The 72,089-nt window shown below is 36.3% G+C and overlaps 1 protein-coding gene across 2 annotated transcripts; it reads left to right on the top strand.

The window, feature by feature from the left end:
• The first annotated feature begins 45,883 nt into the window (after positions 1 to 45,883).
• On the top strand, positions 45,884 to 71,553 carry LOC149232773 (equilibrative nucleotide transporter 3-like). 2 transcript variants are annotated; one of them, XM_089379512.1, is made up of 11 exons: positions 45,884 to 46,314; positions 47,251 to 47,355; positions 49,285 to 49,376; positions 49,589 to 49,693; positions 57,745 to 57,900; positions 58,074 to 58,217; positions 58,329 to 58,434; positions 60,299 to 60,468; positions 60,669 to 60,826; positions 70,025 to 70,283; positions 70,958 to 71,553. In XM_089379512.1, exons 3-11 carry the CDS (start codon positions 49,317 to 49,319, stop codon positions 71,063 to 71,065), a joined length of 1,266 nt encoding a protein of 421 aa, XP_089235638.1. In that variant the 5' UTR covers positions 45,884 to 46,314; positions 47,251 to 47,355; positions 49,285 to 49,316; the 3' UTR covers positions 71,066 to 71,553. The 2 variants fall into 2 exon arrangements, with proteins under 2 accessions (XP_089235638.1, XP_089235637.1); XM_089379511.1 differs by lacking the exon at positions 47,251 to 47,355.
• Positions 71,554 to 72,089: the final 536 nt, after the last annotated feature.

Here is a 72,089-nt window from a genome sequence, read left to right as displayed (position 1 = left end):
AACAACCCAAAAGTCCCCTTCTAAGGCTGGATTGATGACCACAAGCCGACACAGGAATACTGTAATGGTGGTGTTGGTAAAGTGATATTAGGGTCTGCCCATAATAACCACCAATGCCACTACTAATAGAGTTAAACCAAAGAAATACTGCAAACAAAAGACCTCCAAACATGTGCAAAGGGAGACTAACAGAACACAAATTCGACTCTAGGTAACTCAGGACAAAGCCACAAACAACTAGGCTTTCGTCCACGCCACTGCGTGTTGGCTCCATAAACTAACATGTACACCATTAAATAGAGTAAATGTCACATTACCACAACTTCAATTCTCACACGAGGGTGCATCTCCCCTGGTTGCCATGCCACCCCATGTCTAATTTCTAGAAGGATCATTGGGGTGGCAGGCACGCACCCGCTCCTCGCATCCCTATGCATAGTCACACCCATTAGGGAGACAACGTAATATTGAATTAAATGGATTGATTGGCTTACAATTTGATGGAACTTAGAGGCATACACAAAGATTTGGTTACTAAACTTTGTCAAAATATTCATATTTATTATATATTTTATAAAAAAATTGATAATTAATGATGTTCTAAGTTGTTTTCTAAAATTAAAATTTATTAATAATTTTTCAAATAAAATATATCCATTTTTTCCTAGGAAACTCTAGGTAGATAAACCCGAAACGAATCTTGTTGGCCAAACTAGCTTAATCCCAAGGGTGTTGAGGAGAATTGAACCTACTTTAGCAATGATAAATAATTACTTTAACAATGAGACCTCAACCAATTGAATTAACCCTCAAGACTAAATAAAATATATCTTTAACTAAATTATATATATATCTATATATATATATATATATATATATATATATATATATATATATATATATATATAGATATATATATTTGAATCGCTAAACTTAAAAATCTTATAAATTGAACCTATTAATTTTTTTTAATAAAAAAGTTGCTAAATTTATATGTGTATTATTAATAGAAAGAAAGTTATAAGAATAAAAAACATTAAAATAACACTATTTGTTCTAGGTGTACTTGTCAAACCAAACAAGTCAAAATCCAAAAATTGTATAAATATCACTTCAATTTTAATAAGTAAAATGTTTAATATATTTTATGACATATTTCAAAAAAAATATAATTGATACCATTTCACATGTCTTCTTTTTCTAAGAAATAGAACAATGAGTGATTGATTTAGTTTGAAAAAGCAAGATAGCATGCCTATATATTAAGGTAAGGTCTCAAGCTTTCCTAAATTTACACTAATCAAATGCATTGAGTTCATAACATAAGGAAACATTTTATGATGTCTTCAAGTTATGGAGGAAAGGTTTCCTTAATTAGAAAGAGTTGTTAATTTATTTGTGTACTATTAATAGAAAGAAAGCTATAAGAATAAAAAACATTAAAATAACACTATTTGTTCTAGGTGTACCTATGAAACCAAACCATTTAGAATCCAAAAGTTGTATAGATATCACTTCAATTTTAATAAATAAAATGTTTAATATATTTTATGACATATTAAAAAATATATAATTGCTACCATTTCACATGTCTTTTTTTCTAAGAAATAGAACAATGAGTGGTTGATATAGTTTGGAAAAGCAAGGTAACATGCCTATATATTAAAGTAAGGTCTCAAGCTTCCCTAAATGTACATTAATCAAATGCATTGAGTTCATAGCATAAGGAAACATTTTATGATGTCTTAAGTTATGGAGGAAAGGTTTCTTGAATTAGAAAGAGTTGTTAAATTTATTTGTGTACTAATAATAGAAAGAAAGCTATAAGAATAAAAAACATTAAAATAACACTATTTTTTCTAGGTGTACTTGTCAAACCAAACCATTTGGAATCCAACAATTGTATAAATATCACTTCAATTTTAATAAATAAAATGTTTAATATATTTTATGACATATTTAAAAAAATATAATTGATACCATTTCACATGTCTTCTTTTTCTAAGAAATAGAATAATGATTGATTGATTTAGTTCGAAAAAGCAAGGTAACATGCCTATGTATTAAGGTAAGGTTTCAAGCTTTCTTAAATTTACACTAATCAAATGCATTGAGTTCTTAGCATAAGGAAACATTTTATGATGTCTTCAAGTTATGGAGGAAAGGATTCTATAATTAGAAAGAGTTGTTAAATTTATTTGTATACTATTAATAGAAAGAAAGTTATAGGAATAAAAAACATTAAAATAACACTATTTGTTCTAGGTGTACTTGTCAACCAAACCCTTTAAAATGCAAAAATTGTATAAATATCACTTCAATTTTAATAAATAATAAATAAAATGTTTAATATATTTTATGACATATTTTTAAAAATATATAATTGATACCATTTCACATGTCTTCTTTTTCTAAGAAATAGAACAATGAGTGATTGATTTAGTTTAGAAAAGCAAGGTAACATGCCTATATATTAAGGTAAGGTCTCAAGCTTTCCTAAATTTACACTAATCAAATGCATTGAGTTCATAGCATAAGGAAACATTTTATGGTGTCTTCAAGTTATGGAGGAAAGGTTTCTAGAATTAGAAAGAGTTGTTAAATTTATTTGTACTATTAATAGAAAGAAAGCTACAAGAATAAAAAACATTAAAATAACACTATTTGTTCTAGATGTACTTATCAAACCAAACGAGTTAGAATCCAAAAATTGTAAAAATATCACTTCAATTTTAATAAATAATTTTTTTAATATATTTTATGACATATTAAAAATATATATATAATTGATACCATTTCACATGTCTTCTTTTTCTAAGAAATAGAATAATGAGTGATTGATTTAGTTTGGAAAAGCAAGGTAACATGCCTATATATTAAGGTAAGGTCTCAAGCTTTCCTAAATTTACACTAATCAAATGCATTGAGTTCATAGCATAAGGAAACATTTTATGATGTCTTCAAGTTATGGAGGAAAGGTTTCTAGAATTAGAAAGAGTTGTTAAATTTATTTGTGTACTATTAATAGAAAGAAAGTTATAAGAATAAAAAACATTGAAATAACACTATTTGTTCTAGGTGTACTTGTCAAACCAAACCAGTTAGAATCCAAAAACTGTATAAATATCACTTTAATTTTAATAAATAAAATGTTTAATATATTTTATGACATATTTAAACAATATATAATTGATACCATTTCACATGTCTTCTTTTTCTAAGAAATAGAACAATAAGTGATTGATTTCGTTCGGAAAAGCAAGGTAACATGCCTATATATTAAGGTAAGGTCTTAGGCTTTCCTAAATTTACACTAATCAAATGCATTGAGTACATAGCATAAGGAAACATTTTATGATGTCGTCAAGTTATGGAGGAAAGGTTTCTAGAATTAGAAAGAGTTGTTAAATTTATTTGTGTATTACTAATAAGAAAGAAAGTTATAAGAATAAAAAACATTAAAATAACACTACTTGTTCTAGGTGTAGTTGTCAAACCAAACTAGTTAGAATCTAAAAATTGTATAAATATCACTTCAATTTTAATAAATAAAATGTTTAATATATTTTATGACATATTTTAAAAAATATAATTGATACAATTTCGCATGTCTTCTTTTTCTAAGAAATAGAACAATGAATGATAGATTTAGTTCGAAAAAGCAAGGTAACATGCCTATATATTAAGGTAAAATCTCAAACTTTCCTAAATTTACACTAATCAAATGCATTGAGCTCATAGCATAATGAAACATTTTATGATGTCTTCAAGTTATGGAGGAAAGGTTTCTAGAATTAGAAAGAGTTGCTAAATTTATTTGTGTACTATTAATAGAAAGAAAGTTATAAGAATTAAAAACTTTAAAATAACACTATTTGTTCCAAGTGTACTTGTCAAACCAAACTAGTTAGAATCCAAAAATTGTATAAATATCACTTCAATTTTAATAAATAATTTTTTTAATATATTTTATGACATATTAAAAATATATATATAATTGATACCATTTCACATGTCTTCTTTTTCTAAAAAATAGAACCATGAGTGATTGATTTAGTTCGAAAAAACAATGTAACATGCCTATATATTGAGGTAAGATTTCAAGCTTTCCTAAATTTACACTAATCAAATGCATTGAGTTCATAGCATAAGGAAACATTTTATCATGTCTTCGAGTTATGGAGGAAAGGTTTCTAGAATTAGAAAGAGTTGTTAAATTTATTTGTGTATTATTAATAGAAAGAAAGTTATAAGAATAAAAAACATTAAAATAACACTATTTGTCCTAGGTGTACTTGTCAAACCAAACTAGTGAGAATCCAAAAATTGTATAAATATCACTTCAATTTTAATAAATAAAATGTTTAATATATTTTATGACATATTTAAAAAATATATAATTGATACCATTTCACATGTCTTCTTGCTCTAAGAAATAGAACAATGAGTGATAGATTTAGTTAGAAAAAGCAAGGTAACTTGCCTATATATTAAGGTAAGGTCTCAAGCTTTCCTAAATTTACACTAGTCAAATGCATTGAGTTCATAGCATAAGGAAACCTTTTATGATGTCTTCAAGTTATGGAGGAAAGGTTTCCAGAATTAGAAAGAGTTAAATTTATTTGTGTACTATTAATATAAAGAAAGTTATAAGAATAAAAAACATTAAAATAACACTATTTGTTCCAGGTGTACTTGTCAAACCAAATTGGTTAGAATCCAAAAATTGTATAAATATCACTTAAATTTCAATAAATAATTTTTTTTAATATATTTTATTACATATTAAAAAAATTTATTTATTGAAATTGAAGTGATATATATATATATATATATATATATATAATTGATATCATTCCATGAGTGATTGATTTAGTTAGAAAAAACAAGGTAACATGCCTATATATTAAGGTAAGGCCCCAAGCTTTCCTAAATTTACACTAATGAAATGCATTGAGTTCATAGCATAAGGAAACATTTTATGATGTCTTCAAGTTATGGAGGAAAGGTTTCTAGAATTAGAAATATTTAGTGTAAATGATTTGGTTCGAAAAAGCAAGGTACATGTAAAGTCTGAAACTTTCCTAAATTTACACTAATTAAATGCATTGTTGAGCGCATGGCATAAGGAAACATTTTATGATGTCTTAAAGTTATGGATGAAAGATTTCTAGAATTAGAACTATTTAGTGTAATTAAAATTTTTAGTGGTTAGCCTTATGTTGATGGGGAAGAAAATGGAAATATTGAAAATGTAAAATTGATTAGATTTTAATTTGAATTTTTTTAATACGTAATTAGTATATATAATTATGATTATTATTCAGAAGTTTTATAATAATTATTGTATTATATAATAATTCTTCGTTGTTATTCGTTAATGCAGGTTGATTCAACATTATTATTTAAAGAAAATTACACTACATGTAATTACTTGTTGGTGGTATGTAAAGAGACATACTTTCACACTTGCCAGATGCTTTTGGCCTTAACAGTTAACCTATTTCCTTACATTCTAGGAAAAAGAGCTCTTAGCCAAACTTAAGCAATTTTAGAGCATAGTCAAGGCCCTTTATCCACTCCAACTACCCTTAATAAATCTTGTTTTTTTTTAAATAAATTTATAAAATGGAGAGTTTTCTTTTTCCTATTCAAAGTATCTTAGTAATAAGGAAACAAGTTAATAGCCAGAGGTATGTGATAGGGGTGAAAGTTCGTCCCCTTACCAATGGTGTAATTTCAAGTGGTGTTCGCAAATCGCAGTGAATAATAACCGCCCCACTCCTAATTTGACAACTCAACTATTATAGATTTTCTAATCCACCGTAAACTGTATTTTAAAATTTGTCTTAATAAATTGTATTTTAAAATTTGTCTTTAGTGTGACTTCTCTGATGGGATTTCCCAATCTAATTTATCTAAAATCCAACAAGAATTTAATGAAATCACAAGCTTCGTGGGTAATCCTTGCATAATTGAAGTGCTCTAGAGATTTTTGAGAGTGCCGAATCCATATATACAGTCAAAAAACCAGTTTAAATAACACAAATCAAGATTTCACCTTAAATTTCCCACCAAATTCTAATACTAAAAAATCCAAAAAACCACACTAAAAACACTCCTTTTAAAATATCCATAAATACCCTCAAAACATAATCACTTAAAAGTAAATCATAATGAAATAACAGATAATCACAGTCACGAGACTATGAAAAGCCATCGTTATCATTCCAGTTAGTGTACAATATTGGTGTGACAATATTTGAAAGTTGATATGATAAAGAATGATGACATGCCCAGATGATATGCTAAGGTTTATGTTTATCAACATTCGTTTTATATATTAAAATTATGTCTTCCAACATTCATTTCATATATTAAAATTAAATTGGAAAGAAATTTGGAGACATTGGAATCTTCATTTTCTTACAGTCCACCCATGTACATATTATTGCGTATAAGTTTTGAAATTATATATATATAATATTCGAAGTCATTTTTTTATTCAATCATTCAAAGTACGTATATATTTAAGTTTTGGAAATTATAAATAAATATAATAATCTTTTTTAAATAAATAGTTGAACACTAATTATTGGTAAAATAAAATATTTGAAGTCATTTTTTTATTCAATTATTTAAAAGTTTATATATTTAATATATATGGTTTATTGAGGATTAATTTTTTTTAGATTTCAATAATAGATTTACTTGTCAACGAGGGATCTGCGACGGGAGGAGCTCTGCGGCTCGGTTGGATACGATGGCTAGGGTTCCTGCCAGCCACAACGCCGTCGACACAAAGAACTCCATCGAAGGGGCAGCGAAGGCAGGGAATCCCTGCACGAAAATGCGAGGTAGAACAAACGATCCGACTTCACCGTCAAGGATCTGGCTTGCCACTGAAAATGATCGGCCCTCGGTAACAGATCAAGCTTCCTCCAGGTCTCGGTCGAGCCCCCAACATTTGTCCCTGGGGTTCTCGCACAATACGCCGATTTCTTATAATCCAACAGGGCAAGGCACGGTCGGAGCAGCCCACCATCGCCCAGATCTGCAATCAAAAACGCGATATCAACCCGAATCTGAGCCATTAACTCAGCACAAGGATACAAAGGAAGCGATCTGTGCAACAGGTTACGGCCAGCAAGATTCACACCGAAAACGTTCAGATCTGCAAACGATAGCACAACCCTACCTCGATCCGCAGCCTCAAACTACAGTTAAGGGTAAGAACAGAGAGTTTTGGCCGGAGACAGATGCGCGAGCGGGAGTCACAAAGAATACTGGCTCATTTCCATATGGAAGGAACAGGTGCGGCTCAGATCTGATATCAGAGAGCCCGGGGGAGGAAAGAACACGAACCACCAAGGCACGCCCAGAATCTAAGTTTCTTGAAACTAAAAAACGGATGATAGGAGGTGGACGATCGCCAGATCTGGAGAATCAGGGCTCGATTAAGGCCGATCCATCAGATCTGAAACAAATATTTATCAGATCTGTAGACGGCAAACACTGTTGTGCCCAAATCAAGGAAGGGATGGACATCCAGGAGTTAAAGAAACAGATCCAGAACAAATTGGGAATTCCGGCAGCACTCCAAAGTCTCTTATTCTCAGGGATCTGTATGCAGGACCAACACACGCTCCAGCATTACGGAGTGGACAAAGATTCAACCATCATCCTCAACCTCAGGCTCCGAGGCGGATGCAAGGGAACCAGCTCAAAAAATCCAAGCTCCTTCCGCGATGCAGTTAAAGGAAAAGAACCAATGCAACACAGAACAACATCCACACCAGAGATTCCAGGACCCTACATTGTGGAACAGAAGGCAGAAGCACCTATTTTAACTATATCATTGCCAGAGGTAATAGATCTACACTCAGATCTAACTCATAATGCTGTTATATGCAGATTTAACGGTTTTTGGCCCAAAGCTGATGCACTACACCATTGGATCTACACATCATGGACACCCAATTGTGAAATATATCTATGCCCTAAGGGATTCTTCATAGTCAGATTTAGCACAGAGCTGGAACGAGACAATGCCATTAACCAGGGGCCCTGGTTCTGGGGCAATGCAGGTCTCTTTCTCACACCCTGGTTCCCGGATTTCGACGCCAATACCATGGTAGTATCGACAATGCCAGTCTGGGTTAGGCTACACAACCTACCACTGCATTTCTGGCACCGAAAAGCTTTAACAGCCATTGGGAACTCCTTAGGGAAATATCTCAAAATAGACGAGGACAGAGCATGCCGAGGAATTTTCACATATGCTAGAATATGTGTAGAAGTGGATCTAAGCCAAGGACTCCCAGATCATATTACATTGAATTTCAATAATTCACTGTGGACGCAACAACTTGATTACGAAAACACGGCTTTCAGATGCCGCAGTTGCTTACAGACAGGGCACCTACAATATGCATGTCCACAGACTTGTAAGGAGCCAAAGGGGAATAAGAAACAACAGAAAAAGCCAAAAGGCTGGCAGCACACTGAACCAGTGGAGGAGGAAGCACTAAACACAGAACCCACAGACATATACAGAAACCAGAAACAAATGGAGGAAGAGAACACCGAAGGGCACAAACTTGAACCAAACAGCATGGTGCGGCAGCAAGAACAACAGCTGGAAATAAGTGGTGCCAAACGAGCACATAGCACCGAAGGATCATATTCGGACAAAGAACAACCTGTGAACATAGAGGACACCCAACTAGCCATAATTGACCCCACTGCCAACACTGGAGGATGGCGAAAAGTGGAGAAGAAAAAAGGGAGGAAAATATAGGCCGGTAGACACAATTATCATAAATTTTGCTGCATTCCTTTCTAGTCTTATACTATTCTGTGTTCTTATTTCTGTTATGCTGCCTGTTTATTACAGGAACAGCCATTTGCATATGCTTCAAGCATCTACAAAATGTAATTTTATCAACATGAATAAAATTACGATTTTTTCCTAGGGGAAAAATATATATGGTTTATTAGTTTTGAAAATTATAAATACATATAATAGTATTTGAATTCAAGCTTTTTTGATCTATATCATAATGTATAAGGAGCTTTTCTGGAAGAAGTTACATTGAAGATTTGGGTAGACGCGTTTGGAACCCATAAGTGTGGTTTATCTTCAGGACATGATGAAGAAACAGATCCAGGAAGAGGGTTAAATAGGAAGACATGTCAACCTAAGAACTAGAAGAAAAAAGCTATGTTTGACTATGACTATAGGAAAGAGAGAGGACAAATTTATAATATTTAAATTTATATATATATATATATATATATATATATATATAATTATAATTATAATTTTTTAATTTTATTAGTTAACTAGCTAATCACTATTTCTGATAATATTCAATTCGTTTTTTTTTTAACTTTATCAATATATATAACTAACTAAAGATTAAAACTAATAATAACAATTAAATATATAATATATATAAAAAAATAATATAAAGGATTTTTAATAAACACCTACTCATATTAATAAATAATATTAATGTTAAATTGTATATATATAATAACAATATATATATAAATCACTATGTATAAAAAGTAAACATTCATATTAATATTAAAATTACTAATATTTATATTAATATTACCACAAAAATATTTATAATGCAAGAACAAATTCTATCAGAATGTTAATAATTATTGTTTATATATCAATATATATATAATCAATCATAGAAAAGGAAAAAAAAAAGGAACAATAGGCTGGAGAGAATTAAGAAGAGAGGGTCGGAATCCAACAGCTACTAATTTTATAGCCGTTTACTAGAAGACCTCTCAATTTCAATGGCTTCCCTAAACTTACGATGATGAAAATGAGGAATCTTAGTGATAACCCTAGCCTCCTCAATGCATATATGATGCTTAGTCTTCTCTGCATGTTCGGCTAAAGCTGAGGATTTTGTCCTCCCGTGTTTAATATCAGCAGCGTGTTCCTTAATCCTCTAGTTTATAGAACGACCAGTTTCACCTATGTAAGAGGTTCCACAGGAACAAGGGATGATATAAACACCTTTCATATCCATAGGGTTCACTTGGTCTTTAACAGACTTGAGGGAACTCCTAATGGTGCTGAGGGGTCTAAAGGTCGAGGAAATATTATGCTTCTTCAGGATTCTTGCAATCTTGTCAGTCGTACCTTGGATGAAGGGGAGGTGGACTCCTGAACTGCGGTCAATGGGTTCTTTCTTGACCTTGGGACCTTTGCTCGCTTTGAGGAAGGCTTTGACACCCTGCTGCCTACTATAGCCATTCTCGACAAAAAAATTAAGGAGGTGGGACTTTTCTTTAGAAAAGTGGTCTTCATCATAAATTCTCAGAGCACGTGTTTAAAACACATATCTTCTGAGCAAGAAAATGATGGGAACTGGCTCAATGTGAGTCTTATTTCGATATACATCATGGAAGAAAGATCCATCAGCTTTCCTAGAAATAAGGACATCGAGAAAAGGAAGGCAACCATTAACCTCATGCTCCATTGTAAACTTGATGGAGTTAGACTGGTTATTGAGATGTTGGAAAAAGAGATCTAATTTTTCAGGCCCGTGCTGCCAAATGGTGCAGGTGTCATCAACAAATCTTTTCCAAAGCTTAGGTTTAAATAAAGCTGAGGATAAAGCCTTGGATTCAAAATCTTCCATGAACATGTTCACAACAATAGGGGACATTATTAACATTCAGATAGAATTTGTTCTTGCATTATAAATATTTTTGTGGTAATATTAATATAAATATTAGTAATTTTAATATATATAGATATATTTTTATTTTTATTTTTCTCTGAATATGCCTACTCCTATTATTGATACAAAATATTTTTACACCGAGGCCATGGCCTCGCGGAGCTAGCCCAAAGAAGCGGCATTATTACATGTCATAGCTGATCAAAAACCAAAAATTACCCTGCTGATTTTTGCCTTGAAGGATTGCAGGGAACATGACTATGTCTAGACCAAACCGCATCCGTGACAGGATGATTAGACCAAGGCAAGTGAACCGAGAAGCACTGCCTGGCTCTGGAGCTGAGAATAAACTTCAGAAGCACTTGGTACTACGTCCGAGACCAAAAATCATAAGCTAGCGGAGTGCTCCTCTCGCAGGGGAAACCAACATTTTGAGCTGGAGCACTTATCATGACAGACAAGTAGAAGATAATTGAATACCCTTGAGCATGTTGAATTCCAAAAAACTGTAGAGCGCAAACCTGTTTAGACATCATGAGATGCGGAGGGCTTCTCTTCAATGATGCGGCATCCATATTCGTAGTCATCATCGTCCTCAGAGGGGTGGCCCTCTTTGCTTGTAGAGCCTCCACTGATAGGGACACTTGGGCCTGCCTGGTCATTCATGATCTGGGATGTCATGCCTTTGCCTGAGCCTGAGGCCTTTGCCTGCAGTTCCTTAGTCACTCCGAGGGAAGCAGCTTCCTGACCAGAATTGATCTCGTTAAGCTCTATGGTAACAAAGGCCATGAAGGTGAAATTGCCATGAGTGCAGGGGAATTGAAGCCGAGCGGAATTAGTAGCAGAGTTAAAGGAGCTCGCTGCCAAATTGTGCAGTCCCCTACCCCTTCCTCGACCGCTCCTTGTAGCCGGATACCGGTCCATGCGGAAGTTCGAACAGTATGTCGAGGAATTCGTCATGGAGGAAGAGACCTGGCAGCCCGTTTTCCCCGGGAGCTGCCTCTCCAGCAGCTCATCCTCTAGCGAAGTTTCGGCATAATTGGAAGAACAGGAAGAGTCGGGCAACCTGCCAAACTGAGGAAGCAGAGAAGGATCAGAAAAAGCTTGGTATCAGTACCCAGATGGGCGGAAGGAAGGGCAGGGGACCAGTAGCTGGCGAGATTACAGGTGAGGCAATGAGAAATCTGAGGCACTAGCCAGCAATCCTCCCGTCGAACCAAAGCCCAACGAATCGTCGGGATGGTTCGAGAACGAGTGTTTACAGCTGTGACAGAGGGACTTAAGCGTAGAGGAGGAACGACAATGAGATGGGCTGAGGGCACCATGATTGAGAAATAAACAAGCCGGAGAGGAGGTACAGGCTGCAATAAAGAAGCATTAAGATTGAGCGTAGGGGAAATAAAGTCTGGTACTGTGAAGGGCCGAGAGGCGGTGGAGATGAGCCACGCGCCCACCCCAGCTGCTATCCACGTACCGATACCGCAATCAAACACCCGGATCCAGGAAGTAATTTTAATATTAATATGAATGTTTAATTTTTATACATAGTGATTTATATATATTGTTTATATACGATTTAACATTAATATTATTTATTAATATGAGTAGGTGTTTATTAAGAATCTTATATATATATATATATAAAATCGTTCTCATTAGTTTTAATCTTTAGTTATTTATATATATATATATATATATATATATCTTGATAAAGTAAAAAATGAATTGAATATTATCCCTAGTATACAATTTTATATTAATATTAATTTTTATACATAGTGATTTATATATATATATATATATATATATATATATATATATATTTTGTTATTATATATATACAATGTAACATTAATATTATTTATTAATATGAATAGGTATTTATTAAGAATCCTTTATATATATATATATATATATATATATATATATATATAAAAAGTAAAAAAAAAAATGAATTGAAAATTGAATATTATCAAATATATCTTTCCTATAGTCAAACATAGTTGTTTTCTTCTAGCTATTAGGTTGACATATCTTCTTATTTAACCCTCTTTTTTCATCGTGTCCTGAAGATGAACCACACTTATTGGTTCGAAATGCCTCGACCCAAATCTTCAATGTAACTTCTTCCGGAAAAACTCCTTATAAATATAATAATATTTTTTAAATAATTAATTGAATATTAATTATTTGTAAAATATAATTTTCTTTTAAAGATACATTAATATATCGATAATGATGATGGAAGTGTGAAATACTAATTAATTGGTTTTTAAAATTTTAATACTTTAAAATAAATCATATTTACCAAATAAATTAAAAACAACTAAATTATTTAAAATTATAATTTTATATTTGGATACCCGGAAATAGAAATATTAAAATATTTTAATTTTTTTTTTAATACGCTATTGGTATATATTTGATGTATTTTTTTTTTCACTTCTGGGTCAATGGGTAGCCGCTACATCCAGGGCTGAGTGGACGCACCCGAAGGCATCAACACCCCTCGGCCTATTTCCTGTTCTGGTTTAAATTATTTAACCTATGTTATTGTTAAATTTTGAAAATAAAACATCATTTTTTTTAATTATTATTATTATTATATAATAATTTTTTTTTGGTAAGTTTGGTAGGACTACACCTTCATCATGTCCAATTTCTCATCCCAATTGTGGGGATAGCACAAGATTAGAACCCAACACTTCCAGTTGGATGAGACTTCATGTCCACGGCCATTGCCAATTGAGCTACCCCAAATGGCAATAACTTCTTTTTTAATATACATATTTTTTATATATATTTAATTTGTTTGGTTTTTAATTTATATAATTTGTCTTGTATTTATATAATTTGTCTTGTTTTTAATTGTGCTAGAGGCCATGTTGTAATGTAATCTTTAACATTTTAACATTTTGACTAAATCAAATTACATAATAAATAAAATAAAATAAAAAATTAATATAATGTAATGTAAACCTTTTAAGCCAATCAAAATAAAATACAAAAATAAAAATAAAAACAACCTTATTAAAATAAAATAATATTAAAAAAAAAATGATCCATGGTATTGAGAACCCATGGTATTGACCCACTGTATTCATGTGGAATATAATTTATTTAAAGAGGGAAATTAAACCAGCCTAGATCCATCTTAACTTTGAATCTATGAAACCCCTAGGGGGATCAAATCCCTTGAGATGCAAACTTCTTTCAGAGAAAAAAAAATTAATACATCTCGACACTTGGTGGATCCAGAATTAAGATAGATCTAAGGCGCACACACACACACATATATAAAATAATAATAATAATTTTTAATTTATATATTTTAATATATGATAACAAAATCTAAAGTTGTTTTTATTTTTATTTTTATTACATAAGTTTTTATAATTGTTTATAAATATATAAATTTATATAATTTAAGTGTATATGGTATAAATAAAAAAGCTAAGCTATAAAAATTGTGGAGATAAAGATAAACAAATAGAGATGAAAAATATTATTAAAATAAAAATAAAAACATTATTTAAAAAATCATTTTCTATGTAAATTAATAACATAACTTCCAACATCCTCCCAAAACTAACTTAACCCATATTGATATCTTCCTCATTGTCACATTCAAAGACAACATTCCATTAGTGTAAATAAGCTGAAATATTTATTTTTTAAAGTGAGTAGGTTTTAGCCTTTTTTTAAAAACTGAAACGGTTATGTTTTATTTATAGAGAGAATCAGGGTGGGCTACGCCAAACAACCAAAATACATTCTTCAGAAAGTTAGAAGCACAACCTTCCCACTCAGGGAATTATTGCCTTGATCGGGGAATCAACATTTGTACTTATCATCCCAATTTGCAATGTACATCCTATATTTGCCAATTTGTCCGCTTCCTTGTTTAAACCCCTGAGAATATGGTAAAATTGAACCGATGGAATTTCTCTCAGAATTCTCTTTAGTCTTGTTAGCAGCTTGTTTAGCACCGGATCCTTTAGCTCTTTCTCACTAATGAGTGCTTTTATCAGCACTTCCGAGTCTCCAAAGACTAAGATTTCTCTTGGATTTTCCTCTCTCGCCATTTGACAAGCTTTCAATAAGCCGAGAATTTCTGCTTGGTTGTTGGTTCTCTGACCAAGCCCCCAGCTGAAACTATCTTCTTTGTTCCCATTCGGTGAAAAAATCACCCCGCCCGCTCCTGACTTTCCTGGGTTGCCTTTTGAAGCACCATCGAAGAAGATTGTGCACTTGCCCTGGGATCTCCACCAATGTTGAAAGTTGTCCTCTGAATCTCGGATTTGCCATCTTTCCTTTTGAATTGGGCGAGGATTTGCTTTGATTCTGACCCTGCTGGAATAAGCATCCAGCCACGTCCTTTCTTCAATTAGAAGGGAACTGTCATCTTTGATGGGGAAATGATTCAAAGTTTCTAAGAGCAAGCCCTTTGCTCGGGCAGCCACCATTTCTGGAGACCACTCTGTATTGTTGAAAATGATATCATTCTTGGCGAGCCAAAGCTTCCAACAGACATATTTCGAGGCAAAAATCCACACTCAGTGCCAAAGAGACTTGCTAGTGATTCTATGAGGATAACTATCTTTCCAAGAGGTAAACATAGAGACAACCAAGACCTGAGATGAAGGGCAAAGATTCAGCCCATGCAGGAAAAAGGACCAGACCTCCTTCGCGAACTCACACTCTATAAATAACTGAATAGAAGTTTCCTTTATGCAGTTGCATAACACACAGCGATGGGGGCCTACTATATTCCTTTTGCACAAGTTTTCTCCGATCATAATTTTCTTGTGCATCAAAATCCAAAAGAAGAAATTAATTTTGGGGATGCTGAAGCTATCCCAAATCTGCTTCCAAAAAGATTCCTGGTGAGTCGATTCCTTCCTAGTTTGAATCTGAATGTAGCCTTGAGCTGCCGAATAGACCCCAGTCTTGCCCCAACCCCAAGAATATTCTTCTTCCTTGTGGATAGGTGCGAAATCAGAGATTGCTTCAAAAAGAATTTCCAACTGCATTTGTAAATGTTCTGGAGTTCTATGAAACTTCCATTGCTGCCAGTTCCCATGGCTGTCCCATTCCGAGATGTCTTCTATTTTCCTAATTCCTTTCACATGTAACCATGCTCTTAACTCAGAGATTTCGTTAACTTCTGCAAGAGGAGGATGGCCCATAATGTTGTCTCTCCATAACATTGTGTTTTTTCCATTGCCAGGAATCCGATACAGGTAGGATCTAAAAAATTCAATGCCTCTGCTACACAACTTCCAAGCCAAAGATCCTTTTGGATTTTTCTCCACTGTGAATTGCCTCAACGACTGATTGTTGAGATATTTAAGTTTGATTAATTGGCTGACCGGGTGGCTAGGCTTTGCATGGATCTGCCATAATAGCTTGCATCCCATTGCTAAATTGGCATGTGTGGGGTCTCTAATTTGCAATCCGCCTTCCACGATAGGTCGCTTCACCATGTCCCAGTTTATTAAGTGAAATCAATTATTGTTTCCACGGCCTCCATTCCACAGGAAATCGCAAATGAGCCTTGAAATCTGATCAGAGATTGCTTTTGGAGACAACATTAGAGAAGCCTAGAAAGTGGGTAGTGCCGAAAGAACAGATTTGATTAAAGTGAGCTTTCCTCCTGTCGTGAGCCAAAAACCTCTCCAGACAACAATTTTCTTCTTGAATTTTGCTATAACTTCCTCCCACAATTGGTTTCTGTTGGAACCCAGCATTAGAGGAAGGCCTGAGTATTTCATTTTTTCCCAAGAAACATACCCAACAAAGCCTAAATGGTTTGCAATGTTCTCAATTGTGTGTTGATTTGTATTCCATCCAAACACAACACTTTTACTCTCACTTATAAGGGCTCCCGAGATGCTACAAAATTTTTGGAGGATGAATTTAAAAGAATTTGTTATTCTCAGAGAAGCTCCTCCAAGCATTAAGGAGTCATTTGCGAACAAAGCATGGTTCATGGGTTCAATTCCTTTTACTATTCGAATCCCAGGAATGCTGCGAGCTCGTTTTTCAAAAGAAAGCTTTCTACTCAAGGAGTCTGCCGTCAGAATATAAAGGAAGGGGGATAGAGGGCAGCCTTGCCTCAATCCCCTGGTGGCTAGGAAGTAGTTGGCAGGCCTTCCATTTACCAAAGGCACGATCCAGATCTTTTCTATGCAGGATTTGATGAGATTAATGAACTCCTGGCTGAAACCAAAGGATAAAAGAACCCTGTACAAAAAGGAACAGTTAACTCTATCAAAAGCATTAGACATGTCCAATTTGATCAGCATACCTTGTTCTTTTCGGGATTGGCTGGAATGTAGAGCTTCTTGGACTTGAATTACATTGTCCAGGATGTGCCTTCCTTTCATGAACCCCCCTTAAGCTGGAGAAATTAATTTTTGTAGTAGAGGTTTGATTCTATTCGCCAAGAGTTTAGCCAGAATCTTGTAGGAGGCATTGCATAGCGAGATCGGCCTATATCTTTCAAAAGACCCAGGGTTCGCTTCCTTGGGAATTAAGGCAAGGAAGGTGGAATTGATTCCACCTCTGACCTTAACTTTCCTCAGGAATCCATGAATCATTCTCAGAAGGTCTGATTTAATTATCTCCTAGCATAGTCTATAAAAATGAATTGAAAAGCCATCTGGCCCAGGAGCTTTGTCGAGCTCCATGGACCACACTGTTCTAGAGATTTCCTCTTCCGAGATGGGATTGAACAACATGTTATTGTCATCTGTGTTAACTAGGTTCGGAATATGAGAGAGGAAATCATTTATGTCCTCTTCACACCCATCCCTTTCAACACTGAGAAGGGTTTGAAAGTGGTTCCCAATTGCTTCCTTTATCTGATCAAAACCTTTGCAAACCTGCCCCCTGGAAGTGGTGATTTCGGCGGTGTGGTTTCGTGAAAGGCGAGCCCTATACTGTCTGGATGCAATGGTGCAGGTGGTAATCTAGTTTTTCGGTCAAATATCTGGCAAGCATGACAACTAACAACAAGAATGCAATTTTTAAATATGGTTGGCCAGAAGTAACCATCACGAAGAATTCTCTGCGCGATAGCGTAACCAGATAAGTGTCCACCACAAGCACCTGAATGACATTCATTCAAAGCTTTTCAGCTTCCTCATGAGTGAGGCACCTACATAAAATCGTATCGACACCACGATAGTAAAGCGTATCACCTAGACTAGTAGCTAAGTCTAGAACAACAGTGCAAAGAATTCTCTACTTTTTCTATGACCAATAGATTAAATAAGAGGTAAAGACGCCTACCTGAAGCTTTCACTTACTCCTTATCTCCCTTGACCAATTTTGTCGCTCATTTCCGTACTTAATCCGTTTGAAGAGTACATGCACTCAGATAGAAGACAAAAACCAATCAAAGCATATGATAATGATCTATTGATTAAACATAGCATGGAATCAAGTACATGATACACATATGAAAGCATCAATGGACAATACAAGCATATGGAAAAAGTTTTGAACACTTTATTAGTAAAAGGAAGAGTTACAACCCAATCAGCTTGATTCAACATCACTCTTCCAGTTCAATCCCATCCTCTCCTAATAACAAGCAAGACATTTTGACATCATTACAACACTTGAAATCAATTCAAGTCTTATACTAATAGCATCTCCCTATAATTCAATGATTTCCAGCCACTGATCACTTAGATTAGTGGTCTTTTTATAGGTGAATGAAGGAAGTTATGCCATAAATGGTGATAATGAATGTCCTCCCAAACTTAGAATTTAGTTCCATGGAGGAAGGGATAAAGGGATTGATGTTCCTTAAATCCCTACCTCATCCAAATTCGAGCTCAAAGGAGTATATAAACTTGGGAAACTTCTATATGCATCCAATGGATAAGAATATTCCCAAACCCAATGCAATTTCACTCATATTCACCTAGTGCAGGGCAAAGAGGGCTCAAGTGCACTGCATAACACCCTAGCAATGTACTGGACTGCACTGCAGTGCACCCTAATGAAGGCCTGCCTGTGCTGATCTTCTTAGAGGCAGTTCCTAGATGATTTTAGTCATGGAACTTCTTGGGAAGCTAGGCATTCTAATGGTTGACTTCTTTAGGGAATGTAACAACTGAATTAGGGTTTGATGGGCCCTAATAGTATTGATCTGTAAGTTTGGGTTGATGTGCCCAAATGGATCTGTAACAATTCCCCCAACTGCAATAGATGCTTACAATAAAATGTAGTGGGCCCCAAAGCATCATCTAACATCTAGTGAAGCCCTACTGAATATGGATCTATCCCCTAGGTACAAAATGCATCCTCTAATCGGTCATGGAGAGGGATTTGGAGATCTCTAGTGCAAGCATTGAAGTCACCTAAGAGGATGACTTCCCCAATAGCTGAGTATTGGGTGATGTCGGTGTACAAGTCTATAAAGGGGTCCCCATTTGAGCCATTATGGATGGAAAATGGTGAAGAGGTTGGGGGAAAGTAAAAAAATGTAATGTAGATGTACCTCGGAGGAGAGACTCTGATTCTAATCTGAAACCACATAAACCTGGAAAATCTATCTTTGACTACCAAAGATACCCTGTTTTGGAGTGAGTCACTACCCAAACAAGCAACTCCACCTGAGTCACTACCCAAGTTCCTCATCTTGTACCTGCAAACTAAGATCCAATGGTAACCTGCAATATCTAAGAGGGGTCGAACATGGCTCGCATGAGTTTCGGTCATGAAGAAGATGTCTGTTGATTCTAGGGCGTCATACAAGAGTCCCAACGATGACAAAAAAGGTCCATTGTCATTCCAACAATGGAAAGAAATGCATGTACCTTACCACCAACCCAATCGAGCCTCTCAATTGGAACCTCTAGTTCAGAGTTCCCACCCAGGTGGGAAGGAGTCCCAAATGACTGCTCGGAGATTCCTAATAATTGCATATTTCCCTGCCTATCGTGCTTCCATAACCTATTCTCTGGATTTTTTAAGTTCAACAACCTATGCTCGAGTGAGGTCCTCGTCCAAGAAAATCCTATTGGGAAGAGAAAACAACTTTCTCTTAGCCCTGAGGGCACGAAGTCGATCAAATGCAGTCCAGAATCTGAGGAAGAGAGTGGACTCGTAGCCCAGCCAAGCTCTATCCAAATCTATATCGAGGAGGCTAAGGGTGTCCTGAAGGAACCTAGCTCCCACTTCCATAGGATCCAGAGAGGGGTGGGGTAAGGGGAGACCTCTCACCTTGAGATTCAATTCTCTTGCCTGTCTATTGTGTTCTTCCACAAGTTTTTCTTGCATCACCTCCTCAACTACTGCAAGAAGGGTAGGAGTTTTATCCTTTCCTCGAAACGCCTGTACCTAAGAATTGATGTGTGTCTTAGTTTCTTGTTTGAAGGTGGCTTGTTGGGATCAAATTTCTTCCTGCTTGTTTTTCAGGTCAAGAATTTCTGCATGCAGTGCAACATTTGGAGGATGGAGAATTTCCTGCTCTTTGGTTTCATGTAACATCTTCTTAAGGGATAAATTATCCCCCTCCACATCTGAAACTGTGCTAGAGAGGGTGTGTATTTGTGAACGAAGTTTCTTGTTTTCAGTTTCAAGAAATTCCATATTCCGCAACATTTGTTTTACCTAGGATGTCGAGAATGAGAAATCTGACTCCATGGCTATATCGGTCTGGCTGATTACCAGTTTCTATCGCTAGTCTTCAACAACTAATAATTTAGCAAGGCTAAACATGTCATCTGTGGCAAAACTCGTCTTGTTGCACAAATCCAATCCCTAGGTTTGAAACCCATTCTTTTGTCTCTGTCTGTTCCTCAGCAGTAAAATTCTTCAAAGGATTTAGAGAAGACATTTCTACTGCCATCTTAGTATCAAAGTGACTGTCAAATTTGGTAGGAAGATAATGTAAAACACTTGACGTGCATCCTCCACATACCACAAACATCAGATCAATTCAAAAAAACTGTGTTGGTGTTCACGAGCTAGTCTGAGATTGAACCGTGTGCTGGATTTTTAGCGTGAGGAGATTATCGAAATCAAGGTGGGTGTTGTAGGCGTTGATAGCCTACAATTGAAATGGATCCGTAGTCAATTTCCAATAAATTCTGCAACTGAGAACAAGAGCAAAGAAACCCACAGCCTAAAGGTGTTACCATAGTCTATAAGGCTAGCCTCTAATTAGTTTACACCCACACATTTCTTGCTTTCTCATCTGCCATAAAAATACCTAAGCCTTTAAAGTAAAATTTAACTAACTAATTCTCCCTAAAGCTTTTTGTCCTACATCCATTCGGTTCTCCTTTTTTCCCTTCCAACAGTTAGTCTCTTAAACTTTACTAGTGCTTCCAGGAAGTGGTGCATGAAAGAAGCGGAGGAGGTGGCTGCAACGATGATCTAGGTGTCTACCACCATCACAACCATGGGCGATGATGTTCTTGATGAGGCGAATATTCTAGCAGTCAGGAGATCAAAGCTGGAGAAGTGAAAGTGGAAGGTAAGTGCGAGAGATTCACCCCAATAACCTATTCTTGATGAGGCGAATATTCGAGCAGTCAGGAGATAAAATCTGGAGAAGTGAAAGTGGAAGGAAAGTGTGAGAGATTCACCCCAATAACCTCTCGCTTGCAGAGTGCCATAGTCTCAAAGCAATCGAGGTGGAGAAGAACGAATTCGAAGGGGATGTTAAGCTCATTGGCGAAGTTGCAGAGCTTGTATTTGATGATATGGAGATCCAAGGAGGAGGAGTTGATTACCATAACAAATAAGAAAAACAAAACCACAACTTTTCACATATAAAATTCACCTTCAACAACAATTTGGCCCCAACGATTTCAACCTCAAATGTTGGATTTCTCAAGAGACTTATTGCATAATAGAACAAACCCTATATAGATCATGAATTCCTTTGTCATTTTCTTTACCCTTCTCTGTGACCTTTTTCATCTTTGAAAATAAAATAAAAATTACGTATTTGAGACTGATTTTAAAATTGTCACAAACCCTAACTTTCTTAGACTATATTTCCAAAATTATAATGATCTAGGACCCAAAAATTTGGCCACATGTACTTTGTTATTTCTCCTCAATCTCCTCAAAATTGTGTTATTTGAAGCTTCCCAATTTTTTTATAGCAAAAATGCCACAATATCTTGATTGAAGCAGTAAAAGATGAGATGATCTTCTAACTAAGTTGATATATATATATATATATATATATATGAGAAAAAAGGTACAATTATAATGAAAGGGTACAAAGAAAGATCATGTACAACCTACTAATATAACAATAGAAGTGTAATTACTTAATATCTAGGTCTTAATATGTTGTTTTATGTTAAACACATTAATTTAAAAAATAAAATAAATAATATAACCATAAAAAGAGACATCTAGATTGAAAATTTTGAAAATTGAGGACACCATGAAATTATCATTTATCCCCTATTTTTTCAAATTTTCATGGATATTCCACTATACTAGTTCATCACAACATATTTGATAAAAATATTGAAATCTATTCTATGTAGGTTAATTTTTCCTTTAGATTTCAAATTCTTTAATAGTTGTTTTTCTACTTAAATAAATGAAATAACTAAAATGTGAGCAATAGATGATAGAAAGAAATGCATAAACACAACATCTGCAATAGACACAAGTTTTTCCTTGGGAAACCCTTATAGCAGAAAACCTAACTAGAAGGCGAGGTTGCTCTACTCTTTTTTCTATGGCATAGAAATATGTAAGCATGAAGGAAGAGGGAATCTCTATGGAGTTACATGAAACTTGTGGCATGTAAAACTATTACATAAATTTACCCCCCCCCCCCAACCTCTATTATGCTATCTAACTTTCCACTCATAGTTTCTCCGCAGAACTATGGAACAAAATACCATAGCCTAGAATGGAACTCCTAATCCTCCCAATAACTTCATATTTAAAATAGCCTGATAGCAAACTTGGGATAAGATTTGACTCCCTCAACTATCAACTAGAGTTACTATTTTGGATCTTCTAGAATCTTCTTGAAATTCCACAAGTGACTAACCCCATATGCATGAGTAATGGGGGTTGACGTGGCATCTCCTCATACCATGGTGGTCAACATAGTAAGTCAATTTGTGATAGGCATACATTTTTCATACAAACTCTATTTGACATGATTCTTTCATTAAGGTCTTTGAGTAGAGAACAACATGAGAGAGTATGGTGCAAAGAAGAGTTTTTTTACCCCCCAAAACATCATTTAATGCTTCAAAATGGCTCTAAAAAGTTTCATAACCCAATTTCCCAAATTGGGACCTACCACTATAATGAATCTACAAGTTGATTCCTCATTCTTTTTCCTCTAAAAACTTTGATATATATGATAAATAATATAATGATATAATCTTGATCAATCCCATTTCCCATTTTGTATGACAAATAAAGCTAAAAAATATTGCAAAAAATGACAATGCAATTTTTTTTTGTGAAACAAGGAGTTTCTATCAAGCCAGAAGATTTCATTTCAAAATACAGCTTCTCTAAATCCTACTGGCCTCACTCTTATAATATTTATTGGCTAGTGGGTGCAAACCCAAACACATAGCAAGTTCCCAAGATAATAGTGATAACCCAAACTAAAAAGAAAAATGATACCAAGATACCAACAAGATCAAGATATAGCCAACAATCATTAGAAATCAGAAGAATTGATTGAAGCAAGGTGGTTTGGTCCTAAGCCAGGAGATGAAGGAGGATTGAGATCACAATGGGCGTGCTTCTCCATATGGGCTAGCCTACCATCAAGCTAGTCCAACTTCTTTTGAATGTGCCTCACTTGCATTTGCCACTAGTTACACTAAAGATTGTTCATAAAACATATAACAACATTATGGTCATAATGCCAAGCTCTCCTGAGTTGATACAAAGTGAGAGTAATATGACTCAAATCACTGTTAATATCATCTAGTGGAGGGGGACAAACCATTGTGACAAATGGATAAGTGGGGACCAGGTCAACAACCTCATCCTAGTCGTGATCTTCATGCAAGCTCCCCCCCGTGTTTCCCTCTTTCCCCACATCTCTTATTAGTTATCCATGTTGGTAAGGCATTTCCAACTAGGTCAATGCTAGACTAATGTTGACGCTCCTCCAAACAAAAAACCCAGAATATAATTGAATTTATCCACAGCTACGAACCCTCTTGAACACACCGAGACAACATTCACCAATGGTTAAAGCCACAAACACAATCATTGCTAACCACTATTGAAAACAACCCAAAAGTCCCCTTCTAAGGCTGGATTGATGACCGCAAGCCGACACAGGAATACTGTAATGGTGGTGTTGGTAAAGTGATATTAGGGTATGCCCATAATAACCACCAATGCCACTACTAATAGAGTTAAACCAAAGAAATACTGCAAACACAAGACCTCCAAACATGTGCAAAGGGAGACTAACAGAACACAAATTCGACTCTAGGTAACTCAGGACAAAGCCACAAACAACTAGGCTTTCGTCCACGCCACTGCGTGTTGGCTCCATAAACTAACATGTACACCATTAAATAGAGTAAATGTCACATTACCACAACTTCAATTCTCACACGAGGGTGCATCTCCCCTGGTTGCCATGCCACCCCATGTCTAATTTCTAGAAGGATCATTGGGGTGGCAGGCACGCACCCGCTCCTCGCATCCCTATGCATAGTCACACCCATTAGGGAGACAACGTAATATTGAATTAAATGGATTGATTGGCTTACAATTTGATGGAACTTAGAGGCATACACAAAGATTTGGTTACTAAACTTTGTCAAAATATTCATATTTATTATATATTTTATAAAAAAATTGATAATTAATGATGTTCTAAGTTGTTTTCTAAAATTAAAATTTATTAATAATTTTTCAAATAAAATATATCCATTTTTTCCTAGGAAACTCTAGGTAGATAAACCCGAAACGAATCTTGTTGGCCAAACTAGCTTAATCCCAAGGGTGTTGAGGAGAATTGAACCTACTTTAGCAATGATAAATAATTACTTTAACAATGAGACCTCAACCAATTGAATTAACCCTCAAGACTAAATAAAATATATCTTTAACTAAATTATATATATATCTATATATATATATATATATATATATATATATATATATATATATATATATATATATATTTGAATCGCTAAACTTAAAAATCTTATAAATTGAACCTATTAATTTTTTTTAATAAAAAAGTTGCTAAATTTATATGTGTATTATTAATAGAAAGAAAGTTATAAGAATAAAAAACATTAAAATAACACTATTTGTTCTAGGTGTACTTGTCAAACCAAACAAGTCAAAATCCAAAAATTGTATAAATATCACTTCAATTTTAATAAGTAAAATGTTTAATATATTTTATGACATATTTCAAAAAAAATATAATTGATACCATTTCACATGTCTTCTTTTTCTAAGAAATAGAACAATGAGTGATTGATTTAGTTTGAAAAAGCAAGATAGCATGCCTATATATTAAGGTAAGGTCTCAAGCTTTCCTAAATTTACACTAATCAAATGCATTGAGTTCATAACATAAGGAAACATTTTATGATGTCTTCAAGTTATGGAGGAAAGGTTTCCTTAATTAGAAAGAGTTGTTAATTTATTTGTGTACTATTAATAGAAAGAAAGCTATAAGAATAAAAAACATTAAAATAACACTATTTGTTCTAGGTGTACCTATGAAACCAAACCATTTAGAATCCAAAAGTTGTATAGATATCACTTCAATTTTAATAAATAAAATGTTTAATATATTTTATGACATATTAAAAAATATATAATTGCTACCATTTCACATGTCTTTTTTTCTAAGAAATAGAACAATGAGTGGTTGATATAGTTTGGAAAAGCAAGGTAACATGCCTATATATTAAAGTAAGGTCTCAAGCTTCCCTAAATGTACATTAATCAAATGCATTGAGTTCATAGCATAAGGAAACATTTTATGATGTCTTAAGTTATGGAGGAAAGGTTTCTTGAATTAGAAAGAGTTGTTAAATTTATTTGTGTACTAATAATAGAAAGAAAGCTATAAGAATAAAAAACATTAAAATAACACTATTTTTTCTAGGTGTACTTGTCAAACCAAACCATTTGGAATCCAACAATTGTATAAATATCACTTCAATTTTAATAAATAAAATGTTTAATATATTTTATGACATATTTAAAAAAATATAATTGATACCATTTCACATGTCTTCTTTTTCTAAGAAATAGAATAATGATTGATTGATTTAGTTCGAAAAAGCAAGGTAACATGCCTATGTATTAAGGTAAGGTTTCAAGCTTTCTTAAATTTACACTAATCAAATGCATTGAGTTCTTAGCATAAGGAAACATTTTATGATGTCTTCAAGTTATGGAGGAAAGGATTCTATAATTAGAAAGAGTTGTTAAATTTATTTGTATACTATTAATAGAAAGAAAGTTATAGGAATAAAAAACATTAAAATAATACTATTTGTTCTAGGTGTACTTGTCAACCAAACCCGTTAAAATGCAAAAATTGTATAAATATCACTTCAATTTTAATAAATAATAAATAAAATGTTTAATATATTTTATGACATATTTTAAAAAATATATAATTGATACCATTTCACATGTCTTCTTTTTCTAAGAAATAGAACAATGAGTGATTGATTTAGTTTAGAAAAGCAAGGTAACATGCCTATATATTAAGGTAAGGTCTCAAGCTTTCCTAAATTTACACTAATCAAATGCATTGAGTTCATAGCATAAGGAAACATTTTATGGTGTCTTCAAGTTATGGAGGAAAGGTTTCTAGAATTAGAAAGAGTTGTTAAATTTATTTGTACTATTAATAGAAAGAAAGCTATAAGAATAAAAAACATTAAAATAACACTATTTGTTCTAGATGTACTTATCAAACCAAACGAGTTAGAATCCAAAAATTGTAAAAATATCACTTCAATTTTAATAAATAATTTTTTTAATATATTTTATGACATATTAAAAATATATATATAATTGATACCATTTCACATGTCTTCTTTTTCTAAGAAATAGAATAATGAGTGATTGATTTAGTTTGGAAAAGCAAGGTAACATGCCTATATATTAAGGTAAGGTCTCAAGCTTTCCTAAATTTACACTAATCAAATGCATTGAGTTCATAGCATAAGGAAACATTTTATGATGTCTTCAAGTTATGGAGGAAAGGTTTCTAGAATTAGAAAGAGTTGTTAAATTTATTTGTGTACTATTAATAGAAAGAAAGTTATAAGAATAAAAAACATTGAAATAACACTATTTGTTCTAGGTGTACTTGTCAAACCAAACCAGTTAGAATCCAAAAACTGTATAAATATCACTTTAATTTTAATAAATAAAATGTTTAATATATTTTATGACATATTTAAACAATATATAATTGATACCATTTCACATGTCTTCTTTTTCTAAGAAATAGAACAATAAGTGATTGATTTCGTTCGGAAAAGCAAGGTAACATGCCTATATATTAAGGTAAGGTCTTAGGCTTTCCTAAATTTACACTAATCAAATGCATTGAGTACATAGCATAAGGAAACATTTTATGATGTCGTCAAGTTATGGAGGAAAGGTTTCTAGAATTAGAAAGAGTTGTTAAATTTATTTGTGTATTACTAATAAGAAAGAAAGTTATAAGAATAAAAAACATTAAAATAACACTACTTGTTCTAGGTGTAGTTGTCAAACCAAACTAGTTAGAATCTAAAAATTGTATAAATATCACTTCAATTTTAATAAATAAAATGTTTAATATATTTTATGACATATTTTAAAAAATATAATTGATACAATTTCGCATGTCTTCTTTTTCTAAGAAATAGAACAATGAATGATAGATTTAGTTCGAAAAAGCAAGGTAACATGCCTATATATTAAGGTAAAATCTCAAACTTTCCTAAATTTACACTAATCAAATGCATTGAGCTCATAGCATAATGAAACATTTTATGATGTCTTCAAGTTATGGAGGAAAGGTTTCTAGAATTAGAAAGAGTTGCTAAATTTATTTGTGTACTATTAATAGAAAGAAAGTTATAAGAATTAAAAACTTTAAAATAACACTATTTGTTCCAAGTGTACTTGTCAAACCAAACTAGTTAGAATCCAAAAATTGTATAAATATCACTTCAATTTTAATAAATAATTTTTTTAATATATTTTATGACATATTAAAAATATATATATAATTGATACCATTTCACATGTCTTCTTTTTCTAAAAAATAGAACCATGAGTGATTGATTTAGTTCGAAAAAACAATGTAACATGCCTATATATTGAGGTAAGATTTCAAGCTTTCCTAAATTTACACTAATCAAATGCATTGAGTTCATAGCATAAGGAAACATTTTATGATGTCTTCGAGTTATGGAGGAAAGGTTTCTAGAATTAGAAAGAGTTGTTAAATTTATTTGTGTATTATTAATAGAAAGAAAGTTATAAGAATAAAAAACATTAAAATAACACTATTTGTCCTAGGTGTACTTGTCAAACCAAACTAGTGAGAATCCAAAAATTGTATAAATATCACTTCAATTTTAATAAATAAAATGTTTAATATATTTTATGACATATTTAAAAAATATATAATTGATACCATTTCACATGTCTTCTTGCTCTAAGAAATAGAACAATGAGTGATAGATTTAGTTAGAAAAAGCAAGGTAACTTGCCTATATATTAAGGTAAGGTCTCAAGCTTTCCTAAATTTACACTAGTCAAATGCATTGAGTTCATAGCATAAGGAAACCTTTTATGATGTCTTCAAGTTATGGAGGAAAGGTTTCCAGAATTAGAAAGAGTTAAATTTATTTGTGTACTATTAATATAAAGAAAGTTATAAGAATAAAAAACATTAAAATAACACTATTTGTTCCAGGTGTGCTTGTCAAACCAAATTGGTTAGAATCCAAAAATTGTATAAATATCACTTAAATTTCAATAAATAAATTTTTTTAATATATTTTATTACATATTAAAAAAATTTATTTATTGAAATTGAAGTGATATATATATATATATATATATAATTGATATCATTCCATGAGTGATTGATTTAGTTAGAAAAAACAAGGTAACATGCCTATATATTAAGGTAAGGCCCCAAGCTTTCCTAAATTTACACTAATGAAATGCATTGAGTTCATAGCATAAGGAAACATTTTATGATGTCTTCAAGTTATGGAGGAAAGGTTTCTAGAATTAGAAATATTTAGTGTAAATGATTTGGTTCGAAAAAGCAAGGTACATGTAAAGTCTGAAACTTTCCTAAATTTACACTAATTAAATGCATTGTTGAGCGCATGGCATAAGGAAACATTTTATGATGTCTTAAAGTTATGGATGAAAGATTTCTAGAATTAGAACTATTTAGTGTAATTAAAATTTTTAGTGGTTAGCCTTATGTTGATGGGGAAGAAAATGGAAATATTGAAAATGTAAAATTGATTAGATTTTAATTTGAATTTTTTTAATACGTAATTAGTATATATAATTATGATTATTATTCAGAAGTTTTATAATAATTATTGTATTATATAATAATTCTTCGTTGTTATTCGTTAATGCAGGTTGATTCAACATTATTATTTAAAGAAAATTACACTACATGTAATTACTTGTTGGTGGTATGTAAAGAGACATACTTTCACACTTGCCAGATGCTTTTGGCCTTAACAGTTAACCTATTTCCTTACATTCTAGGAAAAAGAGCTCTTAGCCAAACTTAAGCAATTTTAGAGCATAGTCAAGGCCCTTTATCCACTCCAACTACCCTTAATAAATCTTGTTTTTTTTTAAATAAATTTATAAAATGGAGAGTTTTCTTTTTCCTATTCAAAGTATCTTAGTAATAAGGAAACAAGTTAATAGCCAGAGGTATGTGATAGGGGTGAAAGTTCGTCCCCTTACCAATGGTGTAATTTCAAGTGGTGTTCGCAAATCGCAGTGAATAATAACCGCCCCACTCCTAATTTGACAACTCAACTATTATAGATTTTCTAATCCACCGTAAACTGTATTTTAAAATTTGTCTTAATAAATTGTATTTTAAAATTTGTCTTTAGTGTGACTTCTCTGATGGGATTTCCCAATCTAATTTATCTAAAATCCAACAAGAATTTAATGAAATCACAAGCTTCGTGGGTAATCCTTGCATAATTGAAGTGCTCTAGAGATTTTTGAGAGTGCCGAATCCATATATACAGTCAAAAAACCAGTTTAAATAACACAAATCAAGATTTCACCTTAAATTTCCCACCAAATTCTAATACTAAAAAATCCAAAAAACCACACTAAAAACACTCCTTTTAAAATATCCATAAATACCCTCAAAACATAATCACTTAAAAGTAAATCATAATGAAATAACAGATAATCACAGTCACGAGACTATGAAAAGCCATCGTTATCATTCCAGTTAGTGTACAATATTGGTGTGACAATATTTGAAAGTTGATATGATAAAGAATGATGACATGCCCAGATGATATGCTAAGGTTTATGTTTATCAACATTCGTTTTATATATTAAAATTATGTCTTCCAACATTCATTTCATATATTAAAATTAAATTGGAAAGAAATTTGGAGACATTGGAATCTTCATTTTCTTACAGTCCACCCATGTACATATTATTGCGTATAAGTTTTGAAATTATATATATATAATATTCGAAGTCATTTTTTTATTCAATCATTCAAAGTACGTATATATTTAAGTTTTGGAAATTATAAATAAATATAATAATCTTTTTTAAATAAATAGTTGAACACTAATTATTGGTAAAATAAAATATTTGAAGTCATTTTTTTATTCAATTATTTAAAAGTTTATATATTTAATATATATGGTTTATTGAGGATTAATTTTTTTTAGATTTCAATAATAGATTTACTTGTCAACGAGGGATCTGCGACGGGAGGAGCTCTGCGGCTCGGTTGGATACGATGGCTAGGGTTCCTGCCAGCCACAACGCCGTCGACACAAAGAACTCCATCGAAGGGGCAGCGAAGGCAGGGAATCCCTGCACGAAAATGCGAGGTAGAACAAACGATCCGACTTCACCGTCAAGGATCTGGCTTGCCACTGAAAATGATCGGCCCTCGGTAACAGATCAAGCTTCCTCTAGGTCTCGGTCGAGCCCCCAACATTTGTCCCTGGGGTTCTCGCACAATACGCCGATTTCTTATAATCCAACAGGGCAAGGCACGGTCGGAGCAGCCCACCATCGCCCAGATCTGCAATCAAAAACGCAATATCAACCCGAATCTGAGCCATTAACTCAGCACAAGGATACAAAGGAAGCGATCTGTGCAACAGGTTACGGCCAGCAAGATTCACACCGAAAACATTCAGATCTGCAAACGATAGCACAACCCTACCTCGATCCGCAGCCTCAAACTACAGTTAAGGGTCAGAACAGAGAGTTTTGGCCGGAGACAGATGCGCGAGAGGGAGTCACAAAGAATACTGGCTCATTTCCATATGGAAGGAACAGGTGCGGCTTAGATCTGATATCAGAGAGCCCGGGGGAGGAAAGAACACGAACCACCAAGGCACGCCCAGAATCTAAGTATCTTGAAACTAAAAACCGGATGATAGGAAGCGGACGATCGCCAGATCTGGAGAATCAGGGTTCGATTAAGGCCGATCCATCAGATCTGAAACAAATATTTATCAGATCTGTAGACGGCAAACACTGTTGTGCCCAAATCAAGGAAGGGATGGACATCCAGGAGTTAAAGAAACAGATCCAGAACAAATTGGGAATTCCGGCAGCACTCCAAAGTCTCATATTCTCAGGGATCTGTATGCAGGACCAACACACGCTCCAGCATTACGGAGTGGACAAAGATTCAACCATCATCCTCAACCTCAGGCTCCGAGGCGGATGCAAGGGAACCAGCTCAAAAAATCCAAGCTCCTTCCGCGATGCAGTTAAAGGAAAAGAACCAATGCAACACGGAACAACATCCACACCAGAGATTCCAGGACCCTACATTGTGGAACAGAAGGCAGAAGCACCTATTTTAACTATATCATTGCCAGAGGTAATAGATCTACACTCAGATCTAACTCATAATGCTGTTATATGCAGATTTAACGGTTATTGGCCCAAAGCTGATGCACTACACCATTGGATCTACACATCATGGACACCCAATTGTGAAATATATCTATGCCCTAAGGGATTCTTCATAGTCAGATTTAGCACAGAGCTGGAACGAGACAATGCCATTAACCAGGGGCCCTGGTTCTGGGGCAATGCTGGTCTCTTTCTCACACCCTGGTTCCCGGATTTCGACGCCAATACCATGGTAGTATCGACAATGCCAGTCTGGGTTAGGCTACACAACCTACCACTGCATTTCTGGCACCGAAAAGCTTTAACAGCCATTGGGAACTCCTTAGGGAAATATCTCAAAATAGACGAGGACAGAGCATGCCGGGGAATTTTCACATATGCTAGAATATGTGTAGAAGTGGATCTAAGCCAAGGACTCCCAGATCATATTACATTGAATTTCAATAATTCACTGTGGACGCAACAACTTGATTACGAAAACACGGCTTTCAGATGCCGCAGCTGCTTGCAGACAGGGCACCTACAATATGCATGTCCACAGACTTGTAAGGAGCCAAAGGGGAATAAGAAACAACAGAAAAAGCCAAAAGGCTGGCAGCACACTGAACCAGTGGAGGAGGAGGCACTAAACACAGAACCCACAGACATATACAGAAGCCAGAAACAAATGGAGGAAGAGAACACCGAAGGGCACAAACTTGAACCAAACAGCATGGTGCGGCAGCAAGAACAACAGCTGGAAATAAGTGGTGCCAAACGAGCACATAGCACCGAAGGATCAGATTCGGACAAAGAACAACCTGTGAACGTAGAGGACACCCAACTAGCCATAATTGACCCCACTACCAACACTGGAGGATGGCGAAAAGTGGAGAAGAAAAAAGGGAGGAAAATATAGGCCGGTAGACACAATTATCATAAATTTTGCTGCATTCCTTTCTAGTCTTATACTATTCTGTGTTCTTATTTCTGTTATGCTGCCTGTTTATTACAGGAACAGCCATTTGCATATGCTTCAAGCATCTACAAAATGTAATTTTATCAACATGAATAAAATTACGATTTTTTCCTAGGGGAAAAATATATATGGTTTATTAGTTTTGAAAATTATAAATACATATAATAGTATTTGAATTCAAGCTTTTTTGATCTATATCATAATGTATAAGGAGCTTTTCTGGAAGAAGTTACATTGAAGATTTGGGTAGACGCGTTTGGAACCCATAAGTGTGGTTTATCTTCAGGACATGATGAAGAAACAGATCCAGGAAGAGGGTTAAATAGGAAGACATGTCAACCTAAGAACTAGAAGAAAAAAGCTATGTTTGACTATGACTATAGGAAAGAGAGAGGACAAATTTATAATATTTAAATTTATATATATATATATATAATTATAATTTTTTAATTTTATTAGTTAACTAGCTAATCACTATTTCTGATAATATTCAATTCGTTTTTTTTTTTACTTTATCAATATATATAACTAACTAAAGATTAAAACTAATAATAACAATTAAATATATAATATATATAAAAAAATAATATAAAGGATTTTTAATAAACACCTACTCATATTAATAAATAATATTAATGTTAAATTGTATATATATAATAACAATATATATATAAATCACTATGTATAAAAAGTAAACATTCATATTAATATTAAAATTACTAATATTTATATTAATATTACCACAAAAATATTTATAATGCAAGATGAAATTCTATCAGAATGTTAATAATTACTGTTTATATATCAATATATATATAATCAATCATAGAAAAGGAAAAAAAAAAGGAACAATAGGCTGGAGAGAATTAAGAAGAGAGGGTCGGAATCCAACAACTACTAATTTTATAGCCGTTTACTAGAAGACCTCTCAATTTCAATGGCTTCCCTAAACTTACCATGATGAAAATGAGGAATCTTAGTGATAACCTTAGCCTTCTCAATGCATATATGATGCTTAGTCTTCTCTGCATGTTCGGCTAAAGCTGAGGATTTTGTCCTCCCGTGTTTAATATCATCAGCGTGTTCCTTAATCCTCTAGTTTATAGAACAACCAGTTTCACCTATGTAAGAGGTTCCACAAGAACAAGGGATGATATAAACACCTTTCATATCCATAGGGTTCACTTGGTCTTTAACAGACTTGAGGGAACTCCTAATGGTGCCAAGGGGTCTAAAGGTCGAGTAAATATTATGCTTCTTCAGGATTCTTGCAATTTTGTCAGTCGTACCTTGGATGAAGGGGAGGTGGACTCCTGAACTGCGGTCAATGGGTTCTTTCTTGACCTTGGGACCTTTGCTCGCTTTGAGGAAGGCTTTGACACCCTGCTGCCTACTATACCCATTCTTGACAAAAAAATTAAGGAGGTGGGACTTTTCTTTAGAAAAGTGGTCTTCATCATAAATTCTCAGAGCACGTGTTTAAAACACCTATCTTCTGAGCAAGAAAATGGTGGGAACTGGCTCAATGTGAGTCTTATTTCGATATACATCATGGAAGAAAGATCCATCAGCTTTCCTAGAAATAAGGACATCGAGAAAAGGAAGGCAACCATTAACCTCATGCTCCATTGTAAACTTGATGGAGTTAGACTGGTTATTGAGATGTTGGAAAAAGAGATCTAATTTTTCAGGCCGTGCTGCCAAATGGTGCAGGTGTCATCAACAAATCTTTTCCAAAGCTTAGGTTTAAATAAAGCTGAGGATAAAGCCTTGGATTCAAAATCTTCCATGAACATGTTCACAACAATAGGGGACATTATTAACATTCAGATAGAATTTGTTCTTGCATTATAAATATTTTTGTGGTAATATTAATATAAATATTAGTAATTTTAATATATATAGATATATTTTTATTTTTATTTTTCTCTGAATATGCCTACTCCTATTATTGATACAAAATATTTTTACACCGAGGCCATGGCCTCGCGGAGCTAGCCCAAAGAAGCGGCATTATTACATGTCATAGCTGATCAAAAACCAAAAATTACCCTGCTGATTTTTGCCTTGAAGGATTGCAGGGAACATGACTATGTCTAGACCAAACCGCATCCGTGACAGGATGATTAGACCAAGGCAAGTGAACCGAGAAGCACTGCCTGGCTCTGGAGCTGAGAATAAACTTCAGAAGCACTTGGGACTACGTCCGAGACCAAAAATCATAAGCTAGCGGAGTGCTCCTCTCGCAGGGGAAACCAACATTTTGAGCTGGAGCGCTTATCATGACAGACAAGTAGAAGATAATTGAATACCCTTGAGCATGTTGAATTCCAAAAAACTGTAGAGCGCAAACCTGTTTAGACATCATGAGATGCGGAGGGCTGCTCTTCAATGATGCGGCATCCATATTCGTAGTCATCATCGTCCTCAGAGGGGTGGCCCTCTTTGCTTGTAGAGCCTCCACCGATAGGGACACTTGGGCCTGCCTGGTCATTCATGATCTGGGATGTCATGCCTTTGCCTGAGCCTGAGGCCTTTGCCTGCAGTTCCTTAGTCACTCCGAGGGAAGCAGCTTCCTGACCAGAATTGATCTCGTTAAGCTCTATGGTAACAAAGGCCATGAAGGTGAAATTGCCATGAGTGCAGGGGAATTGAAGCCGAGCGGAATTAGTAGCAGAGTTAAAGGAGCTCGCTGCCAAATTGTGCAGTCCTCTACCCCTTCCTCGACCGCTCCTTGTAGCCGGATACCGGTCCATGCGGAAGTTCGAACAGTATGTCGAGGAATTCGTCATGGAGGAAGAGACCTGGCAGCCCGTTTTCCCCGGGAGCTGCCTCTCCAGCAGCTCATCCTCTAGCGAAGTTTCGGCATAATTGGAAGAACAGGAAGAGTCGGGCAACCTGCCAAACTGAGGAAGCAGAGAAGGATCAGAAAAAGCTTGGTATCAGTACCCAGATGGGCGGAAGGAAGGGCAGGGGACCAGTAGCTGGCGAGTTTACAAGTGAGGCAGTGAGAAATCTGAGGCACTAGCCAGCAATCCTCCCGTCGAACCAAAGCCCAACGAATCGTCGGGATGGTTCGAGAACGAGTGTTTACAGCTGTGACAGAGGGACTTAAGCGTAGAGGAGGAACGACAATGAGATGGGCTGAGGGCACCATGATTGAGAAATAAACAAGCCGGAGAGGAGGTACAGGCTGCAATAAAGAAGCATTAAGATTGAGCGTAGGGGAAATAAAGTCTGGTACTGTGAAGGGCCGAGAGGCGGTGGAGATGAGCCACGCGCCCACCCCAGCTGCTATCCACGTACCGATACCGCAATCAAACACCCGGATCCAGGAAGTAATTTTAATATTAATATGAATGTTTAATTTTTATACATAGTGATTTATATATATTGTTTATATACAATTTAACATTAATATTATTTATTAATATGAGTAGGTGTTTATTAAGAATCTTTTATATATATATATATATATATATATATAATCGTTCTCATTAGTTTTAATCTTTAGTATATATATATATATATATCTTGATAAAGTAAAAAATGAATTGAATATTATCCCTAGTATACAATTTTATATTAATATTAATTTTTATACATAGTGATATATATATATATATATATATATATATATATATATATATATATATATATAGATATAGTTATTATATATATACAATGTAACATTAATATTATTTATTAATATGAATAGGTATTTATTAAGAATCCTTTATTTATTTATATATATATATATAAAAAGTAAAAAAAAAAATGAATTGAAAATTGAATATTATCAAATATATCTTTCCTATAGTCAAACATAGTTGTTTTCTTCTAGCTATTAGGTTGACATATCTTCTTATTTAACCCTCTTTTTTCATCGTGTCCTGAAGATGAACCACACTTATTGGTTCGAAATGCCTCGACCCAAATCTTCAATGTAACTTCTTCCGGAAAAACTCCTTATAAATATAATAATATTTTTTAAATAATTAATTGAATATTAATTATTTGTAAAATATAATTTTCTTTTAAAGATACATTAATATATCGATAATGATGATGGAAGTGTGAAATACTAATTAATTGGTTTTTAAAATTTTAATACTTTAAAATAAATCATATTTACCAAATAAATTAAAAACAACTAAATTATTTAAAATTATAATTTTATATTTGGATACCCGGAAATAGAAATATTAAAATATTTTAATTTTTTTTTTAATACGCTATTGGTATATATTTGATGTATTTTTTTTTTCACTTCTGGGTCAATGGGTAGCCGCTACATCCAGGGCTGAGTGGACGCACCCGAAGGCATCAACACCCCTCGGCCTATTTCCTGTTCTGGTTTAAATTATTTAACCTATGTTATTGTTAAATTTTGAAAATAAAACATCATTTTTTTTTTAATTATTATTATTATTATATAACAATTTTTTTTTGGTAAGTTTGGTAGGACTACACCTTCATCATGTCCAATTTCTCATCCCAATTGTGGGGATAGCACAAGATTAGAACCCAACACTTCCAGTTGGATGAGACTTCATGTCCACGGCCATTGCCAATTGAGCTACCCCAAATGGCAATAACTTCTTTTTTAATATACATATTTTTTATATATATTTAATTTGTTTGGTTTTTAATTTATATAATTTGTCTTGTATTTATATAATTTGTCTTGTTTTTAATTGTGCTAGAGGCCATGTTGTAATGTAATCTTTAACATTTTAACATTTTGACTAAATCAAATTACATAATAAATAAAATAAAATAAAAAATTAATATAATGTAATGTAAACCTTTTAAGCCAATCAAAATAAAATACAAAAATAAAAATAAAAACAACCTTATTAAAATAAAATAATATTAAAAAAAAAATGATCCATGGTATTGAGAACCCATGGTATTGACCCACTGTATTCATGTGGAATATAATTTATTTAAAGAGGGAAATTAAACCAGCCTAGATCCATCTTAACTTTGAATCTATGAAACCCCTAGGGGGATCAAATCCCTTGAGATGCAAACTTCTTTCAGAGAAAAAAAAATTAATACATCTCGACACTTGGTGGATCCAGAATTAAGATAGATCTAAGGCGCGCACACACACACATATATAAAATAATAATAATAATTTTTAATTTATATATTTTAATATATGATAACAAAATCTAAAGTTGTTTTTATTTTTATTTTTATTACATAAGTTTTTATAATTGTTTATAAATATATAAATTTATATAATTTAAGTGTATATGGTATAAATAAAAAAGCTAAGCTATAAAAATTGTGGAGATAAAGATAAACAAATAGAGATGAAAAATATTATTAAAATAAAAATAAAAACATTATTTAAAAAATCATTTTCTATGTAAATTAATAACATAACTTCCAACATCCTCCCAAAACTAACTTAACCCATATTGATATCTTCCTCATTGTCACATTCAAAGACAACATTCCATTAGTGTAAATAAGCTGAAATATTTATTTTTTAAAGTGAGTAGGTTTTAGCCTTTTTTTTAAAACTGAAACGGTTATGTTTTATTTATAGAGAGAATCAGGGTGGGCTACGCCAAACAACCAAAATACATTCTTCAGAAAGTTAGAAGCACAACCTTCCCACTCAGGGAATTATTGCCTTGATCGGGGAATCAACATTTGTACTTATCATCCCAATTTGCAATGTACATCCTATATTTGCCAATTTGTCCGCTTCCTTGTTTAAACCCCTGAGAATATGGTAAAATTGAACCGATGGAATTTCTCTCAGGATTCTCTTTAGTCTTGTTAGCAGCTTGTTTAGCACCGGATCCTTTAGCTCTTTCTCACTAATGAGTGCTTTTATCAGCACTTCCGAGTCTCCAAAGACTAAGATTTCTCTTGGGTTTTCCTCTCTCGCCATTTGACAAGCTTTCAATAAGCCGAGAATTTATGCTTGGTTGTTGGTTCTCTGACCAAGCCCCCAGCTGAAACTATCTTCTTTTTTCCCATTCGGTGAAAAAATCACCCCGCCCGCTCCTGACTTTCCTAGCTTGCCTTTTGAAGCACCATCGAAGAAGATTGTGCACTTGCCCTGGGATCTCCACCAATGTTGAAAGTTGTCCTCTGAATCTCGGATTTTCCATCTTTCCTTTTGAATTGGGCGAGGATTTGCTTTGATTCTGACCCTGCTGGAATAAGCATCCACGCACGTCCTTTCTTCCATTAGAAGGGAACTGTCATCTTTGATGGGGAAATGATTCAAAGTTTCTAAGAGCAAGCCCTTTGCTCGGGCAGCCACCATTTCTGGAGACCAATCTGTATTGTTGAAAATGATATCATTCTTGGCGAGCCAAAGCTTCCAACAGACATATTTCGAGGCAAAAATCCACACTCAGTGCCAAAGAGACTTGCTAGTGATTCTATGAGGATAACTATCTTTCCAAGAGGTAAACATGGAGACAACCAAGACCTGAGATGAAGGGCAAACATTCAGCCCATGCAGGAAAAAGGACCAGACCTCCTTCGCGAACTCGCACTCTATAAATAACTGATTAGAAGTTTCCTTTATGCATTTGCATAACACACAGCGATGGGGGCCTACTATATTCCTTTTGCACAAGTTTTCTCCGATCATAATTTTCTTGTGCATCAAAGTCCAAAAGAAGAAATTAATTTTGGGGATGCTGAAGCTATCCCAAATCTGCTTCCAAAAAGATTCCTGGTGAGTCGATTCCTTCCTAGTTTGCATCTGAATGTAGCCTTGAGCTGCCGAATAGACCCCAGTCTTGCCCCAACCCCAGGAATCTTCTTCTTCCTTGTGGACCGGTGCGAAATCAGAGATTGCTTCAAAAAGAATTTCCAACTGCATTTGTAAATGTTCTGGAGTTCTAGGAAACTTCCATCGCTGCCAGTTCCCATGGCTGTCCCATTCCGAGATGTCTTCTATTTTCCTGATTCCTTTCACATGTAACCATGCTCTTAACTCAGAGATTTCGTTAACTTCTGCAAGAGGAGGATGGCCCATAATGTTGTCTCTCCATAACATTGTGTTTTTTCCATTGCCAGGAATCCGATACAGGTAGGATCTAAAAAATTCAATGCCTCTGCTACACAACTTCCAAGCCAAAGATCCTTTTGGATTTTTCTCCACCGTGAATTGCCTCAACGACTGATTGTTGAGATATTTAAGTTTGATTAATTGGCTGACCGGGTGGCTAGGCTCTGCATGGATCTGCCATAATAACTTGCATCCCATTGCTAAATTGGCATGTGTGGGGTCTCTAATTTGCAATCCACCTTCCACGATAGGTCGCTTCACCATGTCCCAGTTTATTAAGTGAAATCAGTTATTGTTTCCACGGCCTCCATTCCACAGGAAATCGCGAATGAGCCTTGAAATCTGATCAGAGATTGCTTTTGGAGCCAACATTAGAGAAGCCTAGAAAGTGGGTAGTGCCGAAAGAACAGATTTGATTAAAGTGAGCTTGCCTCCTGTGGTGAGCCAAAAACCTCCCCAGACAACAATTTTCTTCTTGAATTTTGCTATAACTTCCTCCCACAATTGGTTTCTGTTGGAACCCAGCATTAGAGGAAGGCCTGAGTATTTCATTTTTTCCCAAGAAACATACCCAACAAAGCCTAAATGGTTTGCAATGTTCTCAATTGTGTGTTGATTTGTATTCCATCCAAACACAACACTTTTACTCTCACTTATAAGGGCTCCCGAGATGCTACAAAATTTTTGGAGGATGACTTTAAAAGAATTTGCTATTCTCAGAGAAGCTCCTCCAAGCATTAAGGAGTCATCTGCGAACAAAGCATGGTTCATGGGTTCAATTCCTTTTACTATTCGAATCCCAGGAATGCTGCCAGCTTGTTTTTCAAAAGAAAGCTTTCTACTCAAGGAGTCTGCCATCAGAATATAGAGGAAGGGGGATAGAGGGCAGCCTTGCCTCAATCCCCTGGTGGCTAGGAAGTAGTTGGCAGGCCTTCCATTTACCAAAGGCACGATCCAGATCTTTTCTATGCAGGCTTTGATGAGATTAATGAACTCCTGACTGAAACCAAAGGATAAAAGAACCCTGTACAAAAATGAACAGTTAACTCTATCAAAAGCATTAGACATGTCCAGTTTGATCAGCATACCTTGTTCTTTTCGGGAATGGCTGGAATGTAGAGCTTCTTGGACTTGAATTACATTGTCCAGGATGTGCCTTCCTTTCACGAACCCCCCTTGAGCTGGAGAAATTAATTTTTGTAGCAGAGGTTTGATTCTATTCGCCAGGAGTTTAGCCAGAATCTTGTAGGAGGCATTGCATAGCGAGATCGGCCTATATCTTTCAAAAGACCCAGGGTTCGCTTCCTTGGGAATTAAGGCAAGGAAGGTGGAATTGATTCCACCTCTGACCTTAGCTTTCCTCAGGAATCCATGAATCATTCTCAGAAGGTCTGATTTAATTATCTCCTAGCATAGTCTATAAAAATGAATTGAAAAGCCATCTGGCCCAGGAGCTTTGTCGAGCTCCATGGACCACACTATTCTAGAGATTTCCTCTTCCGAGATGGGATTCAACAACATGTTATTGTCATCTGTGTTAACTAGGTTCGGAATATGAGTGAGGAAATCATTTATGTCCTCTTCACACCCATCCCTTTCAACACTGAGAAGGGTTTGAAAGTGGTTCCCAATTGCTTCCTTTATGTGATCAAAACCTTTGCACACCTGCCCCCTGGAAGTGGTGATTTCGGCGATGTGGTTTCGTGAAAGGCGAGCCCTATACTGTCTGTGGAAGTATGAAGTGTTTCTATCTCCAGCTTTTAACCACAAGCTGCGAGACTTGATTCGCCAATATTCTTCTTCTCTTCTGAAGTAATTGTAAGTATTCCTTTGAGCATATTTTTCTTTGTCAATGTCGAATGAGGAGATTTCAGTCTTTTCCAAATCAAATTGGATTTCAGCCAACTGTTGGACAACTTCTTTCGTCTGGTTGGTAGGAGTTTTTAAAAGCCTTCTTTATCCAATCCTTCAAGGCATGCTTTGCATTTTTTAACTTTTGCTCCCACACAAAGCTTTGGGAGCCTATTACTTCTTTTTTCCAAGTTGTTTGAAATGTTTCGAAGAACCCTTCTCTTTCAACCCAGAGAGGACTAAATCGAAAAGGAAGTGGGCCTAAGTCCTCTTCTTCTTTCAAACAAAGAAGTATTGGCTTGTGGTCCGAGGTTAATTTTGGAAGAATCTTGGAGAAGATGATTCTTCTATCCATCATGATTGAACTGTGGGTGAGAAATCTGTCCAGCCTGGCTGAGATATGATTCTCCCCTATTCTATTGTTGGTCCAGGTATATTCTCCTTTCACTGGCTTGAAATCTACCAGATCCCATTGAAGCATGAGGTTTTCCACTATGTAGAGCATAGGATCCTTGGTATAAGAACCTACTCTCTTCTCTTTGGGATCCATAATAATGTTCAGATATCCTCCTACGACAATGTTCTTTGGATTATGAATTTCTAAAAAGTCCGAGAGTGACTTCCAACACTCTCTCTTTTCAGCATAGTGTACAGGAACATACAAGTTAAAGAGAGCTAAGATGAGATTGCTTGAGGTATGTCGAAGCTCGGTGAAGATCCAATGTTGTGTCTCATAGGATCTTTCTAACGAGAAGATTTTTCCAAACCAAAAGGTGCCTATTCCTCTAGCCGAGCCTCTGGCACTTACTGCCTTCCCATTGTCAAATTTCCATTTTTTGCTGCTTGTATTTAGAAGGAGCTCCCCTTCTATTTTTGTCTCTTGGAGCATGAGAATGTCTATGGGTTCCATTTTCAATAAGTCTTTAATAGCTTCTGCCTTTGAAGGATTCCCTAATCCCCTGTAGTACCAAGAGACTAGCTGCATTACTTACTGCTTATTGGGATGGGTCCACCTCCCTTGGGAGGTCTAGTTCTGGTGCTTCTCTCAAGAGTCATCTCGATGGTGGCTTGGCTCCCTAGGTTTTTTTGTCTTTTTGCTTCTTCTTCTCTAGTTTCCTTGTGAGTTCTCCTTCTGGTTCTCTTTGAGGGCCTCTCGAAGGTCTCATCCTCCGATGAGCTAGAATTCTCTATGGTCTTTTTCTTATTTTTTATAATGTTTGCATATGACAAAGAGGAATTACTACCTAGAACCGCACTTGAGGGAAGGATTTCCACATTACTGAAACTGGAGAGGTGAAGTTATTCATCTGGATGAGTCCTTCCTAATCTGCTTCTGGTGGTTCTGGAGGAGTGTTGAGAGGTTCGAAGGAGTTTTTATCTTCCTCAGTGTTGTTTGGTTCCATGCTCCCTGAGATTTGAGGGTTTCCACTGTCTTGCCCGGATCTTTTCCTCGTCTCTTTTCCTTTGGATTTATTATTTTGGCTGTTGTGTGTTGGTTTCTTAACTTGCTTCCATTGTTCTCCTTTGTCTTTCTTTGTTGTCTCCTCGCTCTTATTCTTGCAGTACCTTGCAAAATGCCCATACTCGTGGTAGTGTCGACATTTGAAGGGAAGCTGTTCATAGTCAAGCTCTTGGATGTGGGTCCAGTCTGCAACCGAAAGTTTGACGGCTTTAGGAAAACCGACTTCCAAGTCAACTTCGACATAGATTCGAGCACAAGAGTATTAGTCTTTTCTCACCGCTTGGTCTATGTATTTGCCTATGGCATTTCCTATATACTGTAGCGATCTCTGGTTCCAGCAATGAAGAGGGAGATGAGGAAGGCACACCCACACTAGAATTGTTGTGGGCACATCCTGTGCCAGATTGAAATCTAGTGACCATTTATTCAAATAAAGCCCTTGAGGGCCCATAAAATATGGCCTGTTCCTGAAGATCAGACTTCTGTCTTCCGCATTGTCGAACATAAAGATGAAGAACCCTTTGATAACAAAGTGACTTTTAATTCCTTCTGAAACCAACGGAATCCAGTTTCGTTTCACCCATTCTTCCACTGCTTTCAAGGATGGCCATAGCCCTGTGAACTGGCCAATAAGACCCCTTTCGGCTAGATTCAACGCTGATCTGCAAGTTTCTTCCATTGACAATATCACCGAAGGGATATTATCCAGTTTTTTCACAAACTTCTGCTATGATCCAGAGATCGTTCTTTTTCCAGCTGCTGCTATTAACTTCCTGAATGTTTCGATTTCAGGAGGCGAGGAAGGAGGGGCCTCAGAGCCACCTCCAAGATCCATTGCGGCAAGGAACCACATGATAGGAAGGGAGAATGCAACTAGAGTAGTTGCAGTCCAGCCATGCGTGCGAACAAGAAATCTTTGTGGTAGAGGAGAAGTTTTAATAAGAGAAATAGGTTTTAGCCTTTAAAGCTTTATTGTTTTCTAATTTATTTTTATTAAGAACTTTTTTGAATTTCTAAGGATTTCATAACGAACTTGAAACAAATTTCAATATAATTTTAGAGGAATTTCGTGAAATTATTCATGTAGCGGGGATGACATAAAGATGCCCAATTTTAATGACACTATTTAGTAATGAAGGAAGAGATATTATTACTATGTGAAAAATTTGAGAAGAAATTGTGGAGTGATAAAGAGTTGGGAAAATAAAACTAAGATATTATAAGGAGTTGATCAACCCGAATTTAGAAAATAAAAAATATGTCTCAATCTTGACTAGTGCAAAGAAGAAAATAAACATGGTTAAAATAAAAAACAAACTCTCATGAGTGTCATAGTGAAATTGGAAGTTGGTCAATTTCCAAAAAACCATGGAATAAAAGAATATGTCACCTTTGTGACATTAAGCAAGCTGAAGATAAAAAACACTTTCTCTTATATTGTCCACTTCATAATCAAATTAAATTTAAATTTCAAAATATATATCCTACTATCATCGTTAACTTTTTAACTCAAAAAAACAATGGTGATATTGGGATGTTTCTCTTATAAGTTTTGAGCATAGAAATAGAATTCTAAAGAATTTCTAACATCTTCCCTTCTCAAAATCTAATAACCATTTTCAATGTTATTGGAAATTAATCATTGTGGACAAAAAATATAGAGAAATAAAAAATGTAGAGAAACAAAAATAAAAATTCAAAAGAAAATAATAATATAAAAAATTATCAACTCCAAAATAAAAATTAAATATTTGTTTTTTATTATACTTATTTAAAAAAACTACTCATATCATTAAAAAGAAAATGAACATTTTATTTGTGGGCCTAATGGTTAAGAACATGTGTTTCCTCCTAAGAGGTCAAGGTAAAGTATGTATATCTTCATAGACTTAGCAGTCAAATTGAAGCATGCATGTTTTCGTAGACTTAGCAGTCAAATTGTTGGGGAGAGGTGTGTCCCTTGTCCCACAAACAAAGGGGTCTCATACACCAATTTGATGTCTGCCTTGGCCGTGACCATGAAATTGGATAATAATAATAATATAATATTTATACCATTCATAAATTTTTTTAATTAATTAATTAATTTATTTACATTATAAAATAAATAAATCAATTTTTTTTTTTTTTTAAGTTTGGTAGGACTTTTTTTAAGTTTGGTAGGACTACACCTTCATCATGTCTAACTTCTCACCCCGAACCCAAGACTTCCAATTAAATGAGACTTCATTTCCACGATCATTATCAATTAAACTATCCCAAACAAACAAATAACTCATTTTTTATTAATTTTATAAAATTCTTTAAAAAAAAAATCTCCTTCTCATTATCAAAGTATTTGATTTCCATTAAACTATCAATTATATTCTAGAATATTTTATTTTTTCTATTAAAAATGAAACAAGCCTACCCTTTAAGTGTGATGATGGCTGGTAATTCTAATTGTCACAATGCAAATGGAACATGATTACAATGGTTACAATGCAAATGGAACATGATTACAATGTGAATGCAACACTTATAAATTTAAATATATTTATAATGTCATATATCAAAAAAAAAAGAGGGTTAAAATAAAAAAATTAGATTTAAAATGATATCACTCAAAAAATTATTTTAGGAACATCAAGTATATTTTAGGAACATCAAGTATCCTGATCTTTATTATACTTATCTCTAACTTAGGAAGCCATGCAAAGGCATTTGAATCCCCTACGTTTGGAACGCATCGCACCGCACGGATCCTCAATCGAGATTCCTCGTTGAAACGTCAGATTCCACGATATTCTGCCATTGAGAATCATCCCGCTGGCCACATACCCCTCTCAGTCAAAGGATGTTGAGGCAATGTGAACGCAAGGTTCGGATCTTGTAGTCAAATTGCCATGTGTTCCGGCTTCTGTAGGTTATGTTATAGTCATGCCTACAAGTTATTTATGGCAGGAATGTCAGCGAGTCCACAGCCCGATCAAACACGTTATGCTGTTTTACAAGGTGAAAAGATTGGGTATGCTTTGACTGCTGACGCGACAGCCAAGGAAGCCAGTCTCAATTTTTGATAGTAGGCGTGCGTCGTGCTAGTTGATTCAACGGCGGATTCAGGGCAGACTGCAACGGACATATGTCCAGGTGAGCTTCTCTGTTGAAAAATTTGCATGGGTTTTTTTTGTTGGGTATTCAGTTTATAGAGTTTGAGCTTGGACGGGGCGAAATTTTATCAGTTTCTGAGATGCAGCTTGTATCCTTGAAGGGGATATTGAAGAAGAAGAGTGATAGAAATAAAAATTTCTATGACGGGAGTCTTTTACTGGGAAGAATAGTGAAATTGGGTTCAGATTTAAGATCATGTTCTGGATGATACCGTCGTTGGTTGGGTAACCTGTGGAAGGAACGCTTGATGTTTAAGACATTAATTTGTGTTAAAGGCTTGGATTCCCTGCCTCCCTTGGGATATTTTGTAGATTGATTGAATTTGCCATAGTCCTGTGTTTATCCCCAATGCTGCATGCAAGTTTTTAATACTTCTCAGGCAGTGTATTGGCCTATTCTTAGTGATTCATGACTCCTTGGGGGATCCCTCTTCTTTCTCTCCTCATTTTGCATTTTATATTCTACATCTGGAGGACAGCATTTTATGTTCTACACGGCTTTTATATCTGTGTTATTTTGGTTGCCATTGTCTAGCTGTTCAGGTTTGTTTCGCTCTTTTGTATATTAGTGATAGGAGTTGCTGTTTCAGGTAGTAATTGGAGTTGCTTTTTCATATTAGTAATGTAAATGCCTAAAAACTTTGAAGTTACAGATTTACTGGAAGTAATTCCAGTTGCTACTCTAAAAGTATGTCTTAAGAGTAAGAGGATTATTAATGGGACATGCATGTAGTAGTACGAATTGCAGTTAGTGGACATGGAAATCACAAAGATAACTGAGAATAAAGGCGACAGAATAACATAAGGTGGAGCAATTATTTTTAAGAATGTATATATGGATAACCACATTGCACTTATCTGTTTATCAACCATTAATAGAACTTAGGATTCCTAATAGATGATGCATCGTCTGCAGGGTACATCGCCCTAAAACCAGTCTTATGGCCTGGCGAAAGAATAATGGTTAGGCCCTTGGGGTATTATCCTTAGCAGAGAACACTGTCCTACAAGCTTAGAATATGTAAGTTTTCCATAAACTTTGTGAGTAACAATTAAAAGAAAAATTTCCATAAACTTTGTGAGTAACAATTAAAAGAAAAATTTCCAAGAACTTTGTGAGTAACCACTAAAAATGTAAAGGACAATAGTATGCAAAGTTCAAACCCTAAGACCTGGTATGAACTATCCAAGATCCATGTATGTTTAAGACTTGTACTCTATGATAGACATGTATACAAACTGATAAATATGTGCATGTTGTTTATTGGCGAGAGGAGAGGAGATGTTATGGGTTCAAATTCAGAAGGGTAGATTATGTACACCTCTATAGATTTTATTTGTCAAATTATTTGGGGCAGGGGTTCTTTATCTCACAAACAAAAATTCTCGTACACCAATTTGGTGTCTGACTTGGCCGTGACCTTAAAATTAATTTATTATCAGTTACTTAACACAATTACCTTCTGCCTTATTAATATTCTGGTTCAATTTGCCTTTTGAAATTGGACCCTTTATGGCTATTCGGCTGTCAAATTTGGTCTTTCAGTATAAAATCCTCGACCTCTTTTATCATCAGCAAATAAAAACCAGGATTCTACAGGATCTTAGTGTTTCTATTCAATTTGTTTTATAATCTTTGGCTTGCTCCTCAATATCTGAATTAAATTTGTTCACTATCAGTCTTGACTCTTTGTTCTCTCCATTGGTCTATGCCCGATAGCAATTTACAATAAACTAACTATCCATATTCTTTCTTACAGCTAATCGCTGCATGCATGGAATACACTATTACTATGTTTGTAACCAACATAAAATGTGATGATTCATCACTTTGTATTTGTTTTTCCTATCACATTTGGGCCATCGCTACCTTAACTGGTAAAGGTACAAGTACTTGTATCCATAGTTACTAGACTCAGCTGAGTTAACTTGGCTAGTCTGACTCAACTGGGATCTAAATATGAGCTGATCAGACAAAGTCGAAGTCTAACTTGGTCAGAACTCGGGGTCTAACTCAGATTCGAGCAGAACTTGAGGGTTATCTCATAATCTGAGTTGGGCGTCTAACTTGGTCAGAACTCGGGGTCTAACTCAGATTCGAGCAGAACTTGAGGGTTATTTCATAATCTGAGTTGGGCTTGGGCAAGAATCAGGTAAAAGTTTACAGCTAAAAAATAAAATTTTTAGTCAAAGTCATTTTCTTTAACCCAACTTTCCTGAATTAACTCTTAAGTCTTGCCTGATTTTAAGTCAAACCTGGTTTCTTTGTCCATGCTGAGTTGGACCTAATGCTTTATCGAAACAGTTTCCTTAGTCAAACCTGGTTTCTTTGTCCATGCTGAGTTGGACATAATGCTTTATCGAATTAATGCTATTTCACGAAGACATATAATCGAGATTACGATCAGCTGTTGTTTCTATCACAATAGATTTACCTATTTGAAATCTGAGTGTCTTTAGAGCTAGAACTCTGTAGCAGTACCGGCAGGAGTATCGAACTTGAGGGCTTCCTACAAAGTCATATAGAGAAAGAGGAGTGTGTATAGGGAAGTGCACTACACTTGTTTGATACTTCCACACAATTTGAGTGCATGCCAATGGAAATGTCATTGTTGTTGAGTGCATGCCAATAGAAATGTCAATGTCAATGTGGTTGGATACACTGGTGTTCGCTACTTTTAGAAAAATTCTTTGTCAGATATGTTGTTTTCATGAAGTAATGTTTCGAACCATGAGGATAAAGACTTGGCATGCCTAAGACATACTGGTGTTATTTTTTTCTTGTATTTACTAATTTATTAGTGTTTCACCACTAATAACTTCATTACATAGCTGTCTCTTAAAGGAAAATGATTCCCGTTTATTTGAACGTCATAAACGGAAGGAAATTTAGCTTTAGATTAGAAAAATGAAATATATACTGAAAAATATGTTTTCTGATCAAATATAGGGCCGCTGCCTGATCATTAAAAGAAAGTAGCCATGACAATAAGCAATGATTTTGGACAGGATGAATTACTTAACGCTCGGATTAAAAAACAGGTCAGCATATTCAGTTCAGTTTTGTCTGCATCAGAGAAAAATGAATGAGTAACATTAAGTTTGCTTTGAACATTTATAGAATCATTTTAAAGATTCTAAATGAAAATTGCATGTGCTAATTTTGCTCAATTAATTACAGAATAAACGAGGAGCATACATAGTTTGTTTCTAAATGAAAATTGCATGTACTAATTTTGCTCAATTAATTACAGAATAAACGAGGAGCATACATAGTTTGTTGGCTTTTGGGAATTGGATGCCTTTTCCCCTGGAATAGTATGCTGACAATTGAAGATTACTATGTAGCTTTATTCCCGGTTAGTATTCTTAATTTAAGAAGTCTTCTCTTATTCTTTCTTAGTTTCTTGTTGTAATCTTGTGTTGGCAATACTTTGCTCCACCCATTAGATTTTTACCAACCAGTTTTATAGTTGCAGTGTCACTGCTGCTTAAAGATAATTAGAGGAAACAATACATCTACAAAAGTGGAGCATAAGATATTCTAGTTAAAAATTGTTAGCTCTGCCGTGTCTGATTAAGTTGGGAAAAAGCAAACTTGCAATGTATCATAAACATATGGGAATTCAAAATATTGGGAAGGAAATGTGCTTTTCTATTTGCATTCATTACTTTAGTTGAAGATAACATTTCATCAACAAAAGCTGTACACTGAAAATATAGAACATAGTAGGTACAAAATTTACATTTTAGGAAGTTGAGAGAGTAAGAGATACTAAGAACTCTCAATGCTGCTACTTTATAAGTTACGAACCGAAAATGCTCTGGTTTCCTTTGAAAATCTGCTGTACAAGCAGATAATAATCTCTACAAGCATTTGCTGATCCAGAATTAAGCGCGTCATAAAATTAAAATGAGATACCTCTGTTGGTGAATTAGACGGAAAAATAGGAAAGAATTACACACATTCAGTTATATATTGACCAAGGAAACACCATAACGAACTGGAAACCAAACACACACATAGACACAGGTTTTACGTGGTAAAACCTCGACAATGTGTCAAGGAAACATCCACGGGGCAAGGGATTGGAATATATTATTCAACAATGATTCTCCACTCATATACATTCCATGGGCATTCACTAGTTTTATATCATCGACCTCCGTTACATAACTGACAATTCGGTATAAAACTGACTAATTACATTTTACCCAAAATTACTAATTCATTGTCAAACTAACAAACTCCACCTTGACAACAATTTTCCTAATCCCTTGCCCATGCCCATTCATCATCTTTTCTGCAAGCCAAGAGAAGCTAAACACCACCGCAGCTTCTCTATTGTAACTGGCTTTGTGAACATGTCTGCACAATTCTCTCGCGTATGGACCTTTTGAAGAGCTACTTTTCCGCCATCGATCACATGTCTCAGAAAATGATACCTTACATCAATGTGCTTGGTTCTGCTGTGATAAGCAGGATTTGTAGCCAAGTGAATAGCGCTTTGACTGTCACAAAGTACATTCACTTTCTCTTGCGTCCTTCCAATCTCATCGAGCAAACCCTTTAACCAGATTGCTTCTTTACTGGCATCTGAAGCAGCTATATATTCAGCTTCGGTAGTGGACAACACAACTGTTTCTTGAAGCTTTGACATCCAACTAATTGCTCCACCTGCAAGAGTAAAGACATAACCTGTAGTAGATCTTCTTTTGTCCAAATCACCTGCATAGTCAACATCTACATATCCGTAGACTGATCCTTCACTACCATTAAAGACGATGCAATGGTCACTTGTGCCTCTTAGATATCGAAGCACCCATTTCACTGCTTGCCAATGTTCTTTCCCTGGATTTGCCATGAACCTGTTGACAACTCCAACTGCATGTGAAATGTCAGGTCTTGTAGATACCATCGCATACATTAAGTTGCCTACAACATTTGCATATGGTACATGAGCCATATACTGCTTTTCTTCATCAACTCTAGGACTCAAAACCGAAGAAAGCTTAAAATGGGAAGCTAGTGGAACATTAATAGGTTTCACATTATTCATAGAGAACTTTTCAAGTACCTTCTCCACATACTTCTGCTGTGATAACCAAACCTTACCATTTTTCCTGTCTCTGTGTATCTCCATGCCCAAGATATGTTTTGCTGCTCCAAGATCCTTCATATCAAACGTCCTAGAGAGTTGAGCCTATAACCTGTTGATCTCTTCCATGCTTTTGCTTGCAATAAGCATATCGTCAACATACAAAGCTAAGATAATGAATATGCCATTAAAACTTTTGAAGTACACACAATGATCATACTCACTTCTTATAAAGTTCTGGCTCACCATGAAGGAATCAAACTTCTTGTACCATTGTCTGGGAGACTGCCTTAGACCATACAATGATTTCCTGAGCTTGCAAACTAATCTTCTGCTGTGACCTCATACAAAACCTTCTGGTTGTTCCATATATATCTCTTTGTTCAAATCACCATGTAGAAAAGTTGTTTTAACATCTAACTGTTCTAACTCAAGATTAAGCAACGCAGTTAGTGCCAACACAATACGTATAGAAACAAGTTTTACAACTGGAGAAAAAATCTCATGAAAGTCTATACCTTCCTTTTGCTACCAGTCGCGCCTTATACCTTTCGATACTTCCATCAACTTTCTGTTTCAGCTTGAAGACCCATTTACATCCAACAACACTTCTCCCTTCAGGAAGCTCTACAAGATCCCAGGTATTGTTCTTGGCTAAGGAGTCCATTTCTTCTTCCATAGCCATTTTCCATTTCTTGCTATTTGTATCATCTACTGCTTCCTCATAACAAGAAGGTTCCCCATCTTCAGTAATCAAAGCAAAAGATGAAGCAGAATCTTCATACCTTTTGGGAGTTTTCCTTTCCCTTGTAGACCTTCTCAAAGCGACTGGTTGTTGAACTGGTTCAGAAACTTGCACTGGTTCAGAAGCTTCAACGGCTTCCTTTGTGTCTTCAACACCTTTTTCTCCAGAAGCCTCTCCTTCCTTTCGACTGTTACCGAAAGGTCTAGCCTCCAACTAAACTTGTTGATTCAGCGATACCTGTTCCTGTTCAATTCTTTCAACATTTGATTTTAACAAAGAGGATTCATCAAATGTTACATCTCTACTAATGACTATCTTCCGCAATGTAGAATCCCACAACCTATATCCTTTCACTGCATAGTCATACCCAACAAAGACATAACATTTCGACTTTGGATCTAATTTTGAACGCTGATTTTTGGGAATAAGAGAATAAGCATCACAACCAAATATCCTCAAATGTGAATAGTCACAAGACTGACCTGTCCAAACTTCTTCAGGAATTTTACAATCAATTGCTACTGAAGGTGATCTGTTAACTAAATAACAAGCAGTAGACACTGTTTCTGCCCACAACTCCTTTTGCAGGTTAGCATTGCTGATCATGCTTCTGGCTCTTTCCATAAGAGTCCGATTCATATGCTCAGCAACACCATTTTGCTGAGGAGTATAAACAGCGGTTTTGTGTCTAACAATTCTCTCATCCTTACAGTATTGTTCAAATTCAACTGAAGTGAACTCACCACCATTGTCAGTTCTTAGACATTTAATAGACTTGCCTGTTCTTTTCTCTACCATTACTTTAAATTGTTTAAAGACATTTAATACATCAACTTTCCTTTTTAGCATATAGACCCAAACTTTACGAGAGTAATCATCAATAAACGTTAAAAAATACAATGCACCTCCATATGACACAACAGGGGATGGACCCCACAGATCAGAGTGAATATAGTCTAAAACATCTTTACTATTATGATTTCCAACTTTAAATCTCTGTTTACACTGTTTTCCATACACACAATGTTTACAAAAATCTAACTTCAAGGATTTCAGATCGGGAAGAGATTTACGTTTCATCAGTATCTGAAGACCTTTCTCGCTCATATCACCCAATCGCTGATGCCACATACAAGTACCTGCTTCTTCCTTTTCTGACGCAACCGCTGCTTCACTGACCTGAGTACTTCCTTTTAACCTGTAAAGATTTCCGACTTTTTCTGCCTTCATAACCACAAGGGCTCCTTTAAAGACTTTCAAGATGCCATCCTGACCTGTAAACTTATAACCATCTGAATCCAACACTCCCAAAGAAATCAAATTTTTCTTCAAATCAGGTACATGTCTAACACTAGTTAATGTCCTAACTGTGTTATCATACATCTTAATCCTGATATCTCCCATCCCAACAGTCTGACATGACACATTGTTACCCATACAGAACTACCATTTACATTTTCATACGAGGTAAACCAATTTCTATGTGGGCACATGTGATGCGAAGCACCAGAGTCTAACATCCAGCTATCAAAACCCTAAGAGACATTACAGTCAGGTGAAGTTTCATCTATCATACATAATTCTTCAGCAAATAAAACTTCGTCTATCATACCTGAATCGACCTGATTCGCTTCCTTCTTCGGGTTTTCGGATTCCTTTCATTTCCAACAGTCCTTCTTCAAGTGTCCAATTTTACCGCAGTTCCAACATTTTGCCTTACACTTCTTTCCCTTCGATTTCGACCTGGAAGACCCCCTTGGTTTTTCTCCTCTTTCCTTTGAGCGTCCTCTAGCGACCATGGCTTCTGATGCAGCTGTTTCAATGCTGGATTTCCTTCGTACTTCTTCAGACAGGAGAGCTCCCACGACTGATTCAAACTTCAAAGGATTAGCAGAGCTGAAGCTGATTGAAGTTACGAAGTGATCCCATGATTCAGGCAGAGAACACAGCAAGGTTATGGCTTTATCTTCTTCCTGTATTTTGACTTCCATATCTGTTAATTGACATATTAGTGTATTAAAAACATTCAAATGTTCTGCAACGTTTGAACCTTCTTTCATTCGAAGACTGTATAACTGTCTTTTCAAATAAATTCTGTTGGTTAATGACTTTGTCATATAGAGTTTTTCAAGTTTTTCCCACAATCCTGACGCCGTAGTCTCTTCAACAATGTTGAAGAGAACTTCATCCGCTAGGCATAACCAGATGGTACTGAGAACTCGGGCATCCAAGTCCTCCCAGTCTGAAGTAGTCATGGTTGCAGGTTTCTTAGTTGCCCCATCCAATGCCTTGTGCAACCCTTGTTGCACAAGCAGATCCCTAACCTTCAGTTTCCAAAGAGCAAAATCGCTCTTTTCGGTGAATTTCTCCACCTCGAATTTTGCATTCGACATCTTGGCTATTTTCTAACACTTTCAATCTTCAGTCTAGGGTTTAAAAAAAAAAATTTCAATTGTCTTCTTCCAAAAAAAAAACCTCCAATGCCAACAAAGGATTTCCAAGTTTTAACTCTCCCTACTTCAATTTAAAAAATTTGCTGAATATTTTTCAGGGAAAAACCTTTGTTTTTTTTCCGATTCAAAGAAAACCCTTTTAAAAAAAACTTCTTTTCTCCTTTCCTTTAAAAAATAACTGCTTTCTTTTTCCTCACTTTCTCACATTCACCACTTTATTCAAAAAAAATTCTGAAACAAAAGCTTCTCTCAAATTTGACCACAAAAAAAATCTCGGATTCAACGCACAGGTCTAGTAGCACTGCTGGTAGCAACTATGGCAGCAAATGGATCAAACAGGCTCAGTACGCACTTCCTCTGTAGAATCTACACGTAGACAGCACACTCTCTGGTCTTCACACGCAGGGGAGACAATCATGTTTTGGTCTTCACATGCAGCAGACTCTCGGAACGCAGACAACACCCCGCCCTTCACACACCTTTGTGCAAACACGCAGCCACCAGACTCTCGGAACACAGACAGCACACGCTCTTCACGAACCTTTGTGCAAACACGCAGGGTTTTCTTTGCATGCAGATTCTGGACAGTATTCCACAGCGCTCTGGTCTTCACCTCACGCAGATCAGGTCCTCACACAGCCGCCGGTTCTCACCTCACGCAGATCAGGTCCTCACACAGCTGCCGGTTCTGGATTCACGCAGGCTGGATTTTCTGGACTCTCACGTAGGCTGGATTGCCTGGACCCTCACGCAGGCTGGATTGCCTGGACCCTCACGCAGGCTGGATTGCCTCTTCTTCAATGTCGGCTCTGGACGCTTCAACCTCGACTCACGCTAATACAGCCACCACGCCTTTTCTTCAACGCACAACCGCTTTCTTTCACGCCTAGGCTCACCGCCCTCAGAGCTCTGATACCACTTGTTGGTGAATTAGATGGAAAAATAGGAAAGAATTACACACATTCAGTTATATATTGACCAAGGAAACACCATAACTAACTGGAAACCAAACACACACATAGACACAGGATTTACGTGGTAAAACCTCGACAATGTGTCAAGGAAACATCCATGGGGCAAGGGATTGGAATATATTATTCAACAATGATTCTCCACTCATATACATTCCATGGGCATTCACCAGTTTTATATCATCGACCTCCGTTACATAACTGAGAATTCGATATGGAACTGACTAATTACATTTTACCCAAAATTACTAATTCGTTGTCAAACTAACAACCTGAACGAAAATTGAAAGTTTGGGGTCCAGTAGACTTCAACTTCAAACAGTTTTTCATAATTATAATTTACCTATAGGACAAGTTTCCAGGAAAACTTTCCACCGGAAGCAACATGGTGATCTCTGACCTGGATTCTATGCACATAGTTCTGCAATGCAATAACCCTAATGCTAAGTTGTCTTTGGATTAAACCTGTCCTTTCACTCTTAGGTGAAGACAATGATATAGATGATTTTCGTGTGTTCATGACTGAAACGTGGAGAGAGCACTGAACAGAAAACAAGATGACGCGCAAAATTTGCAATTTATATAATCTGTATACTTTACTATCATCTGATATATGTATATATGAGCTTACAAGAACCAAAATTGGGATGCACATGAATATTGAGATGAATAGCTTTCATCACTTGGTTTTTCTAAATAAAGCCTATCCTATTAAGGAAAACAGGGTGAAAAGAAAGTTTAAATAAGAAAAGAAAAATGCTATTTTGTAATAAGTGAGATTATATAATCTCATTCAATAAGTGAGACTATATAAATGAGATTATAGCATCTGAGTTTTCATTATTTGATCCTGTGTAGGAGATATTGATTTAATTCCAATCTGAATGTAGGAGAAATTGATCTAATTCCAACCTGAATGGAAAAATAATCGCTGAAAAGTGAAATGAGACAACCATATGGCCTGATTTCCAGTTGGACATTGGAGTTTTAGCTTATTATTTTCTTAAAACGTCTATTTAAAATCTCAAATTTCCCTTACTGTGCTTTACACACAAATTATGTTAAAAGTTTGTTAGAAAATTTTAAGATGGTTTTAGGAAACATATACACCTATAGAGGTTGACTTGAAATTATTAACCACAGTCTATACATCTCTGTATAAACAACTGGGGGATTTGATTTATCTGACAACCCTATAAATGGGATTTGAGCTTTGTGGCCAATCAGATTTCTAAATTTATTACAACTACTAAGGTTGATCGTTGAGTGACCACCATGAGAATTTTGAAATATGTGAAGGGTACTTTGTAAAATCAATTACATTATATGGTAGATGAAAGACTTTCTCAATTACAAGGTATATATATTCATATTAGGCAGGTTCATCCTTGATACTGCGTACTTTGGTCATTGAGTAAGAAGCAATATTCAATATTTTCTTTTTCTACTGAAACAAGGCATAAGGTAGCAGTCATTATAGCTTGTAATATATTTTTGGCTGAGGAGGATACTTACAAGTTACACAAAAGTGATCTCACTACATTTCACAAGGGTAAGTAGAGTATTTTGAAATTTATAAATATTTTTATTTTTTTAGGAATGGATGAAGTATATAAGTATATTGTTTTTATATTTGGACATTTTTATCTGGCTTGCAGATTCTAATAATATTTTACAATTTTCAAAACAGAAATAAAGTCAAATAATTGATTTAACTCTTGTTTGTCATATTTCAAAATATTCTTAAAATTTACCATGGAATTAAATTCAGCTGTTACATTCCATAATTGATCAATCAAGAAACAAAATTGCAATATTGTGCCATTTTGATCATGAAATCTATTTTAAATTTAATTAAAATAATAATCTAGTTATTTTACAAATTTAGAAATATGATTCGTTCATAAAACTTTTCAAAATTGAATCAACTGTTTAAAATGGTTTAATCTGCTGGTTTGTAATTTCTGCTGCTACTGTGGAAAAAAATTATATTATATATGTATACTAATTAATGTGATACATTATCAATCTGTTTGGCTTTTTTGTGATTACTTGTCTGAGACATTAATGGGCAACAGAGACCTACATTTCCTTATGTTACTTTATGATATTATTATTATTATTTTGTGTGTTGTTCTGCAGACATACCACTCTTCAAGAGTGTTGACTCTAGTATACCAGCCATTCGCACTGGTAACTTTGTGTATACTATCATACTATGAAGCTACTGTCAACACAAGAAGCCGGATTCTATGGGGATATGTACTTTTTAGCCTAAGCACACTCCTTGTTCTCGTTGTAAGTATTCGGAGATGAACTTGGTAGTTATGATGTTTTTTCGTAAACTCACTTTGTAAAGTTGCATTTTCGTTGTAAATATTCAGAGCTGAACTTGGTAGTTATGATGTTTTCCACAAACTCACTTTGTAAAGTTGCATTTTCCTGGTTTAACGATCATATTTTGTGAATAGTTGGACCTTGCAACATCCGGAAAGGGAGGACTGGGACCTTTCATTGGCGTATGTATAATAAGTGCAGCTTTTGGTATTGCCGATGCTCATGTTCAGGGAGGAATGCTTGGAGATTTATCGTACATGCATTCTGACTTTATTCAGGCAAGCCATAACCTCTGGTATTTGCATTCTTCATGTTGAAGATCATACTCGTAAGATATGGGTTTAACTTTCAAGTGACAACCACGGTTCTTTTTATGTATGTATGTGTAGTCTTTCTCAGCGGGATTGGCAGCATCAGGAGCTGCTACATCTGCATTGAGACTTATCACAAAAGCAGTGTTCGAAAGCTCAAAAGATGGCCTTCGCAAAGGAGCTTGTATGTTTATTATATCTTATATTTCTTATCAAATTTGGTATACAATTGTTGGAATTACAAGTTTGATGTGTGATTGTTTGATCTGTGAACTCTGCACGACCTCAATTTTTCATAGTTTTTTTTATAATATTGAATCTATTTATCTATTCAAAAACAAATTTAATAAAAAAAATACAACTTGTTGAATCTATTTGTACATTCAAAAACAAATTTTAAACAAAAAGATACAACCCTATAAACAAAAAATACAACGCTACGAAATGTTGTGACCAAATTCCAATCAAATATCGGAAACTAACCCTCAGCAAAAAAGTAAACTTAAAATAATTAAACTAACAGTCAGGAAAAAGTAAAAAAGTAGTGAATAAGATGAGGTAAACCTAAAAAGTATACCCTAACAAAAATGAAGACACAATGTTTTAAGAAAACACAATCACAATGTTTTAAGAAAACACAATATATACTTGAAGTGGAAGGAGATGTAAAAGTGAATGAAAGAGATGTGGATTGCTGTTATTTTTCATAACACTTATTAGATTTTATTTTTAAATTAAAAAATAACAGTTAAATCATATAAAATAAAATATAAACGTTTCAATTTTTTTTATCACAATGAAAAGGCCAAAACCAAGGTCATATCAAACAAAAACGCGGTTGTCTTTCCAACACCATCTAAAAAGAGTATCACAGGTATGTTGTCTTATCAACTATAATAATAAAAATAAAATGCAACGAAATATAGAATATGTTTTAAGATAGGTGTCCGAGTGTGAGCCAACGCTCTTCAGGGTGATGAATTAGGGCGTAAACCAAAAAAACTTATAAACAAATTAGACATCTTCAACAAATATCCAACGAACTCTTTCTTAGTAGCACAGGGCGCTTTCCTTACCATCTCAATAGCACCTCTTTCAATGTGTAACAACCCCCGATATGTCAGGAGTCAGTTAATAATAAAATATTCCTAAAGCCAACTTTGAAGAATATGCCTGAATAGCCACCTTGACCAAGTAAAACAGTAAAGGGAAACTAACCCCACGAATAAGAGAAGACGACACCATCGACTAGTCTTTAGAGTGACCAATGGAGTAGCATGCATGTCATTTTTGGGTGGTGAAACTGCTTAAATTCTCTTTCCCTGAACAAGTGTCATGACACGCATCAGTTGTCAATGATTCTTTACATGTCAAGTAGAGGGGGAGAAGGGCACTATGATCAATCAGCCCCTCATGTCTTAAGCATCCCTTCTCTTAGATGAACAACCTCCAGATTGGCCTTCCTATCGACTTTTATATTGAAGCTTCAGAGGATGTGGAAGAACTCCACTTGTCACTGAGATAGCACTTTGACAAATTTTTGATAGCTTTAGGGTTGTGGAAAGAGTTTGATGGCAGAGATATCTTTTATCATTATCTCTGAGAGCAATTAGGTTTTCTAAGGTCACAAGCTCTTTAGTTTCATTATTTATAACATTTCCTAAGCCCCAAGCAAACTCCATGGCGTTTTGTCCATCGCAGTTTAAAACCAGCCCTATGCACCTACAACCCCCTCAAAGAAAGATATGGCTGTTATCATCAATAAATAGTAAAAGAAATCTAGCTTGTATAAAAGATATTTTTTGATTAGTATAAATATTTATTGAGCAGTTATGTTATTATTTATCTGAGAATTGTTAAACTGTCTTTCTTAACAGTTTGATAGATGCTGGTCCATAGACAAGGTTTACTACTTTTTCAATCACTTTGTTCTATTATATATATATATATTTCTCTGTTCACAATTATGTTTCGTTTGTCCAATTTTTTTTGTTATTTATCACGTGTTTTATGGTTAAAGCTTGGACTCACATTGCGCTGTTTCGTAGTGTTATTCTTTGCAATATCTACCGTCTATGTGCTCGCATGTGTTGTTCTCTACGGTGTTGTCTTCCCACGCCTACAAATTGTCAAATATTACCGATCTAAGGCAGCATCTGAGGGATCAAAGACTGTTACCGCTGACTTGGCAGCTGGAGGCATCACAGTATCTCTAAATGTAAAGACTACCCTTCTCTTTTAAATGCAATCTACATTACTTCCAACGACCACCAAATTCATAACAGATAGAATACAAAGAAATAACTTCATCATCCTTATTTACTTTCTTTGCTGACTGTAAACTACCAAAAAAAATGCAGTTACTAATCTGGATTTTATGTTTTTAAGGAGAATAACATGGATTTTTATGTCTTGAAGGAGAAGGAGATAGAAGATACACAACGTCTAAACAATAGGGAGTTGTTGAGGCAGAACTTGGACTATGGGTTCGATGTTTTCATGATTTATGTGATTACATTATCCATCTTCCCAGGTTTCCTATCAGAAGATACAGGAAAACATGAATTGGGTTCATGGTAGGTCACCTATCTTGGTTTGATCTGTTACATTACATGAATGCTGAATTCATGAATGTTCTTAGAATGCTCTGTGATTTTTTTTTAATAATTAAACTTATCTGTCATATGCTCTTATTCCTATACAATAGTTTATATCTTTAATTATGTTGAAAGGAAAGTTGGCATTTCACTGATATGGGAAACTCAGTTACAACAATTTTGTTGTCTAAAAGGTTTCTTGACAGAGAGGATTGGGCTGTCCCACAAAAGTATGCTACATCATACCATGACCGAACGATATTAGTAACATCAAACACTAAGATTTAGCAGCAAAATTATCTGTCTTACTATTTCTTTGCTAAAATTTTGCCAATGGCCATAAAAGCTTTTAGATTGTTTGGGATACTCTCTTATAGGATGAATTTAAAGGGTCTCTAGTTTTTAGACTGTTTGAGATGCCTTCTTATAAGATGAGATCAAGGGTTTATTTATAGATGGTAACCATATATTTCAAATGAAAATTGGCAAGTACGACATTGGAGTCATCTTTCCCATCGAAGATTGTACAGGTTTGGGTTTCACAAGTGATTAATAGACGAGCCTTCCAATTGAATAGGATATATTCATTACAACCGAAGACATTTGTCTGAGTATACTCATGAAATATTATCCATAAGTAAGAAATCTTTAATCTGGTTTAGAATTGGCGTACATTCAAAAATTCACCTAACTGGTCCTAAAATTTTTAGAGATCTGTACATATCTAAAAGACAACTTTTTGGAAAAAAAAAATGAAAAACAATCTTCTGATTCTACTACTCATTCTGTTACTGTGCTAGTGAAAAGCCCCCATTAAACAATCAAATGGCATATTTTTTCCCAAGTTACAAAGCACAGCCTAACCCTTAGAAAAATGACACATTCACATAGGTAATGCTAAAAGGGGCTAGCTGGCAATAGAAGTTTGCGACAGGCCAATCAACATTTGAGTAAGTGACAACTCCAAATTTGGACGACCAAGCTAACTTATAGAAAGGAAAATTTGAAGAATTGTACGAGTATATACTATACCTATCTCCCACTTGGGGTGGATTTCTACAGTGTATAAGTATTAATGATTTTACTCTCCAAAAGTGAATTTCTTTCTTTTAGTAGTTAAGTTGTTTTTTAATTAAATTAAGTTGTTTTTTAATTAAATTATATATATATATATATATATGTATGGTTCACGGACTTCAGAGATATTTGTATCAAGTAGATAACTTAATAATGGGGCTTCAACCAATTTACTCATATATATATATATATATATATATATAAAATTTATTATAATGTATCAAAAATTTAGTTGTTGGTCTAAGGTGTTATAGCTTTATGTGTTGCTTTGAAGTGTTTTTTTTTACCATCTTTGTAGAATCAAGCATTGCAACAAAATAGAGTCATATGTCATGCCATTCACACTAACTATCACAGATGCCTGGAAATGAGGGTTGCCATCGAGCATTGATAAAAAGAACCAAAACTCAATTAGTCCAACATGTTAGTGTTGAAGTTCTATTCAATTCATATTGACATAAGTGGGAAAAAAAGCATATTTTGTCGTCTTTTTTCCACACCTGCATCCACTCTAGACCCTCCCAAGAAGTTATGAGATTATCCCAAACAAATTTTCCTTTAATAGATTTAGTTTGTTCCTTGCTTATGATCTATGTGATGAAAAAACTATATTCTACCCTAGAAAAAAAACTTTGGCTTGAATTTTGTAAGAGATTTAGGAAGAATAATTGAATGCCACCTACCTATCAAATCCATCTGGAGATAAGTTTTGACAAGATTACCATTAACCGTCTCCCCATACCACCATTTCGAATTTTTTTTAACCAATTTTCAAACATGTCAGGGCTACCATCTAACACATTTATTTGTAGAATCTAGTAAAAGACCATTAAGATCTAGAAACTTGTCATTAGATAGCTCCCATATTGTAAGGCCCACGAGTCGTTGTTGCGATGTGGAGAGTCGGCGTGGGCGCATGACATGTGAGTGACGAACTGGGCGGTTCAGCCGACGAGTTGAGGGCGCGCCTGCATGGTGTGACAAACTGACCGAACGAAGGAAACGAGCCAAGGAAACAACCGCATGAAGAGTCATCGCGAAAATGGCTAAGTGTTGGAAGTGTTGGCGAGTTTATATGGAGGGCGGTCCCATGTATGGCACCCACACCATGGGTCGACGTGAAGGAGGGGCGGTTCAACCAAATGGTGGGTCGACTTGGTAAGTCGAAGCCCCAACTGAAGGGTCGAATGCCATATAAACCAAGTAGAGGAATGGTGGAGAAAATCATCAACACATTCTTCAAGTTTTCATGCGAGCTAACTTGGAGGTCTGAAACGGTGGCGAAGTGCAGGTGGACTCTTGGGTTGAAGCACGGAGCCGAAGGTGAGCGCACATCGAGTGAAGGCCACAGGCTCGCTGACCGTAGGTAAGGTCGCAGGTCGGGCGCACACAACGGTGCGACGAGCTGGTCGAAGTGGGCAGTCAGGCAAAGGGAAATGCGATGGTTAACTGCAGGGTGGGCGCGCCTTAGCAACTCGGCGAGCTGAGGCGAGTGCACCTTGGCAACTCGACGAGCTGAGGCGAGCGTGGGTGAGGACGTTCAAGTTGGTTGATACGGCGAGTTGGAGTTAACCGTGGGTGGGCGACATGGTGACTCGATGGGTAAGGCCGCAGGTCGGGAAACTTGTCATTAGATAGCTCCCATATTGTAAGGCCCACGAGTCGTTGTTGCGATGTGGAGAGTCGGCGTGGGCGCATGACAGGTGAGCGACGAACTGGGCGGTTCAGCTGACGAGTTGAGGGCGCGCCCGCACGGTGTGACAAACTGACCGAACAAAGGAAACGAGCTAAGGAAACAACCGCATGAAGAGTCATCGCGAAAATGGCTAAGTGTTGGAAGTGTTGGCGAGTTTATATGGAGGGCGGTCCCATGTATGGGCACCCACACCATGGGTCGACGTGAAGGAGGGGCGGTTCAACCAAATGGTGGGTAGACTTGGTAAGTTGAAGCCCCAACTGAAGGGTCAAATGCCATATAAACCAAGTAGAGGAATGGTGGAGAAAATCATCAACACATTCTTCAAGTTTTCATGCGAGCTAACTTGGAGGTTTGAAATGGTGGCGAAGTGCAGGCGGACTCTTGGGTTGAAGCACAGAGCCGAAGGTGAGCGCACATCGAGTGAAGACCACAGCGCGCTGACTGTAGGTAAGGCCGCAGGTTGGGCGCACACGACAGTGCGACGAGCTGGTCGAAGTGGGCAGTCAGGCAAAGGGAAATGCGATGGTTAACTGCAGGGTGGGCGCGCCTTGGCAACTCGGCGAGCTGAGGCGAGCGCGCCTTGGCAACTCGACGAGCTGAGGCGAGCGTGGGTGAGGACGTTCGAGTTGGTTGATACGGCGAGTTGGAGTTAACCGTGGGTGGGCGACATGGTGACTCGATGGGTAAGGCCGCAGGTCGGGCAGCAGGCAAGGCCGCAATTCGAACAGTCAGGTGGGTCGAGTCGTGGGTCGGGTTGTTGGGCGAGCACACACAAGGTGCGACGAGCTACCGTAGCGGGCGAACAACTGAATGACGAGCACACTTGGTAACTCGGCGGGTGAGGTGAGTTTAGGTGAGGGCACTAAGTTGGTTGAACGGGAAAATCGCGAAATAGTGCGTTGGCGCAACAAGTTGCACAGACCGCGGATGGGTGGTTGGCACGGCGAGTTGAGGTGACCGCGAGTCGAAGTGTTGGGTGGTGTAAACGGTGAGCATGTGGGCACGCCCGAGGACGAGTTGGGCGACCTGGGAGTCAGGTGACACGATCGTGGGTATGACGAGCTGGTGAACGGGTGGAGCGCCCAGTGCGATGATGTGACAGTGCGACGAGTTGGAGGCTGAGCGTGGAGTTGGATGGCACGGTGCGGACGAGCTGCGGGTGTGCGTTGGGTGGGCGGCACGACCAGGCAGCACTGCACGAAAGCAGCCGAACGACGGGCACGGGCCGAACAACAAAGTTGCACAGTTGAGGCAGAAATTGTAAAGAGGAAACTTGGGGTTTCCCTGCAAAGACTATAACTTGCAGATTTTATGAAAGATTGTTATTATCATCGGGTAGACTCATATTTTAGGGAGTTTCCCCTCCCGTTAATTATCCGCTATGCATATGTGTAAATGGTAATAATGATGAAGATGACTAATTGAATGTTTCCGCTGTGTATGTGAATGTTATACTTAGAAAAGTGAAAAATAAACTAAGTATAGAAAGTAGGCATAGTCCACATTTGTGAGTATTGTTAAAAAGAAAATGGGTGGTGGTGCTGCACCCCCCTTCATGTGGTTAGAAGAGTACTGCCAAGGTAGGGGCGTGAAAAATGGTATCAGAGGTTGATTCAGTTGAACCAGGCTTACCGAAGGAAGTGTTACACTTTGTGATAGGTTTAGCAGGGGTGAAACTTCATGCTTGGGCCAAGCTGAACGAAAAGACATGGCAGGTTTGGAAGAATGCCAAGGGAAGTTCTTGCTGACCTTGTACAGGTTGAAGCAGATGAAAGAAGAGAACCCACAGATTCGAGATGAACTTGAAGTCTTGGAAAGGAATGTTGAAGACGAACTTCTTCGACTTGATTGGGCAATGAAGTAGGATGTAGCTGCAAATTGTGATGATGAAGAAGAGGAAGTCGTGATGTTTGAGGATGTTGCATATATTGCAGTGATGGAGGATGAACTTGAAATTGCTCAAGTTGGACCAGGATCGTGCAGTTTGCAGACATCGGTGGATAAGGATACTCACATTGAGGAGCCTCACGTTGAAGTAAGTATTCCTATTGTTACTTGTGTTTCATTAGAGTTTTTGGAGGATGGAAAGGGCAAAGTCAGTTTGCCGATGCAGTGGAAGATCTTGCCATGGATGTCTACGATGAGACCTTGTATGGAGAAGGAAGGACCATTGGCTATTGCAGAGCTTGTTGGGGCTGTTTGTGACCTTATGGCAGAAGGTGCAAACGCCCGTGACAAGGGAGGAATGTGATGATCATTGCGGAGGAATGGGTCATGCTTTAGCCATATGGAGAAATTGGCTAAGTGCCCGGCATGACTCGTGGATAGATTGAAGGAGGGCACACACTTGATGATACTTGGGTGGACTTCTCGTGGCCGAGACCAAGAAGCTGTCTTGGTGGAACCTCTAGTGGGGGAGCTATGGTGGAAGGGACTCATATGACTTGATGATATGGTTTGGGTGACTATGGGCACTAGACTGGATTGTAGACTTGGATGAGGATGACCGATGTTGTGATGGGTCTACTTAGTTGGACAACATGGGCAACTTGAGTCATGGACATCGAGTTGGAGAGATGGAGCATGGCAGTCTTATGCAGGGACATTATGCAGGAGCACTTGTAGAGGTGTCACTTATGGGCATCCAATGAGGAGTGCCAAGGCAGGGATGTTGTGCAGGTGGATTTGCTAATGTGACATGGAGATACTTTTACTTATGAGCCGATGGGGATGTTGTGCACTCTTGTACAACAAGGCCATGGACTTGGTTGGATTTGTGAGCAGACTATGGAGCATTTCTACTACATGGAGAGCTGAGGCATCTTGCAGAGACCTTTGGGGCCGAGACATGTATGCTTGCTAGGATGTTGGTTGGAGATGACTCATGGAGCTCATGATGACATGAGATTGTGACTTTTGGGGACTTCATATGATAGTGGACTTGGAGGATCTGATGCATTGAGGAGTTGAGGTCAGGGACTTTGATGCAGTATGGGGTGCATACTTTTGAGTACATTTATGGGTGTGCTTGAGAGAGTGACTTGATGTGGAGGATCGATATGAGACACTTTGGAGTGATGGAGTTGCAGCGATGATGATGCCTTGGTGGCAACACTTGGGCATGGGTTGAGCCGAGGCTTAACCACTTTTGGATACATGGGAGTTGATTGGTCTATGATCATGGGCAGCACATGGATGATGAGACAGGTGTATACTTGTTTCTTTGGCAGACTTGAGGGATGGCACATTACAGATATGATGGAGGTTGCTTCATGGACCTGGATGTGGCACATTAAGAGTCGGTTTGATGAGAGGATCTCTTCATTTTGAGGAGATGGATTTTACACATATGGATGATGATGTTGGGATAGATGCGACTGATTTGCAGCACATTGACACCAACATCATGGACAACATGTTGCAGATGAGATGGAGACTACTTCATGGACCTGGGCATGGCTTACATTTTGATGGAGATGGAGATGGATTCTTGATCGAGTTGATGTTGTGGCAGGATGTTGAGAGAAATGACTAATGATGGCATGAGGAAGTGCATTCTCATGGTTTGGATGTGACACTTGGATTAGCTACCCAACTAGTTTGATTCATGGGTGCTAGCAATGTACCGAAGTATGGTTGATTTGTGTTGGAGTATCACAGCAACAGTTCACACGATGACGATACATGATGGAGTCGACAAGATATGTTGCAGTGAGCATGTAGCTTGAGTTGGAGGGGCCAGCCTTCCACGGTGGGCCAGCATGTGGGGATTGCAATGAAGGTGGTTGATGATCATGGATTGAGGAGACTTTCCAATTCATGGAGACATGAGCCTTTATGGTTTGTGCGATGGCAGAGCAGAGGTGGGCAGCATGGACATTTTTGGATGTTGGAGCTAGCAACACTTTGCGATGTCGTATGACGGTATTGTCAAGGACGACAATGACTTGAGGTGGGGGAGGATGTAAGGCCCATGAGTTGTTGTTGCGATGCGGAGAATCGGTGTGGGCGCACAACGGGTGAACGACGAGCTGGGCAGTTCAGCCGGTGAGTTGAGAGTGCATCTGCATGGTGCGACGAGCTAACCGAATGAAGGAAACGAGACAAAGAAACGACGACACGAAGAGTCATCACGAAAATGGCTAAGTGTTGGAAGTGTTGGTGAGTTTATATGGAGGGCGGTCCCATGTATGGGTGCCCAAACCATGGGCTGACGTAAAGGAGGGGCGGTTCAACCAAACGGTGGGTCGGCTTGGTAAGTTGAAGCCCCAACCGAAGGGTCGAACACCATATAAACCAAGCGGAGGAATGGTGGAGAAAATCATCAACGCATTCTTCAAGTGTTCATGTGAGCTAAGAGGGGCGAGCTAACTTGGAGGTTTGAAACGATGGTGAAGTGCAGGCAAACTCTTGGGCCGAAGCATAGTGCCGAAGGTGAGCGCACATCGGGTTAAGGCCACAGGAGGCAAGGCCGTAGGCGAGCTGACTGCAGGTTGGGTGAAGGATGAGCACACACGACAGTGCGACGAGCTGGCCGCAGCAGGCGGGCAGGCAAAGGCAAATGCGACGGTTAACCGCAGGGTGGGCGTGCCTTGGCAACTCGGCGAGCTGAGACGAGCGCGGTTGAGGACGCCTGAGTTGGTTGACACGACGAGTTGGAGTTAACCATGGGTGGGCAACATAGTGATTTGATGGGGAAGGCCACAGGTCGGGTAGCGGGCAAGGCCACAGTTCAGATAGTCGGGGGGGGTCAAGTCGTGGGTCGGGTTACTAGGTGAGCGCACACAAGGTGCGACGAGTTGCCGCAGTGGGCGGACAGCTGAACGACGGGCGCACTTGGTAACTCAGCGAGCAAGGCAAGTTCAGGTGAGGGCATCGAGTTGGTTGAATGGGCGAACCACGGAACGATGGGTTGGCGCATTAAGTCGGGCAGACCGTGGATGGGTGGTTGTTACGACGAGTTGAGGCCACTGCGAGTCAAAGTGTTGGGCGGTGTAAACGACGAGTGAGTGGGCGCGCCCGAGGACGAGCTGGGCGACCCACGAGTTGGGCGACCCGCGTGTTGGGTGACATAGCCGTGCGCACGACGAGCCGGTGAACGGGTGGAGCGCCTAGTGTGACAGTGCAACAAGTTGGCGGTTGAGCGTGGAGTTGGGTGGCACAGTGTGGATGAGCTGCAGGTGTACGTCGGGTGGGCGACATGACCGGGCAGCGTTGCACGAAAGCAACCAAACAACGGGCGTGAGCCAAACGACGAAGTTGCACGGTTGAAACAAAAATTGTAGGGAGGAAACTTGGGGTTTCTTTGCAAAGACTGTAACTTGTATATTTTACGAAAGATTGTTATTATCATCGGGCAGATTCATATTTCAGGGAGTTGCCCCTTCTAATAATTATCCACTGTGCATATATGTAAATGGTAATAATGATGAAGATGACTAATTGAATGTTTCCGCTGTATATATGAATGTTATATTTAGAAAAGTGAAAAATAAACTAAGTATAGAAAGTAGGTGTAGTCCACACTTGTGAGTATTATTAAAAAGAAAACGGGTGGTGGTGCCGCACCCCCTTCATGTGGTTGGAAGAGTACCACCAAGGTAGGGGCGTGACACATATGGCCATCCAACTCATCCAACTCAAGAACCTTAGAAAACAGCTCCATCTTACCTCTCACCCTTCACTACTACCAACCATCTTACCCCATCCTCGAAGGAACTTTTAGTGAGAAGAATGACTGCCTCCCACCAAAGTGCCTACCCATCTTAAGCCCTTTTCTTACAGAAACTTGGGTTGCCAAAGTTATAATCTTTCTAATGGATGTGCTTCTAAGAAAAAGCATGGAACATCTAGCCAATCTGTTTCCAAAGGTGCTTGGAAAATCCATACAAAAAATATGCTTAATTTGCTCATTGGTTCTACACTGAATGTTTGAAAGGCCAGTCCTGGCAAGTTTGTTTTTGTTTCTCAGCCCTTAAGAACATACTAGCGAAGAACATCTCCCAGGTGAATACTATTTTGCTTTTAAATTATTAATAAGTGAGTGTTTCCTTAAAATTTTTATTTTAATTCTTTGAAACGTCTTTATTCATAGTAGTTCATTAGCCTTACTTCTAGACCCAAGAGCGGTTCTCAAATGCTATGGCAGCACTTCCTCTATTTGGGTTTCATTCCCTTCTATTGTAGGCTAACAAGGCAAATAAAACCAACAGAAGGTTCTGCTTATCATTCGGTGCCTGGATTGTGCATTACCCAAATAAGCTGAACAACCACATGTTAAAGACAATATTGAATATTCTATCTGGGTCAGATACAAAAATTTGTAATGGATGGAAGAGTTTTGAAATGAAGTTTTGTGTGTCTGGTTTTATGATTTTTGTACTGACTCTCTATTATCGCAGGTATGCCGTTGTTTTGATAGCAATGTATAATGTTGGAGATCTTATCGGGAGATACCTTCCCTTGATCGAAACTATAAATTTGGAAAACAGACGCTGGTTAACAGTTGGAACGCTTGCTCGATTAGGATTGATTCCTTGTTTCTATTTTACTGCAAAATATGGTACCCAAGGTTGGATGTTGTTCTTATGTATTGTGCTCGGTGTTTCCAATGGATACCTTACAGTTTGTATATTCACTGCTGCACCGAAAGGATATAAGGTTGGTTTCTCGCTGCTTCTTCCCTCTGATTTCGTCTGGAAAGTTTAATTTATTATTAACGTTAGTGTTACATCTATGATCCTAAACAACCTTGTTCTGATTGTTAAAAGTTGTTCTTGGTTGTGGGATGAACATGTGTGTTTGCTTGGATTCCCCTCTATGGTACGTGTTGCATAGGTGCATATAATACACAGTGAGTGGTAAAACAACTAATAAACTGTTGGATACACTATGTTTGCCATTTTGGAAATCACTTACTATGGCTTTGAAATCTCGTCTCCTCTTATGTGCTATTTCAAATTGGTGGTAGGTCTGGTTTGCAGCAGCATATAAGTCCCAACCTTCCATGGCCGTCTGCCAATGGTGGTGTCCACAGAGATAGCTGCCCTTTTACTATCATAATAGTTAATTGGTTACAAGGATGAATATATATGCTAACTTGGCCTACCCCTCATCTGTAGAATCTGTTGTGTGGGTGTGCATGTGCCAATAAATATAGTGAATGATAAAGAGATTACCCCAAAGGGAGGAATATATTTGGTGGTACCTGGACATTTTTGTAATTTCATTTTATTGTGTTATTTAACTGTCTTTAGGCTCGGACAAATAATAGGATGATAAAACCAATATATTACTTCTGCTTGCCCACTAATGGAAGTATGGACATTTTGCAGGGACCTGAACAGAACGCACTGGGAAATCTATTAGTACTATTTTTGATATTAGGACTATTTGGAGGATCTGCTGCTGGTTGGCTATGGCTAATAGGTAAAGGCTGGTAAATCCTGTTGTCATTCAACTTCAAGTTCTTGAGTTGAAAGTATTAGTCTCGGCCTAAAGATCAAGACATAGCCAGTCAAATTTCATTCAAAAATATTCCTCAACCGAAAGAGTTCAAATAAGGTCGGGGTGAAGTTAATGTTTAGATTATTAGAAATTTGCTCTATATTTGAACTGGGGATGGCTCTTTCTCATTCTCTTATATATATAGGCATTTATAGTTGCGTTACCTCATCTGCACCTATATATTTTTTCCTGAAGTGGGAAGATACAAATCTCTCAACAAATCTCTCCACTTCGTTGTGGGGAGATTCAATTCTTTCAATAGATCTCTTACCGTTTTGAAACTATTGTCAGTCTCATTGTGGTTAGTCTTATACTTGGGGTTTGGGGCCTGGTATATAAGGGGTTTGGGACTTTGTATAAGCATAATACTATTTGTTTTATTTTACTTAATAAAGATATATTTGCTTTATTTTTAATTATAAAATAGTTTTTTTAGTTATATTGATAAGTATATTTATTTTGGAATAGAGCTTTTAGAATTTTAATTAAATTATTAATAATTATTAGATAGATGGCAAGGATATAAACTCTATGGAATACTCTAGAATATTCATAATAATATACACAAATCAATGGTTGAAATTAATAGTTATACTTTTTATTTTTTTTAATTAAATTGATTAATTAAAAAAAATGTCATATAAAGTTAATAAGTCAGGTATTGTAATAACAGCTATTTATAGAGTAAGAATTAACTTATATATTAATTATTTTTATAATTAATAATTTTTTTGTGGGGTAAACACCTATGGAGGATTTAAATTTTGAATATCACTATTTACATAATGTTTCATAATAGGATGTTGACCATTTGAGTTATCCACGGTAGGCTTATAATTAATAATAATGTGAAATCAAGTTATAATTTTGTTAATATTTATGATTTTTTAAATTTTAGCAATATGAGATTTATTGTAAAGTAAGTGCTTTGATGCTTATATGGATTTCTATGCACATTTA

The sequence above is a fragment of the Pinus tabuliformis genome, chromosome J, assembly GCF_031772625.1.
Source record: "Pinus tabuliformis cultivar Carrire ecotype Pingquan chromosome J, CPIR1, whole genome shotgun sequence".
NCBI classification, from domain to species: Eukaryota; Viridiplantae; Streptophyta; class Pinopsida; order Pinales; family Pinaceae; genus Pinus; species Pinus tabuliformis.
The sequence above is the reverse complement of the archived record's forward strand: the minus strand, read 5'-3'. Positions and strand labels throughout refer to the sequence as shown.

What these genes read in the sequence shown, in the direction of transcription:
- LOC149232773 (XM_089379511.1), top strand. Translation starts at nt 49,317, where the DNA reads ATGACAATAAGCAATGATTTTGGACAGGATGAATTACTTAACGCTCGG. An exon ending in ACTATGTAGCTTTATTCCCG is followed by an intron (nt 49,694 to 57,744) that starts GTTAGTATTCTT and finishes GTTGTTCTGCAG; the next exon opens with ACATACCACTCTTCAAGAGT. An exon ending in AAACATGAATTGGGTTCATG is followed by an intron (nt 60,827 to 70,024) that starts GTAGGTCACCTA and finishes CTATTATCGCAG; the next exon opens with GTATGCCGTTGTTTTGATAG.